This window comes from Rhinolophus sinicus, chromosome 16 (genome assembly GCF_057876585.1).
Source record: "Rhinolophus sinicus isolate RSI-liver-muscle chromosome 16, RSI-T2T, whole genome shotgun sequence".
In the NCBI taxonomy this organism is placed as follows: domain Eukaryota; kingdom Metazoa; phylum Chordata; class Mammalia; order Chiroptera; family Rhinolophidae; genus Rhinolophus; species Rhinolophus sinicus.
This window is the reverse complement of record NC_142516.1, coordinates 1,794,502-1,860,928: the sequence shown is the minus strand read 5'-3', so window position 1 is coordinate 1,860,928 and position 66,427 is coordinate 1,794,502. Positions and strand designations below refer to the sequence as shown.

The window sequence follows — 66,427 nt, the reverse complement described above, 5'->3', positions numbered from 1 at the left end:
GTGCGTGCGCATGAATGACTGAGAAATGAATTTGTGGGTGCGGGAGGATGCGTGGGTGCTCCCCAAGCTGTGCGGAGGCCAATGTGTGTTCTGAGAACACGCGCAGGCACTTACGGAGACACATTCACGGCGGGCATCACTGCTCCTACCCCAGCCTGCGCCCTCCACACCCTCCTTCAGTGCCCCCTGCGCCCACACCCTTCACCCAAGCCCCTCCCAAAGCTGAAGCCACCACCATCCACGGCCAGCGCTTTCCAGTGGCCAAACCCTCCCTCCCTTCCGCCCTCTCTACCCTCCCTGGCTACTTGAAGAAGGCTCAGCCCTGCCCCTGGGGGCTCGGTGCCCAGGCACAAGTCACCAACTCCCTGGATCCTCAGTTTCCACCAAAGGCCACTGCCTGGCCACCTCCCGGACAGTCCTGAGAATGAAACAAAACGCTGGGCATGGAAGCACCTGGTAAGCTATAAAGTGTGGTGCCCCCCAGGAGGAGCGTCCTCTGGTCCTGTAGGGTCTGCAGGCCCAGCCCTTTCTCCACTAGGGCACCAGACCCCTGGGCGTTTTGTGGGGCAGGGCTCCAGGGCCCACGTGTGCAGCTGGCAACTGTGCCAGGAGCCAGGCAGCTCACGGGCTGTGGCGTGCTCACTGGGAGAAGGCGGGAACGAGGCAGATGGCTCGTGGGCAGGCTGGTGGCCCCACCCAGTGTGGGCAGTCGGCACAGACGTGTGTGTGCAGCGTCCTCCACTCCGTATCAGGAGCCACCATGGAAGAGCTGGCTCAGCCCAGGAGACAGGCCCCGAGTCTCAGCCTCGCTGTCTGCCCTCCAGGAAGCCTTCCTGCTCACGGCTCCATCCACTAGCTCCACTGGGCCTGGATCCTCCGGCTCCCTCAGCAGCTGTGCTGCCCTCAACCTGCCCATCGCACACTGGTGGTGGAGGCAGCCACTTGCTCATCTGTCATCCCCACCAGACTGGCCCTGCGAAGGCACAAATGGCATCTGGTTTTTCCCCTTTGGATCGCTCCCTACTCACTCCTAGCCCTAAACTGGTATGTGCGACTTACTCAAGAAAAACATTTACAGAATGAGGGGATGAATGGATGGGCGGACGCATGGATGAATACATGGATGGATGGATAGCAGATGGACAGACAGACAGACAAATGGATAGAAGGATGGTGGATGCATGGATGGATGGTGGATGGATGGATGGATGGATGGATGGATGGATGGATGGATGGAGTGGATGGATGATGGATGGATGGATGGATGGATGGATGGATGGATGGATGGATAAATGTATACTCAGCACATAAGTGGAGGGATCGTGTATGGTGGAGGTGGACAGAGGCAGGCCCTGGGCCTGGGCCTGGAGCCATGGCAGATGGCCTAAGGACAGCAGTCCAGAGAGGCAGGACCATTGTGAGCAGAGCCAGAAGGAACGCAGCCTGCGTACCCATTCCCGGAGCCCAGCAGCCCCGTCTTCATGAAGGTGCCGATTGGGGGAGCTCATCAGAAATGGGAACACCAGCCCTCCTGAGAAAGTGTCTCTCACAGTCACGCCACAGCCCTGGGGCCACACTGCCTGCACAGGGTTCTCCAGGGGTAAAGAAATCCTTGAGCTCAGAGCAGGGGTGGGGTCCCTGCCCACGAGATTCAAATGAACTTCTGAGTCCCCCTGTTGCCTCCCTCCACCAAAGAAAAGTCACAGATCCAAACAGCAAGGACTTTGAAAACCCCCCAGCGTGGGCCGTCCCAAAGTGCCTCAGGAGCTCACCTGTCACTCACGGCCCAGCCTCCTGGCCTGTCCCTCCTCACGTCTGAATGGGGCGGGCAGGTCCCAGGACACGCTTCACACATCCCGTTCATTGGAGCCCCATGCAATGCCTTCCATTGGATTTCCGCCTCTCAATTCCAGATGGGGAAACTGAGGCTCAGTGGCCTGAGGTAACTTGCCTTGGCCAAGAGTGCACGAGGCCAGCGAGGCCAAGCCGACGCCAGGCCCAGGTCTGCTGTGGGCCACCGGGTGACATCCCCCCCGCCACCTGCACAGCCATCGCGGGGTCTGCCCCATCCCTGTGACTCAGAGGGACTTAAACATCCACCTGATGGCCCTGCACACTCCCGGCTTCCAGAGGCCGGAGGGAGGCACAGGGACCTGCCCGTGCCAAGAGCCCATCCCCAGGAGCCTGTGGGTGCCAGGGGACACATGGAAGCCCTACTCTTGAACACCTGAGAGGCAGGTGTGGTCACCCCGTTCACAGGTGAGGGACCAAGCTCAGAGAGGTCCCAGCACCTGGCGAAGGGTGAGGCTGAGGCACCAGTTGCACTAGGAGGCAGGGGCTTTGGGACCTGTCTCAGCTCTAGCATGCTGCGTGACCCTGGGCAAGCCCCGTCCCTCTCTGAACCCCACCTTCCTGTCCCTTAAACCACAGGAGTGGAGACGCACCTCCTTCCTGGACGTCTTTCAGCTCCTGGGGTGGAGGACCCTGTTCTGGAGCTTCCCTGTAACTCCCCAGGGCCTGTCCATTTCTGAGCACAGCCCCATGGACACCTTCAGTGTGACAAAAGAACAACGGACATTTTTATGGGGAAGGATTGCGCATTTGAGCCAGCTACGGATTTCCTTGCTTGGTGATCCAGTTCCCTGATGGGGGGGAGGGATTTGTATCGAGTTGGAAAAAATTAAAATCCATTTGTCTTCCATTCAGAAGGAGCCCAGCCCCGAAGAGAAGCAAGGCGTGGTCTTATTGCAGCATGCCCGGCGCCAAGTCCATTGCAGGGAACCCTGCACTCCTGGCTCGGGGACAGAACAGGGGGTGTGCGGGCGGGGCTGGGGCTGATCCCAGGCCTGTGCCCTCGGTGATGTCCGGGAGCCTCATGCCCATAGCCCCGATCACCCGGGCTTTGGGACGGTGCCCCGTTCCTCAAGGTACCTCCTCAGTCCTGGAGGAGGTGGCAGTCCTGTGAGTCCCGGCCCTGGGTCAGCTCTCTGTAACTTGGGTGGTGGTCTGAGATGGCGCTCGTGGGGGGAGTGGTGATGAGGACAGAGGCCACACGTTGAAGGCTGTGGGCCAGGCGCTGCGCTGAGCCCACACGGGCTTCACCTATTCACAGCAAATGCCATTCTCACCCACATGGCCACCTCCTCCGACCCACCGGCCACCCACCACCGCCAGCCACACCTCCCTGGCCTGGGCCACCTCCAGGGGCTGCTCTCCCCGCCCCATCGTGGCCACCCTGCTCCCACCCACCTCAGCTGGCCCCAGGCCCCCTTCACACAAAGCCGATGGTGTGCAACCTCCATGCCTCCAAGACAAGCCCCACACTCAGATGTAGGAGTCCTGGGGCCCAAGTACTTGGTTATTCACATGAGTGGGGGGCTGAGGGCTGCTGGCCGGAGGCAGCACCCAGGGGACTCAGGCCCCCAGGGAGGCAGGGCCCAGCCTGAAGCTATGAGGGCAGCACTGAGCTGGACCTCCCACCGGGGCTGCCCAACTCCTGCCCTGGCCCACAGGGACTCTGCTGGCACCCCTGGTCGCCTTGCTGCCCTGGCCTACAACCCGCCAGGTGCAGATGCCCCCTCAACCACTCCCCCCAGGCCACGGCCTCTGTAGATCAGCACACACCTGCTCGTGCCAGTGTACTCACAGGTATCCAGGCTCATCCCATGGCCCCGCCCACGCCCCGCCCCCCTGCAGCCCACTCTCCTCCTCCCCGCCCCCTAAGGCCTCCCAACCATCGGTGGGCGGGCTCACAGCGCCCTCTCGTGGACAGTCGAGGGCTGGCTGTCACGGCCCATCCTGGGCCACAGCTCGGCCACCGCCCTCCCTCCCCGGGGATGGGGCGTGGGAAGTAGACTCTGAAGGCAAGAGGGCAGACAGAGATCTGAAAGGGATGCCCACGGAGGCCAAGTATGGCCTGAGGTGGGCTCCTGCAGTCAGGGGTGGAATAGCTTAAGTTGACGAAAGGTTGGAAGCCTTTGTAGGAATGACCACCGAGGTCCCCATCTATGAGCAGCTGTGATTCTGACGTTTTAGGACCCAGGGTCATTGTTCATAAATTTATTCAATCCATGTTTCAGCTTGCCCTCAGAGCGACTGGTCTGGGGGGACAGACCTGTAAACTGAGCTGTGTGCTCACCCCAGCAGAGAGATGTCCCTGGGGTCTCATGGGGGCCCCCGAGGAGGGGTGTGTCCCCCAAGCCTGCTGGCTTGGACCGGAGCATGCCAGGCTGGGCAGGCCGCAGAGACTAGGGATGGAGCAGAAGTGGCGGGGGGGGGGGGGAGTAGCAGGGACCACTCTGGGAGGGCCTGGGTGTGGGAGCTGTGGGGTTCTGCATAGAGGACGGGCATGGCCAGATGGATGAGTGAGCCTGGGGGGACCCCTGCCTGGGGCAGGGGCCGTCACTGAGTCCAGGGAGGAGCGAGGGGGGAACCCGGAGCAATAGGTGAGGAAGACGAGACAGCCGTGTAGAGGCAGAGCCAGCAGGTCTGGTGACTGGGTGGGTGTAGGGTGATGGGACAGCAGGGGGACCACAGGCCGGGCGGAAGCTCCTCGACGAGAAATTTCTAGAGGAATATGGGAGCTGTGAGTGGGGGCCAGGAGCCCTTCACGTGGCCCTGCAGGCTGTTGCCAGTACAAGGATGACAGGAGATTGGGGACCGTGAGGGGCCAGCATGGCCTCACAGCCCCACCTCCCACCTTCATGCATGCTTACCCACAGTTGTCACGCTCTCCGGACCTGAAGGAGAGCTGCAAGGGCGAGGGTTCTGCGCCTCCCTCCATGCTGTGGCCCCAGCACCTGCCTGCACACACTCAGAGCCAATTGTTGATGGACAGACCACCTCACAAGCACATGCCACTCCCGGGGTCCAGCCTGGCCAAGTGGAGGAATACAATTTCCCATAAAACAAAGTTATCAGTCTCGGTTGGCGTGCGCCAGTGCACAGAAGTCTACCTGATGGCTTGCGGGGGGCTGGGTGTCTGCCTGAGGGACTGCTGGAAGGTTCACAGCCGCTGTTCCCGCAATCGAGAGGGGACCGTGGCCAACAGTGGGACCCCGTTGTCCATGGAGGTCTGACGAAAGCGATAAGTGCAGACTCCATGCTCTGCACCCCATGACCAACAGGCTGGGCACAGAAGAGAGCAGCCACACGGCCCAGGGCACCTGCTTGCAGCGTGCGGCTCACTTTTCTCTCACAATTTACTGAGGCCACTTAATGCCCTGGTTTTGGCCCCAGACTTCAATAAAGGACCCCGATCAATAGTGTGATGCTTACTTTTACGTGTCGACCTGACATTCGGTCAGCCATCAGTCTGGTGCGCCTGCAAGTGTGTTTCTGCATGAGACGAACATTTAGATCTGTGCCTGAGCAGAGCAGCTGGCCCTCCCCGGTGTGGTGGGCCTCGTCTAATCGGTCGAAGACCTGACTAGACCCAAAAGGTTTGACCTTCCCGTGAGTGAGAGGGCGTCCCCTCCTGCCTGACGGCCTCCAGCTGGTGCATCAGCCTTTTGCTCCTCTTGGACAAACTAAGTGGACACTCGTGCTGCCTCCTGGGCCTGCCCACTGCAGACCTTGGCACTTGTCAGCTTCCGAGGCCCTGGGAGCCAATTCCTCACAGCTCTCTCTTCCTGGTTCTCTTTCCCTGGACACCCCTGACTGATACCGTAAGGAAATGTCACGATCCCCTGAAAGGGGCCCTGACTGCCCTGGTCTGAGTCTCAGCCATGGTCACTCCTGCCCGTGAGACCTGCCACCTCTGAAGCCACTGCCCAAGAGGCTGCTGGGCTACGTGCCCTCCCAGGAGCTGCTGAATGGGTGCCAGAGGCTAACCCAGAAGCGCACAGGCCACCGGCCTTTGCCAGGACTCATGCAGATGACACGGCCGCCCTGAGCCCAGCTTCCTGTCCAAGGAGCCAAGTCCAGCGCTGCACATGGCCGTCCAGAGAGCTCCCCGACTTGGTGCACAATTTTGCTGACTAGTCAAGGGGAGCAATCGACCCGAGTCTGTGCTTGGCCGAGTGCCAGGCATGGCTGTGCAGGCTCTGGGCCCAGACCCCAGCACTCAGCACACAGGCAGCCTGTGGCCACGTTCTCTCACACTGGAAAGGAGGTGGCACAGACAGGGTCAACAGGGCCCTGGCACCCCTCCTGCCCCTCTGGGGATTGGACTTGCATCGTCAACAGCTTCCTGGGGGCGGATGGGGAGAGCGTGGATTTCAGAGTCCGATGGAACCGATCCCTTCCCCGGGTGACTCTCCGTGTGATCGTGGACAGACTTCACTCGTCTGGGCCTGCATGCCCCCCTCTGAAAATCCAGTAATGTCGCCCACCCCAGGGGCTGAGACAGGCACCCTGATTCCCGATAAGGTCTCTAAACCTGGTGGAAGAGGGCGGTGGCCAAGGAAACGGTACAGGGGAAGGGAGCCTGGCGGGAAGAGCGCTAGGACCCCTCTGAGAACCATTATTTAGGGTGGGCCACCTGCCCTGGGCCCCGGGCCAAGCCAGCATCTCTGCCCCTTCTCTTTTCCCTCCCCCCAGGAAGGGCCAGCTCATCAACCCATCAGGGTGTGGAGTCCCTTCACGATGGACCATCCTCTAGAGATGGAGGGAGGGCAGGGACCACCACAGGTGGCATTTCCACAGTGCATTCCTTCAGGTGCCTTCCCAGGAAATGCCCGAAAATCAAACAAATCTGAGAAACTCCCTACAGCCACTCCCAAAGCGCAGGAATTTAGGGATGGCCCGAAGCATGGGGAACTCCATCCAAAACAGCACTTCCCAAATTTACCTGCCTGGAGTTCCTTTTCCCATGCCCTGCCTGTGAGCATCCCCTAGAATGGGTGTTCTGAGCGGATACTTGGAAAATTCTGCCAAAATGTGTATCAGAGTGAGTCGAAGTGGGTGCTGTCTGGACCCTGCACTGCTCTGTGACACTCTCAACCCCTCTCCGCAGCCTCCCTCCCCACACCCACACCCACCCCGTCCGATCCCCCCACCCCAAGAGCTGAGTTCTCTGCATCCCTTTGGGGACAGGAGGGCAGCACACTAACGGCGCACACCCGTGTCCATGGCGGGCAGAACCAGGTGCTCCACAAATGCACTTTCCAGAACAACCAGAAATGGCCGTCTTCCCTCCAGCTGGCACTGGAAAGAAAAGTGTGGGCGATTAAATCGTGACAAGCAAGTGCTCCCCCGAGGTCCTGGTTTCCCCTCTTAGACTGAACAGACCTCAGAAACCCCATGAAAATGATTTCCCACTCTTCACCCAGAGCTGCTCACCATGAAGCCACTCCTGTCTTGTACCTGGAGCGGCCTGGAAGGAGAGCCTGCAGGGAGAAGGCCGGGATGCAGCCAGCAGTCCCCAGGTCACTGAGTGTCCTTGAGCCCGCCCTTCCCGCTGCGCCCAGGTCCTCAGCCCTGGACATGAGCTAGATTCTGAGGAAACCTGGAAAAGAAACACATAATAAGTGGTCAGGTTGCAGCGGGGGCAGGGAACTTCCTTTGTATTACATTGTTCGGAAGGGTTAATTCTAACCAGGTAGTAGGTTGGGGTGGGGTGGAGCTTGTGTCCATCTGTCATCTGGACTCAGGGGCTCAGAGCAGAGGACACACACTCCTGCAACCATGACACACTCATCACAGGTCACCCATGGCTTCTTCCATTGGACTGATGGATTTGTCCATGCATTTATGTGTATTAATAATACAATGAATACCTTTAGCCCCAAACCCCAGAATGAAAGTGTTACCTTCCGTGCTCCCTCCATCCCCCCGTCTCCCCCCCACCCCTACCATCCCAGACGCAAACACTAGCCTGCCCTGTACATGCATTTGCTTCCTCTGGTTTTGTAAACAGTTTTATCACACACAAACGTACATCCAAGTCACCTCTTGCTTAGTTTGATGCTGTGTGGATGAGCTTCCTGGATCACTGGTGTGCCTCGGCTCCCCTGCTGTGGTCACATGCTGCTGGGACAAAGCTGGCCCGGCCTCCCGCTGTGCTCCAGTGTGTCCGCTTTTGCACAAATTGTGCACTCTGCACATTTCTTTTTTTTTTAACTTTTATTTATTTTAAGTGTGTTTTTCCAGGACCCATCAGCTCCAAGTCAAATACAGTATTACCTCGGTTTTCAAACGTCTCTGTTGATGAACATTTCAGTTTTTTACGAATGCCATAAACCCAGACGTAAATGCATTGGTTTTCAAACACGCCTCGGAAGTCGCACATGTCACGCGGCTTCCGCTGAGTACAAGATCCTGAGGCCTGTCGGCTGTTTTCGACTGCTTCAGAACTCGAACGGTCTTCTGGAACGGATTACGTTCGAAAACCAAGGTACCCTGTAGTTGTTTCAATCTAGTTGTGGAGGGCACAGCTCACAGTGGCCCATGTGGGGATCGAACCACCAACCTTGTTGTTAAGAGCACCGCGCTCTAAGCACCTGAGCTAACCGGTCGCCTCGAGGTGCATTTTTTGAAGAGCTTCCCAGGCCTTGGGTATCAAACTTCCACTTGACAAGAGAACCCACATTTTCCCGCAGTGGCTGTTCAAATCTATCCTCTACCAGTGACAGAAGGTTCTGTTGACACAAGCCCTTCCAGTGCAGAGTGACCCACGGCCCACGTGTATCTGACACCCAGGGCCCCAGGGCCCTCAGCCCTCTCCAGGCAGAACTTGCCAATGCCCAATGCTGCAGGGAGCGGTTGCTTCCATCCTGGCAGAGTGTGGCACTGAGCAACTGAGGACAGACCTACCCACCGCCAAGACCTGGGTGACAGCCAGTCCTCCAGAACCTGCCCACCCCCAGGAGAAGCCGGTGGGTAGGCACCTCTCCAGGTGGCCTGGCTTTGAACCAGAGTTAAATGGGCTGCCTGGGGGTCAGAGAGCAGTCTGAGATCTGCCTCTGATCACCAGAGGACTGAACAGAGACCCTCACCCCGCAGGGCTCCAAGAGGTGCTGTTCTGGGAAGGGGACCACGCAGGAGGCAGAGAGCGGCCGGTAGGACAACCACGGGGACACGAGTGCCAGCTCTGCTGGGCCACCCCTTTAAGCCCTCTCAGCTGGGCGAGGCAGAGGAAACACAGCCTTTAAAGCACCTGGCGGTCAGCTGTGCAGAGCAGAGGGGGCAAGAGATCTCCTTCCCTCACCAGGGATGGAGGAGACTAAGAAAACTGCTATGGCACTTCTTTAAAGAGAAACCAATGGCCAGTGCCGGGAATGACCAGGAAAAGGGGACGTTTCCATGTGCATCTTCCAGGGAGCGTGAGCTGGCTGTGGCTCCCCACGATGAGCTGAGGGTGTTGGGATGACTTTTTCTAGTATTTGACAACGAACCACCCTTGGCACCAATCAGAGACAGGGCGTGACTGCCCCCTGCTGGACACTCTCCTCCCTGCTTCAACCTCTTCCATGGGGGAACCCTGGCACCCAGAGGCCAGAGCGAGCGTCTCTGCAGAAGGGTAACAGGAGCCATCCAGCCCCGTTTACTGAGCGTGGGACACGTGCCTCCACCAAGGAAACTGGCCGTTGGGTTGGAACACGTCAGCCAATTAATTCTCCTGTCGCCCACACCAGACTGATGGTGACAGAGCCAACAGTGATGCACGCTGGGGCTCCAGGTGCTGAAAGGGCGCAGCTCACCAGGGAGCTCGTCCCCTTATGACAGACATGGTTTTACACAAAACTGGGAAGGCTCCCATGTGGTTTTCTGCCACCATCCAGATTCCCACGTGCCTGTCCCCACGTACAACGGGGTTTGCCCAGCACGACACTGCTGGCCCTGCATTAGTCATTCCTCCCCTGGGGCCGTGCAGGTGCCACGGGACCTGCAGCAGCACCCGGCCTCCACCTGCTAGGTCTCAGCAGCTGTCACACTTCCCCAGTTGTCACCATGAATAATGCCTCCAGACACAGCCACGTGGCCCCCAGGAGGCTGGGTCACCTCCACCGAGAACCACTGATGTACAGGGAATGCTTTTTTAGGTTTTTGGACCATTTTTGAGACTGGCTGGAGAAACGAACAGTTCCTTGTCCGTGCCATGGGGCAGGTCTTTGCAAATCATTTGACCATTCCTGGTGGGAAAAGCCCCAGTGTTCCGTGAACACTTTCTGCGTTTTGACAGACGCCATGCCCATGCCCTCCGTGCGTAATCACGAGAGGCCCCTCCAGGGTTCCACTGTTACTTTTTTTAAGATTTTATTGGGGGAGGGGAACAGGACTCCCCCATCAGCTCCATGTCAAGTCGTTGTCCTTCAGTCTAGTTGTGGAGAGTGCAGCTCCGCAACAAGTCCATTCGCCGTTTTCAATCTTGGTTTCAGGGAGCACACCGCACCATCCCTTGTGGGAGTCGAACCCGCAACCTGGTGGTTGAGAGCCCGTGCGCCAACCAGCTGAGCCATCGGCTGCCTGGGAGCTCAGCGGCAGCTGGTCATCTTCATTCTAGTAGAAGAGGGCGCAGCTCATTGGCCCGTGTGGGAATCGAACTGGCAATCCTGTCCTCTAACCAACTGAGCCATCCGGCCGCCCCCCAGGCTTCCACTTTTGACTAAGCCTCATCACTCCTGACACACTTCCTACAGCCTCTCTCACAGAACGGGCTGGAAGGCGTTTTCTGTGAGGGAGACTTCAACGCCGGCCTTTCATCTTGAGTATAAACAGCAAGGCAGTTCCTATCAGAGTGAGTCTCGCAAGATGCCAGGCGCACAACTGCCTTAGAGGGAGAGGGCCCTGGGGCCCTGACTGGAGCCGGAGGCTCTGTCTGAACACACCGCCTGGTTTGATCCCTCATTCTGTGCGTCCTTCTGAAGTGCGGCTGCTCTTTTCCAGCTCTGCTCCTCCCCAAGGAGCTGGCGCCTGGCGCCTCCCGCCACCCCCCTCTCCTGGTGGAATCTTCTCACGTCCAGAGCCGGGGGCCCAGATTCCTCTGACAGACGCGCTGCCCTCTGCACTTTTGTCACCTTAGTCTTCCGTGAAGCACAGGAAGGGAAATTTCAATTTTTCCCTCAAGGCTTTTACACAAATAAGCCGAATACCTCGCAGCAGGAAATGAGAAAGAGACGCGCCCATTTGTTTTTCCTTAAGATGAAATTTAGTGAAATTTGTCCTTTTTGTTTATTCTACTGGGAAGGTTTGTTTAAATTCTTTGAACTTAAAAATGTCTTCCTCCTATGCACTTTTTCTAAAGCTAAAACGTTATAATAGAGATTCCTAAAACCAAGATGACTCCAAAAATTGCGTTCAGGAAAAACGACTGTTGTCTTTAGCTGAAAAAATAAACCCGAACAGACTCTCCCAAGGGAGGTTGTTGTCTTTAAAAAAAAAAAAAAAAAATCCTTAAATATTTACTTGAAAAGCGTGACTCTGGGCCTCCTGCTACGGACAAGGCTTTTTGCACCGCCCACCTAGAGATCACATAAAACAACAGGAAAGGTTTTGAAACTCCATTTTCAGGAAAACTAGGAGATGGGTAAGAACTGCAGATTGAAAACGCAGGAAAGGGCAGGAAGTGAGCCTGGGCCAGAGGCGCCCAGAGCAGAAAAGACAGGAAGAAGCTCCGAGGGCGGGTGAGGGTCCCAGGCAGCCAGCTCAGGAATGCCGGCCGCTCTGCTGGTGAAAACAGCAGTAACAAACGTGGGGGCTGCAGGAAGAGGATGGAGTCACACGCTGGGGTAAGTCCCCAGCCCAGTTAGGTTCACAGGAGAAGACAGGGGACACTCATCATTGAAAAGGAGTCGTGGGCTCACCTCCATGGTGCCCTGAGGGTGGGGAGAGCCATTTGGAGTTGAAAAGACAGAGCACAACTTGTCATTGACTGAAGGTTCACAATGCACCTTAGGTCACAGGCTTGTCAACCACCGTGGGTGGTCGGGACTGCGCCTCACGTGTCTGTAAGGAAGCTGGCTTCCCACACACTAGGATCTGAACCCAGGACCGGCCGGTGGGGAGCCTGGGCCAGCCCTGGGGCGTCCTCACACTGTGTCCCCACAACCCTGCCCTGGGCCGTTTTCTCCCTGCTTCCAGGGCACGATTTCACTGGTTAAGGCCTCCAGAAAATACAAATCGATTAGAAATGGTTGGCCACTGTGGGTGCTTTTAAATGGCCTTTTTATCGATTTTCTATCTTCCGAATTTTCCACACTAAACCTGTATCACTTATAAGTCAGGGAAAGCAAGACAAATACTTTAACAGACTTCAGGTTAGATCACCTGGTCCCCTGGCGAGCAGGCCGGGTACTGCTCCAGGGCGTGGCTCCCTGGACAGCACCAGGTGAGAATGACCCTTCATATCTCACTGCCCTCTGGACCTGTGACGTATCTCCAAGGGGCACGGCTGTCCAGCTGGATTTAATTTTTGCAAATATGGAAAGCAATCCCGGGTGTCATTCAGGGTCTCTGGTCCTGCTCCCCGCACAAGAATGCAGTGCATGGTGAGGCCAAAAAGGAACACCCACAGAGCCATGGATAGGGGAGTCATACCACTATATTCTCGCTGGCGGCTGGGTTGGAGACACAGGAAGCAGGAGCCACACTATCCACAACCTGCCGACTGCTTCTCTGCCAACCAACCTCACTTGCTAGCCGCAATTGCGCTTGCTAGCTCAGCCATCGCAGTTATATCAGTGGCCAATGGCTAACTGGTCACAGCTGATGGCCACCTACTACCCGAGTCAGCACCTTTCCACGTGAGGCCAAGAGCCTGGAAACTGCTCTCTGGGGCTCTGTCACCACACCAGGGAATTCAGGACAGTACGGTCTCCTCAAGCAGGTTGTGGGTGTCGCATTGAACACAGGTGTCACGCAGGGAGTCAGGCGGGGTCTCCTGTCCCGCTCCCCACATAAGAACGCAGGACATGGTGAGGCCAAAAAGGAATACCCACAGAGCCACAGATAGGGGAGTCATACCACTATATTCTTGATGGCAGCTGGGTTGGAGACACAGGAAGCAGGAGCCACATTGTCTGCAACCCGCCGTGCTAACTGCAATCCACGCTTGCTAGCTCAGCCACCATCTCCTTGCTAGCCCCCATTTTCTGCTAGTGTAGCCACAGCAGTTACATTAGTGGCCAATAGCTCACTGGTTACAGCTGACGGCCAACTAGCCACAGCTGATGGCCATTTATTACCTGAGCCAGCACCTTTCCACGTGAGGCCGAGAGCCTGGAAACGGCACTCCTGGCTCTGTCCCCACACCAAGCTTGATGAAATCACCCAGGGCTGGTTTTCTTGAGTGGGCAGTTCCACCTTGTGGGGACACAGCCTCCACCCACGTACACGGGGTCTGGTCCGCAGTGAGGGACCACACTTCCAGGGCTCCCTGTCTCTTCTCCCACCCGCCCGACTCCTTCTCAGTGAGTATTTCACCAAATGCCGGGAAAGGCCTGTGGTGATCTTGCTCAGCCCTGAGGCCCAGGGTAAGTGCGTACAGGTGACCGGCTGCACCCATCGCACCAGCCTGGGGCTTGGCTTGTTTGTTCATTTTTTAACAGCTTTTTTGTGAGATCATTCAAACACCATCAAACTCACCCATTTAAAATGTGCAATTCAATGACTTTTAGTACATTTACCACAAGTGCAACCATCCCCACAGTCGATTTTAGACTGTTTGCATCACCCCAAAGAGAAACCCACACCCGTTAGCCGTCCCCTCCCTCACCCCCACCTCCCGGGCCCTGGCCCCTGGCAACACACGCTACTCTTCTCTCTCCATTTCCCCACACGTGACGGTTGCTGCTCTGGTTCCCCCATGCTCACCCTGGGGGTCTCCTGGGTGGAGATGAGGACCATCCCCCGTGAGCCCGAAAGCCCCTTCCTGGGCCCTGCACAGGCAGCAGGCTCTGGTTCCAGCCCCGAGCTGACGGCAGGGGAGCCGACTCCCGCTGGGCATCTCCTCCAAAAACTCCTATTCATCCACTCAACCCTGAAGTCAGCTTGGGGGGGTGTTGTTAAAGAAACGGCCTGCGCCCAGAGTACAGACTGGTTATGACTTAACAACTTTGTAGCAAGACTGCCACCACTACAGCTGAAGCGAAGACGGGACACATGTTGTCATGCGGGACGGCCTGCGGGGTCTCTGCTCTCGCTCCCCACACAAGAACGCAGGATATGGTGAGGTGTGGGGGCAGAGCCCCAGAAAGTAGTTTCCAGGCTCTTGGCCTCACGTGGAGGAGTGCTGGCTCGGGTAGTAGATGGCCGTCAGCTGTGGCTGATTGGCCGTCAGCTGTAGCCAGTTAGCCAATTAGCCGCCAATATAACTGCTGCGGCTACGGAGGGAGAAGAGAGGAGGAAGAATGGGGGCTAGCAAGGAGATGGCGGCTGGGCTGGCAAGCGTGGATGGCGGTTTGCGGACAGTGTGGATCCAGCCTCCAGTGAGAGTATTGTGCCGCCAGAGAGAATATAGTGGTATGACTCCCCTACCTATGGCTCCGTGGGTGTTCCTTTTTGGCCTCACCATATCCTGCGTTCTTGTATGGGGAGCGGGAGAAGAGACCCCGCCGGACGCCCAGCACGACATGAGGCCAAAAAGGAACACCCACGGAGCCATAGGTGGGGGAGTCATACCACTATATTCTCTCTGGCGGCACTATACTCTCACTGGAGGCTGGATCCACACTGTCCGCAAACCGCCATCCACGCTTGCCAGCCCAGCCGCCATCTCCTTGCTAGCCCCCATTCTTCCTCCTCTCTTCTCCCTCCGTAGCCGCAGCAGTTATATTGGCGGCTAATTGGCTAACTGGCTACAGCTGACGGCCAATCAGCCACAGCTGACGGCCATCTACTACCCGAGCCAGCACCTGTCTATGTGAGGCCGAGAGCCTGGAAACTACTTTCTGGGGCTCTGCCCCCACACATGTGCCGAAGGAATGGAAGGAGTCACCTGATCAGGTAAAGGTCAATGCTGCTGCGTGGCCGAGGGCAGCTGCTGCCTGGGGGAGTGAAGCTGGGACAGGCCGGGATAGGCTGGCATGGGATAGGCTGGCATGCGATAGGCTGGTAGGGGTCGGCAGAGACCTGCCTGCTGGCCGTCCTGGTGCTCCCATTCCAGCACCAGGCCTAGCGGGAGAGATTTTCCCAAGTAAGGGAATCTCGCCCCTTTAAATGTTAAATCTCCTTGACTTTTTCTTCTTTACTTTTACTGCGTTTAGAGGAAACCCAATTACTTCCCTACTTGGTAAACTTGATATAAATGTAAGTCACGATTTTGTGGGTGATGAGCATGATTCTGAATGTCAAGGTCATTGGGACTGTGTGCACAGACTTGAGTTAGGACCTGTTTAGTTTGAAGTGGTAGCTAAAACACTCCCTTATGAGAGGAGGGCCTTCCAGGTGATCAGAGCCACCCTTCGCAGCAGCGAAGACTCCCCTTAAACTCACGGGTAAGCCACACTTCAACTTGGTGGGCGTGAACAGGGCTGGCTGCCTTCACTTCCCAATTCCTCTAGGCAGCAGTCTGGGGGTGGGGGGAAGTGACCCACCTGGGCTCAGAGATCCATTACTTCTTAAAAAGCTAGTGAGGGGTGGCCGGATGGCTCAGTTGATTAGAGGGCAAGCTCTCAACAACAAGATTGATGATTCAATACCCGCATGGGATGGTGGGCTGCGCCCCTGCAACTAAGATTGAAAACGGCAACTGGACTTGGAGCTGAGCTGCACCCTCCACAACTAGACTGAAGGACAATGACTTGGAGCCAATGCGCCCTGGAGAAACACACTGTTCCCCAATATTCTCCAATAAAAAAAATAAAAAATAAAAAACTAGTGAGGAGGAGCAAACAAGCCCAAGGGAAGTGGGAAGTGGAAGGAAAGAAATGGTAAACAGATGGGAAATAGGAGAGAAATCATTAAAAATGTAGAGACCCAGTTGGAAAAGTGCATGGCGGGAGTCTCAGAGGAGATACTAGTGGCCTCAGCTCCGTCGTGTAGACGACAGCTGGGAGGCCGTCTCCCCGTCCTCAGAATAAGAAAAAGCTGCACAAGCAAAACCAGTGACTCTCCTTGGACCCATTGGAGAAGGGAGGCTGCAGGCCAAATGGCCACCCTGACACCTGGAGAGACAGGAATTCAGACAATTGAAGGCAAGACAGGCTCTCCCACCACGGAAGCCACTGCAGCCCAACTGGCAGGAACACCGACAACGTGGGGACTCTGAGCAACTGCTGGGGGCCACAGTCTGGGGGCCACGCTCTCAAGGGCTTTCCCTCCAGGAACCCCCCCAGGTGCACCTGGGGAAGATCTGAGAAGAACTCCTAGCGTCCCTGGCAAGGGGAGGGGCGGGTAACACTGGTGACACAGAACCAGGGCCTTCTCCACCCTTCCTTTTCTGTACCGTAGTCTAGTGGGTTTCCCCCAGGGTGGCAGCAGGGCCAGGGACTCCATCACTCAGGCCGCGTCCCCTAGGCCGTCCCCAGGCTGCCATGACCTCCACTGGGGGGCACACAGGTCTGATTTTCCCTTTTTTAGGAGCCAACCGCTGCAGGAGTGGCACAGCAGTGATATTCTAGTTCTAGCATTCCTTTTTTTCATTTGTTACTTGGAACGCTTCCATAAAAAAGGCTCCCTTGCATCCTATTTGGCACAGAGCACATGGGAAAGGCAGGAAAAATGCTAGTTCTTCCTCTTCACCTGCCTGTCCATCTCTGGCATGTGGGAACCTCAACAAATTTTACTCCTTAATTTGTCCCCCAGGACAGGTCTCAGATTCGGTGTTATTCTATCCATCTGAGGTCTTCAATGACGTTTCGACACCGCTGCGTAAGAAAACCAGGTGGTACCGTCAGGACAGAGATTAATATACGCACTAAAGTTTTACCAGTTTCTCAGCCAGCTCTGGATTCTTCAGGAACGTGTCCAGCTCTTCCTTTTAAATCACATATGTTCTGTCCGTGGTTCCTTCTCTTCCTCAACCCTAGAGGCCTGAGGCTGGGGCCTTCAGGTGACACTTGACATGACATTCTCTGCAGCCAAGACATCAAGAGCAGCTTTGGGTGTCTTAGGAAGTTCTAGCAACTCACGTCATAGAGGCCTCTTTTTCTCCACACACAACTCTGTTCTTTTCCAGTTTAGCCAGAGACATTGGGAAGATGGACAGAGCAGAAATCAGATGCAAACGTACTCTTTCTGGTGTCACCTTTAAATATCTTGGGTTTCTCCTTTGAGATACTGGATGGAGTCGCTTCTTCTCCAGTGAGCCAGGGGTCCCGGGTGGCTTTCAGAGCAGGGGCCGTGCACAGAAGAGTTTCTCAGCTGTCACAGTGACGCTGTGTGACAGTGTGACTGCGGTCCCTTTGGACCAGCACAGTCTGTCCAGGCTTTCAGAGCAGGAGTGGCTTCTCAGCCAGAGAGTTTGCAGGGCACTCCTGTCCCTTTTTACCCTTGGTGACAGAGGCTGCAGAACTAATAGTGGCTTGGGACACAATGGTGCCTGACCAGCTGCCTTCATTTCCCTCAAAGTCTACGTATGATGACCAGCAAAACTGCAAACGCAGAGTCTCACTGTGTGTGTGTGCCCGCGCCCAGGCTGGACCAAGCGCAGGGCACTCTAAGGCTGGAGGTCAGCAGGCTTCACAGACTGAGAGGCAAGGTCACTCTGCCCACACCGTCGATGTGACCCAACAGCTGCCCATTCAGCTAGTCACTCGTGTAAACGCCTCAGTGGGGCTGTGTGGCTCAGGTCAAAGTGTCTTTGTCTCTGGCTTCCACGGTAAGAATTACAGCCAGGTTTTACATCTGTCTACTGGTCCACCTCTTTTTGCCTTTCAGTAGTAGGATTGCACAAACAAACCCTGTTTCATTGTGACCAGAGACCCTGGTTTCAGAACATAGGGGCGATAGGTTTGTGCAGCTGGTTTTCACAGTAAGGCTCATCCTGCCGCCGCGTGTTTCACCTTCGTATCCCGCCACCTACACAGGGGCCTGAAAGGGCAGGGGCAGCTCACTTCATCCTTCCCTCCACCCTAGGTGCTAGGATGGATCAGGTGCATGGACGCCCACCTGGGTCTGGAGCATGACAATGCTTGTGCCACTCAGGGAGTCAAACACTGTCCACTGAAAACTAACAACAGTAACACCTAGACTCCAAAGCAAAGTTGTGTCTGATTGAAGGGAGAAAACCCTCCTGCCCCTGGCTCTGCACCCACCCAGGGCCTTCCTCACATTCAGCTCTGGCCAGTCTGTGTGGCCCTTGACCTTTCTCGGGAGGGCAGGTCTCCCCCCTACTGCACCCACTATCAAGGAAGATGAGCCCTGTGGGTCAGCAGGTATGGCAAAGGCCACCCCAAGATGAAGCCTGGGTGACACCCACACACGAGCCCCCACACCACCCCCTTTCCCCCCCAGCGGGCCCAGCTCATCTCCAGGGACCAGAGCAGCACTCTCATCTCTTATGTCCACAAGGTCATGACCTTGAGAGAAAAGGAGGGTAGCATTTCTCCCAGTCATGTACCTGAGGGAAATATTCCCAAAACAGAACACAGAGTGCTGTGGTGGGGGACATTTCTGAAGGTTGTTTTAGTTTGAAATTAGACGGTGCCTTCTGGAAGGGAGAGGCTTTGGGGCATGGCTTTCTCTGTTCCCAGTGGTCATCTTTCAACTCCTTCAGGTCTCGGGTGGTCCTTTTAGCAGATGGGAAGGCGCAGCTCTCCACACACTCCTACTTCTTTCTAAGGCACCAACTCACTGCTGTACAAACAACCCATAAACCTTTGTCAAGCTTTGAGGATCGTTCTATCCCATGTGTCAGAAAGGGAATATGAGGTCTGACAATTAAGTTCACGAACTCATCCTAGAAAAAGTGCTCCATACCTCACTGTTGAATTCACTACGGTCACCTTCCGAGCACTCCCCTTGGGAAGCTCTGCACCGACACAAAAGCCTAGTCCACACTTCACAGCAATTTTGGAACTCTTTTTCGGGAATGGCCATCAGAGCTGTCGTCGTATTACCCTTGATGTCCTGAATGTCATCAAAATGTCTTCCTTTCAATATTTCCTTTATCTTCGGGTAAAGAAAGAAGCCATTGGGGGTCAGATCAGGTGAGTAGGGAGGGTGTTCCAGTACAGTTATTTGTTTACTGGCTAAAAACTCCCTCACAGACAGTGCCGTGTGAGCTGTTGCATTGTCGTGATGCAAGAGCCATGAATTGTTGGTGAAAAGTTCAGGTTGTTTTCAGACGAAAACTTTTTCCCTCCTTCTTCTGCCTTCCCCTGCCCCTCTGGTTCAAGCCGTTGTTTTTCTCTGGTTGTGTAGCATACAGCTCCCGGGCCCATGCTGGTATTATGAGCCTTGCACCCGCCCCACCCCCGCTGAGGCAGTCAGTTGCCACCGCTCAAGGCAGCACATGGTGGCCCACTGCAGCCCAACTCTGGAGCCATTGTTCACAATCTTAGCTTAGAGGGCGCAGCTCACTGACCCATGTGGGAATTGAACCAGTGACCTTGGCATTAGGAGCACGGTGCTCCAACCACCTGAGCCACCGGGCGGGCCCCAAAAACTTTTTACACAGCCTTTTAAGTCTTCCAAATAGTAAACTTGGTTAATTGTTGGTCCAATTGGTACAAATCCATGATGAATAATCCCTCTGATATCAAAAAAGGTTAGCAACATCGTTGCAACAAGTTCGTGAACTTAATTTTTAGACCTCCTAAGTCGGGTTCTACACACAAATATAAAATTCTCTAATTGCCCTTCCCAAACCCAGAGAATGAGAATGTACAGTGGATGCCTGCTTTTTTCTGCCAAAGGAAAACTGAAACAATAATTTCTATGGATTCGGGGACATTTCCAAGGCTGACGTGTAAACTTGCTCACTGGCGCACCGCCCACATCCCCTCACTGAGGACTCGGACCCTTCCTCAGGACAAGTTTTGCTGGAATTTGTTTCCTGCGTCGCATTTGCATCATTTTAATCCTGATGGTTAAAATTCTAGTTCAGATTTTGATATGTAATGATGTAGGAAATTTCTGTGAGTGCCAGGATCGTGTCTCGTGAAACCGAAGAAGGGAAGCGCGGAGCGAGGCGCAGTTGTAAAAGAGAATAGTTTATTAAAAGTAAAGAATTGCACCTCTCGAGTGGGAGGGGGTTCCGAATGGGACCCCATGACTGAGGCAAAAGCTCTTACTTTTATATCTTCCCTTCTCTGCTTGGAGAAGGGAGCTGGGTCTTTTAATGGAATTCGGCTATCAGGTTTGTCCTGTTTGCCCACCCTAAAGGGATTAGCAAAATAACCCGTTCCTATCTATCAGACAGCTCCCATTTGTCTGGCCAGAAGGGATTTACGAAATAACTTAACCTCAAGGTGCTGGTATTTTTGTCCTGGACTGAATGAGCCATTTCAGAACCTGGAGTTTCAGGATATGCCTGTCTTTTATTTATTTTACCAGCGACCTTCCTGTCCACCTAACAACATGTTAACTAACCTGTCTCAGTAAGACTTATAATCTTATAATTCTTGACACATTTCCAGCAGCCTCTTCCACTGAATGGAGGTTGAGTCAAACTTTTGAGGAAGATTTACCAAGTTAACAAAGCTTTGCCTGAAATATGGACAGGGAGCTGCTGGCAGATTTTCTGAAGCACAAGGTTCAAGTAGGTGCTTTCAAAGGAATCAAGACCTGGGTGGTGGGTGGTAGACACAGGCCAGTGGCCCAGACCCCCTTCCGGGCAGAGGTGCCATAGCTGAGACCCTTGGGGCCACGCCTCAGCCCGAAGGACACTCCTGGGCGAAGGTCACCTCCTGGGGGGGGGGGGGGCAGCCCACATCCAGCGGCCTCTGTACAAGGGGTGTGAAGACCTAGCCACTTCCCTCAACTGGACAATCCAAGGGGCCATCTCAGCGGAGGCCTCTGTCCTATGCATGTAACAGCCACTCCCTCTGCCCCATCCTACATCCAAACAGTACTGAACTGGCTGACCACCTTCCCCTGAGAAAAACTCTCTCTTTCTTCCCATCTGGGTGGGACTAACCCCAGGTGGCTCCCGGCCCAGACTGTCTGGGCAAAAATGTTGATTTCTGCTGGCTGTTGTTGCTTTCACCTTTTCAGTATGTTTTTCCTACTTTCAAAGGGAACCCCATTCCAGCCCTGAGCCTCCATCCCAGCCACTTCTTGGTGCCACCCGCAGGGGCCACCAGGCCCTCCAAAGGAAAGGAAAGGCGCTGACTTCCCAAAATGGTCTAATAAGAGCCTTTGTCCTATTTATTTTCTGCAAAGAATCAGAGCTCCCTCCAATCTTGAATTGGAAACAATACTGCTCTTTCTTGAATAAATCTGAGGTGAGGTGTCCTCAGTTTCCATTTATGATGCCCACTGGGCCCTCCTGAATAATTTCCTCTCAAGAGGCTTATTTTCTGCTTTAGTTTAGAATGCTCCCTTATAAATAGACAAGCTTAACGTCACGTCGTCCTCTGAAATGGTAAAAAACTGGGTAAAATTCATGCCAGGAGAATTCTAACAACCTGACACTCAAGAAATAAAACCAAATAAAGCTGTTAAAACTGCTTCTGAGGTAAAAGATTTTATAACTGTGCTGTGCAGACACAGAATTTCCCAGGATCAAATCGAGTCAGCATTTACTCCCCCCTGGCTCTGGGTGCAATATGCATATAACTTCATTTGCATACATTAACATTCCTATTAAACATTTCCTGAGAGTTTTTTTTTTTTACATATGAAAGCAATGCTCTGATTTTTAAAACTGAAACAATATAAAAAGAACAATAAAACCTCTCTCTGCCGGCCCCCACCCCAGGCTACTCCTCAGAGGAAATCCCACTGAGGGCTGCTCTCAGGCCCAGGTGGGACGATTAATCTGTGCTTCCATTGGCCAGACAGCAGATCACATGACACCCTTACCACCCGCCACTGAGAGCACACCTGGATGAGGCTTTATGTGACCGGTTCCCAGTGGGCACAGACAGACCTCATTCTTTCCATCAGAGGCTCAGCCGGGCATGGATGTGACGTCATTTTTCACAGTTCCCCTCAATTTGGTCATTTCCAGTTTTTTGCTTTGAGAAGCGACAAACAGTCTTTGTAGAGACCCGCCTGGACACACAGTGAGCAGGGCCTCAGGACGGATTCCTGGAAGTGTGGTCCAGCATCTCACATTCCACAGACAGGACTGGACGCATAAGTCTGCCTCCCACTGGAGACCATCAAACCTCCTCCAGCGGGAAACGGTGTCTTCTGTCAATTGAGAGCCTTTAATTATGAGAGTGTCATTAACTCCTGAAGGGAAACAGATAATAAGGGCCCTTCTGGCTTCAGCCCCTCCATGTTTTCAGTTATTCTCTTCTTTTGAAATTTAACCATTAAATCAGTGAACACTTAGGAAATCTCAGAGTGATAAAAGTTACCCTGGGCCTTACTTAACCCAAAGCCAGAAACCATAAAAGAAAACTTGATAAACTTGGCTACATAACAAGTTCAAAACTTGCGCACTGCAACAAAAACAAACAAGGGAAGTCCCCAGTGAAAAGAAAAATGAGAAACTGTGAAAAATAAATGTGATGCCCGTGAGTGTGTGGTAGAGATGGGCTAGAATCCTTAACTGGAACAGCTCTCAGATAACAAAAAAGATACACAGCCCAAAAGAAAAAGAAAAAATGCACAAAGAACACGTATAGGCAATTTTCCAAATAGCCAATAACAAAATGAAAAGGTGTTCAACTGGAATCAGAGAAATTCCAATTAAAGTGATGAAACGGCTGTCTTACCCATGAGACTGCCAGAGACGACAGGGAACGAGACCGGTTCAGGCCCATTCACCCACCCGTGGGCAGTCTGCCCCACAGTCGGCGTTTCTGGAAGGCATTTTGGCAAAATGCATCCTAGCCCTTGGCCGATGGTGTCTCTTCTAGGAATTCACCCTGAGGAAATACTCAGCCGCTTCCAAGGACACATCATCAATGCTGTTCACCACCGCACTGTTTAAACTGTGAACACACATGCCAAAATATTTACAGTCCATATTTCTGGGCTGTTAGGTGATTACTTAGATACAGTTCCCCAAACTTTTGATAATGAACAAGTATGACTTTTATAATGTGATAATACTGTTCATTAAAACAATTCACTGAAGCATTAAGAGAATGTTGTAATGGTTTGGGTTTTTTTTTTCCCCCCAAACTTTTATAAATTTTACATGTGTTTTTCCAGGACCCATCAGCTCCAAGTCAAGTAGTTGTTTTAATCTAATTATAGAGGGTGCAGCTCATGTGGGGATTGAACCAGCAACATTGTTGTTAAGAGCACCACGCTCTAACCAACAGAGCACCGGACGCCCCTTTAATGGGTTTCTTGACACTTGGCCCCCAAGTTCCCCAGATGGTAAGACTACAAATGTCCCTTCTCATGCCTTATAGGAAAACACCCCTGGTTTTTTATTCTATCAAACCTCTGGCATTTTCTTTTTTCTTTTTTATTAAATTTACTTTTTTTTTTTTTTCTCAGTTACAGTTGACATTCAATATTATTTTATATTAGTTTCAGGTGTACAGCATAGTGGTTAGACATTTACACAATTTATGCAGTGATGCCCTCATTAGTTTAGTACCCACCTGGCAACATACATAGTAGTTGTTACATTATTGAGTATATTCCCTAAGCTGTCCTTTACATCCCATAACTATTTTGTAACTACCCATTTGTACTTCTTAATCCTTTCACATTTTTCACTGTTCCCCAAACCACCCTCACCCCACACACCCGCAACCATCAGTTTGTTCTCTGTATCTGTGAGTCTGTTTCTGTTTTGTTTGTTCATTTAGTTTGTTCTTTAGATTCCCTCTGGCACTTTTGAGACAGGAAATGAACCCCCAGTTCACCCCGTTACATCTGGGTTATGGCCACAGAGGCCAGCATGGACAGACAAACGGACAGTGTTTGTGTCTTGCTCTCGCTTGGTCCAGATCCCAAGTGGCTTAGTGCCCTGAGCAGCACCTGGACACCACAGGCCTTGGGCAAAGGTGTCCGGACTATTTGAATTATAAAAGAAAACTGGAAAGGCGTTCAAGGTCACAAGTTCAGAGAAGAGTCCAGAAACAGAACCTAACAGAACCTGACTTGCTGTCCAGGGCGGGTCCTTGATGTGTTCCCCTCCCCCTTCCCAAACAGGCCAAGGATCCAGCACAGGTGGGATGGCTCTTCATCCAGGACAGGTGGGAATACTGATATCCAGTTCCTCCTGTTGGAACCAGGCTGCAGGTGTGCACGTGAGGGCAGTCCCCCAATTCCTTCCAACCCCATTGCCTCCTCCAGCGCCCACACACTCTTAAGGTGCCCAGAACAATCTCTTGGGGGACTGTGGGGAGTTCTGCCAGGTCCTTGCTGCTCAGAAGTTCTGGGTTTCTACTAAACACAGGGCTGGCACCGTGGCCGCCTGGCTTTCCGGCACCATGCCCCTGGGCCGGTCCTCATCTATTCTCAGCCTCAGGTTCCTTACCTGAGTTTGGGGTGAGGCTGTAAACCCAGACGCATGGAAGCAGTATGCAAAGCCAAGGGCCAACACAGCTGGAGGCCTGGGCCGTATCCTGGGGGGAAAGCTGACCGTGCAGCACGAAGCTTGGGAGGACGACGGGACGAGGTGGGGACGGGAAAAGGGATCAGGCAGAGGGACTGGCCCCTACCGCAGCTGGGAGGCCAGGCTCAACCTGGAGCTCGGTGCAGACTTACAGCACGAAACTTCACCTTCGCCGCCCCAAGGAGGATAGAGATGCAGGCACGGTGCCAGGCACACAGCGGCACCAGACATGCTGGAGCTTCCAGTGGCACAGCCGCTTACAATCATAGTAAGGACATCCAGGATAAAGGAGCCAGCAGCGCGCTAGCCTGCGGCCCATCCCTCCCACCTCTGGGGTGGTGGCGGAGGGCGGACGTTCGCCGCACTCCCAGCACTTACACTGCGCGAGCCCCAGGGACAGAGCGGTCAACAGACCCCGGGGGTTCCCGCCTCTACAGGGGTGTGTGGGGGTCTGACATCACACAAACAATTCACCAACTGCACCAGGAGCATTTCCGGGTGCCCCGTCCGAGTCGGGGAGGGGTGGGGCGTCCCTGGGCCTCCGTAGCGGCCGGCAGGTGGGCGCGCGCTCGCCGGGCGGGGGTCCGGCCGGGCCGCGCGCCTCCCCCGGAACTCGGCCGTGCCATTCCCATGATGCCCAGCCACCGGGCACGGCTTCCGGAGCGCGGCCGCCGCTCCCGCCGCCGCCGGTAGGTCCAAGGAGGGGGCGGCCGGGGGTCGCCCCGCCCCGCGCGCCCCGCCTTCCGCGCGTCCCTCGGCGCCGGAGCGGGGGTGGGGAGCGGCTGCGGAGAGGCGGCGGCCCCAGCCCCCTCCACTCCGGGCCCGAGGAGCGGGGCGCCGGGACCCCGCCACCGCCGCGCGCCCCCCGCGCGCCGCTCCTCCCCGGGGACGCGGGGCGGGCGGGCCGACGCCGGGCTAGGGGGCGGTGGCGAGGGGCCGGGTGGCGGAGCCGAGGTGAGCGCCAGGGCGGGAGGGCGGCGGGGCAGGCCGCGGACGGCAGCGCCAGGCTCCCGGGGAGGGCGCGCGGGGCGCGGGCGGGCTCGGCGGGTGCGGGAGGCTGTTACCTGGCCCCGGCGAGGGTCGCGGCCCGGGCGGCAGCTCCTGGCCCTGCTGCATGGCCCCCCGCGCCCCTCGATGCCGGCGGGGAATGGGACGAGGGGCGCAGGGCGCACTCAGGTGAGATGCAGGTAAGGGCCCGAGGGGCAGTTTCCGGCCGGTGCGGCGCTCCCCGCCTTCCGCGCTCGGCCGAAGGCCTGGCCCTCCCACGGAAGGGCACTCACGCTCTGCGCCCGGCGTAGCTTCCGGGAGGGTCACGAAGCGTCCGGCCGTCCCCTGGCCCCCAGCACCGGCATCCCAGAAAAATAACCCCGGGGGCGCAGACTTGCGTGAAGGCCTGTCTCCTTCCTTGAGGGAGGTGCTCGTACTTAACCTGGCTGAGGGCCAGCTCGCAGCCCCGTACGCAGAGATCTTTCTGGCAAAGGCAGAGCGGGTTCTGCGCCCCCAGTCTGGGAGCCCCTTGTGCTCGGAGAAAAGGACAGAGCAGGGTCAGCCTTGAGGGCCTTTCCTAACCTCCAATCCCTCGGTCACACGCGGTGGCACTGCAGCTTTGCTTGGGGGTAGACCTTGCTGCAATATTGTGAGGTCTACCTAGCCCACGCCCATTTCAGGTTGCCCGGAATGGACCCTTATCCCTACGTGGCTCTCATCTCTCTAAACGCCCTGTGGGGGGCGGGGGGTGGTGTGGGGGTGGGGGGCGTGCCCCTGGGAGGTAAGAACAAGAGCTGAACCGCTTTTGATGATTCCAGAAATGTATTGGGAGTATTTCGTGCAGAAAGGCAGACTGTTAAGAATAAGCCTAAGCCTGGTTTTGTTCTCCCTGAAGGTGGGTGTCTAGACTGAGATGTCAGGGTCCCTCCACTACTTTTTAAATTCTGGCACCACGTGGTTTTGGGGAGCAGGGCTGGGTGTCCCCACAGCCACCCTGGAGACCTGGTTCTGAGCTCTCGGTGCAGGGTGTCAGTTTGACAAACCTGAGCCCCTGGCTTTAGCTCCCAGTTCTTTCCAAGTACAGTTTAGGGGAGTTTTCCAAAGTGATTCATCTCCTGCGGTTGATTGTTTTAAAGCCACAGGCTGTCGCTGGAGACGCCCTCTGAATTTTAAACCTCATTCTTCTGCTAGGTAATTTGACAATTCAGAAAACTGTTCACTAGGAGTCCAAGCTCTGTCTGCAGTCAATTAAGGGTGGTGAACTCAGCAGACTTAGTACAGACCAGCTTTCTTCTCCCAACTTTGCTTCCTAGTGTAGAAACCACTGCAGCCTGATGCATTGGCATATGTTGGGGTTCATCCCTGGACCCCTTTTTAAGATGGTATTGCTGTTTCAGGAGTTAATTTATATATATATATATATATATATATATATATATATATATATATATATATATACAAATTTTATTGGGGAATATTGGGGAACTGTGTTTCTTCAGGGCCCATCATTTCCAAGTCATTGTCCTTCAGTCTAGTTGTGGAGGGTGCAGCTCAGCTCCAAGTCCAGTCACCGTTTCCAATCTTTAGTTGCAGGGGAAGCAGCCCCGTATCCCATGCGGGAATTGAACCGGCAACCTTGTTGAGAGCTCGCACTCTAATCACTTGAGCCATCCAGCTGCCTCCAGGAGTTACTATTCTTTATGTAGACTCGTCACAGCCCCAGGCCTACTCAAATGTCTTCTAATTTCTGTAATTTTCAATAACGACTACAGCCAGGTGAGCAAGGTCCCCAGCGAGTGAAAGAGCCCTCCTTTATCCCCCCCACACACACACACACATTGCTGGTGCCCACTGCTCTGCGGCTGGGGTTGTGGGCTGTAGTGGCTGCCAGGGTCTGAGAACTAGCGGGTAGGTTCACATACTCCCCCATCAACATCCTACAGTATCAGATCTATGGCCCAGACAGTTGAAAAATAGTTGTGATTAACTATATTTGATCTCAGGGTAAGTTCTTTCAAAATTTGTTTTGAGCCCTTAAATTGATGCTATTTCTTTCCAAAAAATATACATATGTATTTACTAGCTGTGGCTTCAGCCTCTGAATTAGATGTTTCTGCTTCTCTTTATTCCTGGCAATCCAAAGTCTATTTTAAAAGTGGGTAGAGGGTGCCATGGAGTGCAGGTGGAGCCATGCGACCTTGTGCCAGGGTGGGCTGCTGTGTCACCGGACTGAACCTGGACGTGAAGAGAGTTTCAAGTAAGTGCAAGAAAGAAATTCTTTCACATTGTGGTTTTACTTTTTGAGCACAAATCAGTAATAGCAAGTGACTTGCTGTTGAATTTGTCTCACCCTCTGGATTATCGCTGGTCACACCTGTTGGGGCATGTCTGTGCCGAGGTGGCTGAGCCACGCTTTCTTGGAGAGGACTCTGGGGTATAAACAAGATTACATGTTCGTCAGAAAGGAAGCTCCTGGCAGAGAAGGGTCTGTGTCGGAAGCAAAGCAAATCCACAGGCTGGTTCCATCCCACCCCTGAGGTCCCCAGGGTGGTGACAGCCTTGCCTGGCACCATTTTTGGGGCGGAACTCAATTTCCTGTTTCCATAAATGCTGCCAGGCTGTCCTCTTGCATCTCAGTGGCTTTGCATTCCAGTTGGTGGGGTCACGATAGGTCAGAGAAACATGTTAAAAATTAACAGTTACCTGGTGTGGCTTATGTTTTTCCACTTGACCATTTGCCATCCACATTGTAGTCTGCTCTGCAGCAATGGTCCCCAGACCTTTGGTGTGGAGGCTGTTTATCATCGGTCGTCAGTGTTCCCTGGACCAGCCCAGCAGTTCTGCTGACGAGGCCACATTTGGTCTGAGACATGGGACCCATAGGTGACCACACAGAATGAACAAATGGTGTGACTATTTTGGGGACAACTTGTATGCTAAGTAGCCAAAGTAATGCTATGGCTGCATGAGACCATTTGACAAATACACATTTGTGATGTCTTTGAATAAAAAGTGACTCTTTGCAGATGTTTGGGGAAGTAATTGTAGGGTTGCTCATATCACGTATGTTTTCTTGCAGTACCTTGCTGCTTCTGTCGAGAATGACCCGACCCACGAAGGCCCCTAACTAGACCAGCATCAGAATCTCGTTCTTTTTACCTCACAGAGAAGCGTTTGTGGCCTCTATCCCACTGGCACCCCTGGACAACTTTTTGAGGTAAAATAAGACCTGTTCTCTTGCAGAGATGATGGGGTCCCAAAGTCAGAGTCAGGGGTGGCACGGGTGTGCTCCCGCAAGCAGGCGGGCGGCCCAGAGGCGGTTTCCCCTCGGGTCTTCACGGCGGTCCCACTTCACAGCCCAGGACACTGAGGCCCACGAACCCACCTCACCTGGGCCCCCAGCTGACCGGACGCTGACCGGCCTGCTGTTTCTTCGTGGCCACAGCGCCATCACCTCACTCAGTGGCATCTGAGCAATGTGCTTTCTTTCCCCGCAGGATGTGAACCGGGTAGACGGACAGACTCGACTCTGCACGTCCCTCCCCGTCTGCTAGGATGTTTCTCATGAACGCCCCTCCTGTGCTTGCTCTCCAGTCCACATGGGAGGCCTTCAGCCCGCCCGGGAGCTGTAGGTTTCCCGGCTGCTTCTCGGAGGCGACAGAGGGCGTGGGGGGCACGGCGGTGCGTGCCAGCGTGCACATGATCATCAGCACGCTTCAGGGTGCCCGGGCTGCGCGGGGCATGAGCCATGAGCGCGCCCTGCACGGGAGCCACAGGGCAGAGAGGGGCCGTGCCGCCTGCTGGGCCACCAGCCCCGCCTCGGCTGCCTGTGCTCTTGCTGCTGATTTTGACCCCAAGCGGGCCGAGCAAGCCGCAGACGTCAGCCCCTCGCTGCTGGATTCCGACAGTGACGATTCTGTGGACCGGGGCATCGAGGAAGCCATCCAGGAGTACCTGAAGGCCAAGAGCGGGGCCACCCAGCCCCCCGCACCCGCTGATGGGGACAGCCGGTGCCAACCAGAGCCGCCTCAGAGCAGCACCCCGACTGCCCTGTGTCCCCCAAAACTTGCAGCTGGCTCAGGAGGTGTCCCGGGCAGCCGCGTGGGGGCCGGTGAGGACCAGGGCTCCACCTCCCCGGTGAGTGTCAGCAGTGAGGACTCCTTTGAGCAGAGCATCCGGGCAGAAATAGAGCAGTTTCTGAGTGAGAAAAGACAGCATGAGACCCCAAAATGTGACGTGTCTGCAGATAAAGCACCAGACCCCAACGACAGCTTGGCCAGACCAGCACTGAGATCCAGCAAAGAGCCAATCAAGGCGTACCGGCTGGATTTGGCGGGAGCGCGGAAGGAGGTTGTCTTCCGGAAACCTCCCCGGGTGGCGAAGGCAGCGGCACAGCCCAGAGGCCTGAGGTCCAAGGTCACCACTGAGCCAGAGAGCATGGGTGGCACGAAGCCAGCAGCCCCTAGGCCAGCTGCCACCTGCTGCCCTGTGGAAGCAGCCCAGAACAAAGGTGGGGTCAAGAGGGGCGTGGGTCCCGGGAGGAGAGGGAAGCGACTCAAGAGCGCAGCCCTGGTGCACGAGGCATCCGACTCGAGCAGCGACGACGGCATTGAGGAGGCCATCCAGCTGTACCAGCTGGAGAAAAGGAAGGAGGCAGGCGGGGACCCACTGCAGAAAACCCTACCGGGGGAAGAGCAGGGGCCCCATCCTCCTACACACAGCACGAGCCACTCCACAAAAAGTGCCTTGCCCGAAACCCACAGGAAAATGCCAGGCAAGAAGAAGCCGGTGGCCTCAAAGACCGTGGACCTCGGCCCTGGTGGCCTTGACCCTGACCATCCCTCTAAGCCACCAAAGGAGACCAAAGCCTCTGCACTACCAGGAAACACAGCTGCCAAGAGTGAGTTTGTGGACCGATCCGCCTGCCGGGCAGACACGCCCACCGAGCTGATGTGTGCCGAAGCAATCCTGGACATTTCCAAAACGATCCTGCCAGCCCCTACAGAAGGCAGTGACAGACCCCTGTCTGCCAGCCCGCTCCTTCGTCCCCCAAACGTGCCTGCGCGCTCGGATGGGGACAGCAGCTCGGTGGACAGTGACGACAGCATAGAGCAGGAGATCCGGACGTTTCTGGCGCTGAAGGCACAGTCGGGGAGTTTGCTGGCCAGAACGGAAGCCTGCCCACAGTCCACACAGAACCCACTGCCGTTGCCGGGCCCCAACGGCCAGGCTGGTGGCCCCAAGGCGCCTGTCTCTAAGACACAGGCCCTGTCGCTGAGCTGTAAAAGGAAACGGAGAGGCAGCAGCAACACTGTGCGGCCACCTACACCCAAGAAAATGAGAGAGATGGGGAAGGAGGTCACCTTGGACTCTGACCACAGCCAGGGAAAAGCCAGCAAGGCCCCCGGAAGGGAGGGTGAGGCCGGCAGTCAGCCTCTCCCCTGCAGGACGGTCGGGCTGGGTGAGGAGGATGTGGCCCCAGACACGAGGGGTGGCATGTCGCCAGGCCAGGGGAAGGCGGTCGAGGCGAGGAGTGTCAACGAAAAGGAGAGCTCCGAGGACAAGAGCAGCTCCCTGGACAGTGACGAGGACCTGGACACTGCCATTAAGGACTTGTTACGATCCAAGCGGCAGCTCAAGAGAAGGTGTCGGGACCCCAGGGCTGTGTGCAAGAAGAAGGTTAGGTTCAGCACCACCGAGGCACAGTTCCTGGATCAGCTGGGTGGCTTCCAGAGAGACTGGAAAGACAAAAGCCCACACTTGCTGAAAAGCTGCCTCTCAAAGTCCAAAAAGGACAGCAGGGAGAACCTGCTAAGGAAACCTTTGCGCGTCTTCGGCAGCCAAACAGAGAGCACGAAGCCAGTTGGCGCTGGCCCCGCGGACGCGCCCCCAGCCCTCCTGTCAGGGCCAAGTGCCTGCGAAGGGCACCTGTTCTCCCATGAAGCAGAAGACCACGGACTTCACAGCTCAGCCGCCAGCCCCAGCTCCCGGTCTGACGACAGCAGTTCCGTGGACAGCGACGATAGCATCGAACTGGAGATCAGAAAGTTTTTGGCAGAAAAGGCCAAAGAGTCCGTGAGTGGTTCAGAAATTCTAGGAGGAGGTCCCACCACGCTCGGGCCGGGGAATGTGTCCAGGCCAGAGCTGCTGTGCCGAAAGGTGGTGGCCCCGGCTCTGGCCCTTCAGCCTGGCATGTGCACACGGAGCCAGAGGGTCAGGGGGACCCCTCAGCCAGCCATGGGACCGAGGGCCAGCCCCCACGCTGACCAGGCCTGCCTCCCCGCCGCTCTGGCCAGAGGCCAGCTGGTACCGCCCAGGAGTGCCAGTGGGACTGTGTCTGCCAGAGGGTCACCCACTGGTAAGAGAAACCTTTATCCTTACAAAGACCAAAGCCCACGAGGGACTGGGCCTGCCTCCGGGGACAGGGCTTTTGGTCAGCTGTCCAGTTGTGTGGAAGCTGGCACCCGGGCAGGGAGCCCCAGTGGGGCCTTGCCCGTGACCTCTAGGAGCCGGAGCGCACTGACGCGGAGCCCGGGAGCAGACAGGGAAGGGGGGCCCCAGGCTGGCCTCACCCTCCCATGGGGCGACTTTGCCCACCAGAGTCGGCTGCAGAGCACGTGGGTGCTGAGCTCAGAAGGCAGGGACACGGTGTGGAAAGGGGGCCTCGGGAGCGAGAGGGAGAAGGGACCCGAGGGCCAGGCCCCATGTGCACCCAGCCTCCCCCCAGACCCCAAGAGAGGCCTGCCTTTCGCCGGCTTCTCTCCGCTGCTCTCCACACAGTTATTCCACTTTGGGAAGAGCGTCTCCTGGGGGGGCAAGCCAGCCGGCCTCTTCAGCACACCCCTGAGCCTGCCTCTGCAGGGCCCGTCCTTCTCGGCCTTCAGAGAGCCTCCGGCCAGCCATGGCCCCGTGTTTGGAAGCTCGCACTTGCTCATGACGAAGGAGGGTGGACACTGGCCCAGTCGAAAGGCACCGGCAGCGCTCAACTTACATGACAAAAGGAACTCGGGTTCAGAGGAGGCTATTTTAGACCTGAGGTATCGACAGAGGGTGATGGATGGAGACAATGATGACCCAGAGGCCTGGGGCAGCGATGCCAGTGAGCTGAGTGACACCTCCATGGAGGAAGGCGGCAGCCCCCTGGCCAAGGGCAAGGTCCTCAAGCTGTGAGTACACGTCCCGGTTTCAGCGTGTGTGGATAGCACGCGTATGTGCGTGCGTCTGATGCTGTGCTGAAGGGGAGAACTAGCAGGAAACCATGTCTTGTTTCACACATGTGTCCTGGTAAATATGATTTTTGTAGCTTTTTTGTAAATTATTTAAAGTGCTGTAAAAACTATTTTTGGAAAATATAGTTGTTTGATTTTGTAGGGAGCCCCTCATTGCAGTTTCTGTGGTCTCCATACAAGTCTTAGGTTTGCCAATACTTGGTTCTGCCCGTCACAGCCAGGTTTAAAGTGACTCTGAGACTCGTACTTTGGGGTGATTGCTGCTGGCAACATCCGGCTGTGCCTGCAGTTCAGCCTGAGGGGCAGAAGTGACGCCCTCCCGGGCACCACCAGAGCCCCCGTCCTGGTCTCTTGTCGGGAGGCTCCTGGCCAGCACTTCTTATCTAGGGGCCCTGGGCCCGGGCAGCCAGAGCACATCCTTGGAACATGCGGTCACAGCCTCCGATCGGAAGGACATGTCAAAGCACAGAGGCCAGCAGGCACCCTGGCTGCTTGCTGCTGTGTGGAAATCCCAACTGAGGGCTGGGCACGGTCACCCCAGTTCCCACAGAGGCCTTTATTGTCTCGTGTCCTATCCCGTTCAATGTCTTCATGGTTCTAACAGCTCGAGGAACCTCTTTACATGGGAGTTGCTGTTCATTTTTAGCCACAGCCCGATGAGGTAATGGGCAGCTGGTGCATCTGTAATGTCCGTGTTATGAGCTGTGCCCACCAATGAGCTTGGCTGGAGCTGCCCAGACAGCCGGAGCACCGATGGCAGAGCCCAGCACCCTCCAGGGAGCAGCCGAGCAGACACTTCCCACGGCTTTTGGAGGGCCTACCTCTCAGGGCTGAGTCGTCCCCCCGCGCTCTCAGTGTTTTGAGCACAGAAGAGGGAAAAGCATGACCTTCTGGGCCTTCTGCTCTGTGGCTGTGGAGGCACCCGTGGCTACTGTAGAGACAGAAGGGACAGCTGCATCCCGTGGGGCTGGGCACTGACCAGGCACGACCTTTACATGCAATTGTCGGGCAAACTTTCATGAGTTGCCTGGAGTTTGACAGCTCACATTGTGATGTGGCTGGGACAGCCCTGGAACGAGGTGGACTTTGCAGCTGAACATAGTTTGTATTCTCACTGTGAGTGAATTTTCCACACAGCGTGCGCCCATGGGTTTTAGCAGTGATTCACTTCTGTACCCAACGGTGGACCTGCCCCGGCACCCACAGTCGGTGTCTGCTGGGTCAGATGCTGTGACGAGTGGGCCCGTGGACGCTGTGACTGGTGCCTGTGTGATGTGCATTCGAGATCCCCGTTGTCAACTATTCATTCACTGAAGTGCTTCCAGGAAAAACAGTTCATGTAATCCATACTCTAAATTTTATTTAATTTTTAAGGAGTGTATTTAACACTCGTAAACAAACATCAGCTTGTTTTGTATATAAGAACCGTTTTCTAAAAGCTAATAAATCAAGCACTGCTTATGAGTTAGTTTATGGAGTTTGTCCTGTGCAGTCACCTTCATGAGATGTCATGAGCACCCAGTGTCTGGGACCTGCAGTGTCCCACCGGTGCCATCAGCACATTTAGCACTGAGCACCTGCCATGTTGCTGCTTCCGCCCATGCCAGCCTCGCCTGTTCCCGGGCAGGACCCCTCACACCTGCCTCTCTTCCTGCCTCCCGAGTTCCCACCGTCTGTGTGCCTACTGTCGCTTACACGTGCCTTATTTTCACAAACCGGACATAAGGCTGATTGCATGTTCCATCCCTGAGACAGCCGACAAAACACATTGTGTTCCCCACCCTAGGCGGGCTGGCACATGCCAGGGCCACGGTCAGAAGTGTCCCCCGCACCCTGTCTGGAAAGGGCACTGCAGTGGGGGCAGATAGGGCTGTCGAGTGACGACTGGCTGTGATGTTTGCAGCCTCTGTCCCACACTTCCGCTGGCCCGGGCCTGAGCTGGCCACATACGGCAGTGTCACAGGAGCTGCTGCCTGAGATGCTACATGCACACTTGTGGACAGAGTGCCAGGTGAATGATGAATCTCTCAACCCAGCTGTCACTGTGAAGCCCTCCAGACGAGTCACAGCCACAGAGCGCTCTCACTTCCTAGGGAGCGGGCAGTGGGCTGTGTGCCTGGGGCCAGGGGTCATTTCATTCAGTGCGAGGAAGGGGGGCCGAGTTTCAGAGGTGTCTGGTGCTCGGGCAGGTCAGCGGGGCCCGTCTGCAGTCAAGTCCTACAGAACAGGAACGGGAGTGGGAGTGGGAAGAAGGAGAAAGTCCTGTTCATGTTCCGTGCTCACCACCCACGTCCCCCTGTAGAGGGTCTTCTGCGGCCAAGAGTCATTGATCTGTTGCTCAGAATCTGAATTGTCAGGTGACAGGTGCTCCCAGCCTGAGATATATTTGCTCTGGGAAAGCAGGCAGTACATTTAAACACTAGCACCTTATCTGCGCATAGGAAAATATAAAGAGTATTGCCATCTTGATTCCCTGCTGTCCGGAAATTAAGGGCCTGTACCCAGAGAAACAGCACAAATCCCACCACCGGTGCCTGCAAACCACAACCAGGTTAGTACCGGACATGGTCGCTAGGGGAGCAGTGCACTGTTTACAGACTCAGGCGTCTGCTATTTTGTGTGCTGGACAGTTTTTTTCAGCATTGATGTAGTTTACTATATGTTTGAAACCTCTTATTCTAATTGACTATAATTAAAAGAGTAAAGGTTACTGGAGGAAAATACACAAGCGTAAATGAAAATATACAGTTAGGGTAAGAAGTGACTGGTTTTAAGCCAACCCAGCAGCTAAATGATTAGTCAAGTGTCATGAAACTTCACTTTTCAGTGTTTGCTTTCAGAGTGGAATCAAAGGCTAGACCAAGCAAAGACCTATTCATAGATGAAGCCAGGTTTTCAGGACTAGCCACGAACATTAATATTTTAGCTGGCTTTTGTCACCCCTAATGTCTCGGTTGCCGTTTCTATAATTATTCTGCTGGATTTAAGATTTTGAAAGAACTCAGTACAAAGGTCAGAGTGAGGGGATGTCATTTTCATTTCTCAGCCACCCATTCTGTATGCTGTCACCCCAAAGAGAACAGTTAGACCGGGGGATCTAATCTCTTTTTTTCCCCAGGGCTCAATACACAAAGATTCCAGTTTGAAAATGTCAAAATAGTAAAGTTCACAAAATTCATAATTGCTGGAATGCCTATATGACTTGTGCAAATGTGTAGAAAGTTAGGGTCAGAAAGTGGGGTCAGACACTGGTGACCTCGTCCCTCCCAGGACATCCCCAAGACTGGTTCAAGCCCAGGGCCTGCCACAAGCCACCTCCTTTGGACCCTAATTGTCCCATCCGGAACTGGAGGTGCAGGTGTAAGTTTGCCGCAGGTGTGTGTGTCCAATGAGATGACGATGTGGAAGGCCCTGGAACGACGGCGGACAAAGGGAGAGAAGCTGTGGGTACAGCTCACAGGCGCCGAGGTGTCAGAAGAACAGCAGCTGCGTTTTGGGGAAGATGGACATGTAAACCAAAGGTATGTCTGTTCTCCAACTTCCCATTTATTCTATTTGTCTATTATTAGTAATTCTATTATTTCTAAATGTAGTTTAACTCATTAGCAACTGTCACTGAAATGTGAGTGTATTGGCCACCATCAGTGCCCAGTTATGATGCCAGCATGCACTTTGGGACGCCTGCTGGAGAGGTTAGCATCTTTTTTTCGTTAGGAAAACAGATGTATCTCGATTTTAATGAAGTCCAATTCATGAATCTTTAAGAAACCTTGGCCTCCCCAAGGTCATGAAGACAACAGTCCCTAGGCTTTCCCCTGGAAGCTTTGTTGTGTTACCTGCCCTATCTGTGTATGAAGCGACTGGCATCTCTTTTGTTTGTTGATGTCAGCTTGAAGCTACTCCCAGCCCAAACTGGGGCTTTTTTCCTAGTGGTCTCTCCTGTGTGCTTGGCTTGGGAAGCTGTCTTGTTCCACGAATGCCGCTCACGAGTCTGAGGTGGGCGGACAAAGCTCGTTTGCTGCCAGCTTTATTCTCCCCTGGGACTGCCAACCTGCTTAGTCAGCTGCCCAGCAAGGAATTCATCTTTTGTGGTGAGTTTAGAAACTTGGCTGAGAGGCCTTCTTTTCCTTTTTTTATTTCAACAGAGGCTAAGCACAGAAGAGTTCTTAGTATTTTGTTGTTTTTAATGAGGGGTCGTAAAAACTCATTTTCGGTTTTATGCCTGGAGTCTGTGCTGGTTTTTAAGCTCAGAAGAAGGACTTTACACAGATCCTGGCTTCAGGCTCAGTTTTGTATCTTTTTTATTAAATATATTGATTTTCTCTGGAAACCATTTCCATTCCAAAGTGGACATTAAGAATGTTGCCAAAAATGTTTCCTTTGTGTATTAATAATAAAATGTTTTTAATGAAGAAATGACCAGTAGGTGCTTGATTTCTTCCCAAATTCATATGTGAGTAAATTCTCTTTGGGTAGAAATCTCCATAAACAAGATGATACGGATGGTACGTAACAATGGTTTTTTCTGTTCTGTAATGAGTACGTCTTGCTGTCATAATGGAAGGGGGAGATCCATGTCTGAAAGGTACTGTCACAGAAAATTTCTTATTGAGGGCCCTCTAACTCATAGGAAACACTGATTGACGACTTCAAGTACATAGAGATAAAAAACCACTTAATACAGCTATTTCCCCCCATGACGACTTCAAGTACATAGAGATAAAAAACCACTTAATACAGCTATTTCCCCCCACGCCTGAGAAAAATGTTATTACCCGCTTACCCTTTTTTTTTTTTCTTTGACTTTTTATTGAAAGTTTAAAATGAACACGAAGACGAGAACTCCCATGTGGGCATCAGCCCCACACTTGCTGACCTTCTTCATTTCTTGGGCCTCCCACCCGGCCCCTACTCGTGGCTGGAGGGTGCTCCGTGGAACTTCGAACGACATGGCCCCGCTGCCTGCTCCTACCTGGAGCTTTCTAGAAGGGCTCTGCAGTTCCCCTCCCTGGCCACTCCCGTCCATGCCTGGGCAGGGCACCCTCCTGTCCCTCCCGGCCTTGTAGGGTTTGTGCAGATTTCAGGTCGCTTTAGAATAGGAAATCTGCTCCATAACTTGTGAACAAGGCTCCAAATAAAGACTCAGGTGGACGGTGTTCAGGACAACAGTTGGGTGCCAGACACCCAGACATGCTCCTTAATTACAGGTGAGTCCGAAAGTCAGGAAGCAGCAACATTTTTAATGAAAGTCAAGGCATTAACACCTTTTCCAGCTCAGATGTGAGGTGAGAAAGTAAGACATTACAGCCCCACTTGTTTATTGTTCTAATCTAGAGAGGGAAACTTTTAAGGGAGAACAGTGAATTCTGTCACCTTCACAACTAGGCAAATTATCAAAGATCAGGGATGATGGTTCTCCAGATTGCCACTTCTGGGGTCAGGAGACCCCACAGGGAGGTGCCCCAGCCCCCTCAATCACAAATGGACGGCCTGCTGACGTTGTAACTGGGGTGGAAGTTGAGCCGGTCATAGGGGGTGATGTGGTTGTCGGCACCTGTCACAATGCTCTTCTCTATGTCCGTGTTCAAAGTATTGTTCTGGAACATTCCACCAGCGGCAAGTTGTCTGGAAAATTTATTCGATTGTGCATAAAATACTTTCTGGAAGTGAAAAGGGAACACAGTGATGCATGATAATACTCTTAATCAGTCATTTTTGGGAGAGAAATAAGAATTCGTGAGAAAATGTCATCTCCATTCCTAGCTAACAGAAAAGCCAGGGCAGGCAGGATGGCCCAGTTTGGCCCAGACCACCCCAATTTATGCCTGATGTCTGGGAATAATAATTAATAGTGCCTCCTTTCACTATTACTCGGATAGAAGGGTCAGTTACGGGGCCACGTGGGCATGGTTCTGAACCTTGACTTGGGGGGTCAGGTCCAAAGCCACCCCCAGTTCTGCTCTGACCAACTGTGCCCCGAGGACGGTTACTGAACTTTTATTTATTTGCCTCAAAACGGACTGCCTTCAATCACAAGCGTTGGTTGTATATATGGGTGAATGGGGCCGGTCCTTTGAAAGGTCGTCGGCAAGTCTGTGTGTACTTTTTTCATCCTTTAAGATGTTTCATTGCTAGATTCCTTCATTTCTACCCGGCCCTGATCCAACAGGATTTGAGGTGCCCCTTCCACTTTGTGAGGTTGGAACTTTGGGCCCCACCCACCCACCCACCCCCATAACGGGTATTAGCCTCTTGCAGAGACTCCCGACCTGCACACGTGCCCTTCCTTGCTGCTTACTGGCATCTCGTGCACCGTGGGGGCTCTGCTCCCATAAGCTTGGTTACTGGTCCTGTACACCGAGGCGGGCTCCTGGGTCCTGGCAGATGAGAAGCTCATTTATTCTGATTCTGCCTAAGCCACAGCCTTCAAGGATTTGGTTGATGGAGCTTTGCTGGAAACGCCCCAGGTGGGTGGCGTCACCGTGAATGTGGGCTCCAGTGGAGTGCAGGCTCGCCCACCACCGAGCCCCTCTGCTCACCTCTGCTGCCCTTGCTTTTCACAAGGCAGGCCAAAGCCCGAAAGAACTTCCAGGGGGCAAGTGCGGGTCCTCATGCCAGCTCAGCCTTGGCACATGCTGTCATTTCCTGGGTAGGCCGGGAGCTGTGGCTCAAACTCCAGACCCCACCACCCAGGGGGGACCCTCCACTTCTGAGCCGGAGAAAATATGCCTGCAGTGTCCTGTACTGACACTACTCAAAGGACAGTTTGACCAAGGGGACTGTGGGTTCAGACATCCCAGCTCTGCCTCATGCTATGCATGCTATGAGATCTCAGGCAAGGTAGGATCCTTCCACAATCCTGTTGTCTCCTGAAAAACGAGGATAATACCAGACCCAACTGTAAGGGATTGTAGAGGGGACTAAAGGCGGGAGGGCAGGGAAGGTGCCCCTGCCCAGCTGTGAGGAAGAGTGTAGAGTCTGCAATGCCTGTGAGGGTTCACAGGCCACTGTCTCAGCAGGATGATGGAGGTGTGGCCGGATTCTTAACACTTTGCAGAGGTGTCCTCAGCCTAGAGAAGAATGGAGACTTACCGCGCCCCGCCCCTTCCATCCCCCACCCCCACCCCCGGCCCCTCATCCCCCAATTGGGTTTCTGACTTCCCCTGGGATCACCCACTGTCCCACCTGCACTGGCCGAAGGCCCGCTGACTCTGTCTAAAGCTTTAGGCGGCACTTTCGCAGCTCGTTTGACCCAAAGAGCTAACCACGCTTTTGACGTGGGTGCCAGGGCAGGCTGGCGACCTGGGGAGTCTTGCATACAGGACTGTGTGAGCAGAGCGCAGGACCAATAGGCACTTGTGTGCACGCCGCAGGAGGCGGCCTCTTTGTCCTCTGAGTTTGCAGGAGGACCCTGCCGGGACTCCATGGTCCTCACCTGTAGCCCCGAAACCACGCCGGGTTGTTGAACCTGACCGGTAGGTCCTCGGCTATGCGGTAGTAGTCGCCGGTTTTCTCCGGGAGGGCCTGGGCCGCGGGCTCCACAGACTCCTCACACTCTCGGGGGTTCTCCTCGGACATCCTGCAACCCGCCGGAGCTGCGCGAGGAAGAAACACAAGGCAGGGAACAGCCTCTCCGCAGCCCGCGCCCCGAGGGTCGCGCGGCGTCCTGTTGCTAAGCGACGGCCTGGTCACCTGACGGAGTAGGTCGGGTCTTAAAGGAGCCGCACCTCCTCGGCCGGGGACCCCCTGCTGGCCAGCGGGGCCTAAGTGCGAGGTCTAGAACCTTCGGGGCGAGTACCCCGGGCCCCGGGCTGGCCGGGATAACAAGGCATCACATCCTGGGGTTGGAGTGTCAGGTACTCTGGAATGAGTGCGGGGCGGGCAGTCATCGCGCGCAGAACACGTCCCGACATTGTCGCGAATGCAAGGCAAGGCGGATTTCTGGGCAAATGAAACTTTGGTGCCGGGGCTTCATCAGCGAGCTGCAGGAGTTAAAGTTCTGCAAGGCCGCTGGGCACGCCAAGAACCTGACGTTCACCGTGCGCACCAGGGGTGCTTCTGGACCCCGCGACTTCGTGCCCTCCAGTACCCGGAGTCTACTTTTAGACTCCAGATTTGCCCAACTTTATAGAATCCTCCTAAAACAAGTACTGTTTAAAAATTAAAACGATTTTGGAGAGCGAGAGTTTGGGTTAGACTACCCGGAGGTGATGAGGGTCCCAGGGCTGGCGTGTTCGTTCCCACCCAACGGCTCGTGGGCCCTTCGGCTGACGGGCTCTGGGCAGGGAGGGGGCGAGCTAGAGGGCGAGGGGCCGCCCCCAACGCCGTTCCCAGAGTGCTAACGGGGACTCGGGGAAAGGGGACAGGGAAAGGTGATGCGTCCCCCGACCCCGCACTCGCTCGACCCCGGCCCCGGCCCGCCACCCTGTCCTCGCGCGCCTGCGGTGCCGAGCCGGCTGCGAGCAGAAGTCGGGCTCAGCGCCTCGCGCACCTCCGGGACGGCGCACTCGGACCTGAGAGCCAACGGGGCCGGCAGGCTGGGACGCCTGGAGAGCCGGGCCTAGAGCGCGGCGCGGGGAGCGCAATGGCACCTCCGGGCCTGCAGGCGGCGGTGCGCGGGGGCGCGGGCCGCGGCGGAAGAAGAAGCCGCTGTGGCACCGCGTCCGCCTCCTCCGCGCCATGGCGCCCGCGCCCGTCCTACCCCGTCTACTGAGTGCGGGTGAGCGTGCGGGAAAACCTCTCGCCCCGGACCTGCAGAGTCGCTGCCTGGGGACCTGGGAGCGGGACGGAGGGCGGGAGGGCGCGCGCGCCACGAATCCACTCTCCGCTCTCACCGCAGGTGTGTGGCCCAGGCCGCTCCGGTTGCACGTCCTCAAAGCGATGGCCCCAGAGCCGGGCCAGCCGAGCATCAGGACTCTGGGAAGCACCGCGGCCCCTGCCATCAGCGAGCCCGAGGACAGCAGCAGTAATACAGGTCCCGGGGCAGACCACGGGAGGGGTCTGCAGGGCCCGCCCCAGGCCTCCCCAGTTTGGGTTGAAATCGTCTGCCGCCAGGAGTCCTAGTCCCCCTTTGTTTAGATGTGAAACCCCGGAGGGGTCCGAACCCAGGGAGGAGAAGAGGCAGGGGCGGCGGGCCTTAGGTTCACCCCACCCACAGCTGAGCTGGTTCCTCGCAGCAGCTCAGTCATCCGCCCCCCTCTGAGAACGGGGCCAAGGCCAGGACCTCCCTCCAGGGTGGGGGCAGAAACAGTAGTTGTCCACTGGTTAACATGGGCCTGTCGCCTTGGGGAGTGCCACTGGCCCACCGGCACAGAGCCCTCCCCCAACTCCTGGTGGGGAGTCTCAGCGGCACTGTGAGGGACCAGAAGGACCCCAAAAACTAGCTGGGCCCCATTCCCTTCCGAGTGGGGACTTGACCAGGTCTGCCAGGAGCAGAGCCATGGTCAGAACCCATTCTCTCTCCTGAGTCTCCTGACAAGGACCAGCTTCACTGCCCCTCCCCCATCCGTGTGGCCTGCAACCGGCTGTAGGTACAATAGGGGCACCGAAACACCGCGTGCTCTCCTCACCCTAGATCTGCAGGACAGGATCCTCAGGGAGCCCCTCAGGCACTCCGACTTCTTCAATGTCAAGGAGCTGTTCTCTGTGAGAAGTCTCTTCGATGCCCGGGTGCATCTGGGACACAAAGCCGGCTGTCGGCACAGGTAGCTAGTCTTCCTGGGGCGTTGGGACCCTCCTGCCTTGGGGTCCTGGAGTCCAGGGCCACTCTGCTGGTGGGTATCAGTTTGTCTGAGTGAGTATAGCCCCCTCCTCCTCCAGATGCGACCGTTGGGCTCCAAGGAGAGGCAGGGGTTTGTCTGGAGACTCAGCTCTTACGCCCCACACTTAGGCCCCCTACACACACCACTGCCGGTAGAGCTGGCAGCGGGAATCCTGATGGCTCACCTGGGTGGGTCCCTGGCAGGTTTATGGAGCCCTACATCTTTGGGAGCCGCCTGGACCAGGACATCATCGACCTGGAACAGACGGCCACGCACCTGCAGCTGGCCTTGAACTTCGTGGCCCATGTGGCCTACCGCAGGGGCATCATCTTGTTCATGAGCCGGAACCGGCAGTTCTCACACCTGATCGAGAGCACGGCCCGGGCCTGTGGCGAGTACGCCCACACCCGCTACTTCAAGGGCGGCCTGCTGACCAACGCCCCCCTTCTCCTGGGCCCCGGCGTCCGCCTGCCTGACCTCATAATCTTCCTGCACACTCTCAACAATGTCTTCGAGCCCCACGTGGCCGTGAGAGACGCGGCCAAGATGAGCATCCCCACCGTGGGCATCGTGGACACCAACTGTAACCCCTGCCTCATCACCTACCCCGTGCCTGGCAATGACGACTCGCCCCCATCCGTCCAGCTCTTCTGCGAGCTCTTTCGGAAGGCCATCGTCCGGGCCAAGGAGAAGCGGAAGCAGCTCGAGGCCCTGTATCGACTGCAGGACCAGGCGGGGGCCTCGGCCCAGGGCCCGACCAACCCTCCTTCCCTGGGAACACCGGCCGGGCTGGGTGTGGGTCATTCCTTGTGACATGTCCGCCCTCCTCCCGAATAAAAACAGCAGCCAAGCCTCCCTCTGTCCTTGGCCACGGTGCGTCCCAGTCCCAGCCTCGTGTCCACTCTGCTAGTCACAGTTCTCAGCAGCTGCCCACCCCACCCCCCAGGGCTCCTGACCCCAGGCCCAGCAGGAGCACAGAGGACACCCCCCCCCCAGGAAATATCCCCAAATCTGAAGCCCGCCTTTCCCCCTTGAGATCAGTCCTTTGTACGTAGGTTCTTACGCCAGTTGGTGTTTATTCTCAACCAGAATGGCCCTCTGTTGGGCTGCTTCCCCCACTGTCTGGTTTCAGAGGCTGCTTTGTAACAAGGTCACAGGTCCAGCCGCTCGGAAGACCCCATCTGGGTTGGGACAGGACAAGCGAAGCCAACAGCAGGATTCCAACAGACATAAAACTCAGATTTGGGCAGAGGCTGGCTTCGACCTCTGAGTTTAGCACTGGGGTCCTTGTTGACTTGCTCTCATTGGTGTGACACTTATCAGATACCTACCTGGCCTGTGGAGCACATAAGGTTCCTGCCCTCAGGGTCCTTGAGCTTCAAGGAGATGAGAGGCATAGGGACAGCAGAGGTGCCAGCTGCCCCTTGAGACCACCATCTTCATTGTTGGGGCTCATGACCCACCCACAGGCCAGGCCAGCCTGGGACACCTAAATGCGCACCCTCCCCATGGGCAGGAAAGACCAGGGGCCCTTGCCCACAGGGACTTCTCGGTGCTTACTCACAGGCCTTTCCTGGTAGTACTTGTGTTTCTGGGGTGAGGCGTGGGCCCTCTGTCCAGGTGCCCTCATGGCTCTCAGCATCTATGCCGCGTGCGCCTGCTGGGGAATGTCTGGACAGCGGCATCTGGGACAGGGTGGCCCTGTGAGGATGGACACATGACACGTGTGTCAGCCCAGGTCCTGCAGAGCACACAGGAGACAGGAAGACGAGTCCCAGGTGTCCGCTCGGCTGCTCCTGTCAGGTGGGTGTGGGGGTGTCATGGCTCATGGTGTGGATGGTGCAGGGAATTGGATGCCACTTTGAAACCGCTGAGTGACCAGCATGATTTTAATTTGCAAGCCTGAAATATGCAAATGCAAATGTACGGGCAGGTGTGTTTTGAGGGGTTTGACCCCGTAGGATATGGGCCTGGATGTATGCAGGTTAGATGTCCCCAAGCGGAGTTCCGATGGAGCGAGCTGGCTGGGCATCCTGTCCCTCAGAGCTCCAGAGGCCAGCTGGGGGCAGCCGAGACATTTGACATCAGGACACAAGATAAAACTGCTTCCCAACTGAATGGGGGTTCCTGGACCTCCCGAGGCTCAGGGTGGCAGAGGGTCCATGCCACCCTTCAGAAGCAGGCCATTCAGGATGTCACAGGTGGTTCCCGACCTGGGCAGGACAGTGACTCACAGGGAGGCAGAAAGACGAGACGTGGGACTGGCCCCCATTCTCATCCTTGACCAAGGGGTGGGGTGGAGGGGAGCAGCCCTGGGAGAAGGGGGATGGGGTGTCCAGGCCCCACGATGCTGACTGCCTGCCTGGAGCAGCACCCACTCCACAACCCCATGGGAACCACGCTGATGGCCTGCCTGGCCCCTGTCATCCTCTGTCCCCCAACGGTCCCCCTGGAACCTGCCCCGGACATGCCCCAGTGACCAGCAGGGATCCAGGAGTTTGTATTGGTCACTTGTGCTCGAGTTCTAGGGGTACCGGCAACAGAACGAATCAGGCAGGGGTGGCCCCCACCAGGTGGGTGACTGGATAAGTGCACCCAAGTGAGTGGGACAATTCCAGGGGGGTAAGGTCCTAGAGGAAGTACAGGATGATGGGGCACAGAGCCAGGGAGGGCCTGAGGGCCACTTCTGAACTGACAGGATGGTGACGGGGAGAAGACAGCTGGGGAGGTTCCAGAGAGGCTCAGGTAAAGGGTGGGGAGGATGGCCTCCACCCTGGCAGGAGGGGACCTCCAAGTTTGCCACGGTGGAGATGAACCCCAAGAGCCCAGAAGTGGCCAAAGGAGACTGTGCCCAAAGCTGGCCTCCTGTGTCTTCCCCTCCTGCTGCCATAGTGTCTGACACGCCCCGTTAGACCTGATCTCAGGGCTGTGCCCTGACAGCTGGTGTCTTGCAGGGGTAAGTTGCAGCCACCAGAGCAGAGGAAGGGCCTGGAAGAGCCTGGCTCGGGATTTGGGGCCAGAGTGGGTGAGGACAGGAGCCCCAAGCCCCCAGCAATGGCCCGGGAGCTCCCGGTGAGTGCGGTGGCGGGTCTCCAGAAGCAGGGCCTGAAGATGGCCAGGAAGGCCTCCTGCCCAGACACGGCCCAGGGTGCAGCCCAAGGCTTTGCTTCCTCAGTGGCCAGAGTCTGAACCCATGGAGTCTGGGACCCTCCTACCATCCAGCCACAGCCTTGACTAGGTCCAAAGTCACTTTTCACATATTTAAGATTATCCAGACCAACAGACTGGTTGTTTTGTACGTTCATGTTTTCTAAACTGCCCCTCCTTTGTCTAAGAACTAGTCCCAGTGTGAAAATGAGTCGGCCTGAACCTGTATGAGACCTGCAAGGTGCGGACCGTGAAGGCAGGCACGCTGGAGAAGCTGGTGGAGCACCTGGTGCCTGCCTTCCAGAGCAGTGACCTCTCCTATGTCACCATCTTTCTGTGCACCTACCAGACCTTCACCACCACCCAGCAGGTCCTGGACCTGCTGTTCAAAAGATGATCACCCCACCCCCACAGCACCGTGGCTCCCCCCCCCCACCTGCTCTGTGTGTCTCGGGAGTCACTTCACCTCCGAGCCTCAGTTTGCTGGTGAGAAAACGGGTGCTGAGAGGACCAACCTCCCAGGGTAGTCAGGACTCTGGGGAAAGTGCTGACCTAGGCCTGGCCCTGTGGGAAGGGCTGCCCAGGGCTGTGCTGGCCCTTATTTAGGCCTTTCCTCTCCCCCACCCCGCTGCTCTCTGCCTCAAGCCTCCCTGTCCTGTGCCCTTGGGTAAAACTGTCCTCCCATTTGAATGGAAGTTCCAGATTTGGTCTGGAGCCCCTGCACGCATAGCCGGATCCCTGGGGGCTGGCTGAGTGGCCCCAGGCCCACGCCAATATCTGTAAGGTGCTGGCTGGGGTTCGTTCATTCCATGAATGTATATGAAGCCCCTCCTGTGTGCAGGCACTTTTCCGGCATTTAGCATATTCAGTGACAAGAGCAGACAAAAATCCCCGCCCTCCCGGGTCGGGGGTCACTCAGTCCCACCAGACATCATTGTAGAGACCAGAGATGTGACACCCTCATGGCCTCCATTCTAGTCTGGGGTCAGCCAGTCCCACCAGCTGTCATAGCAGGGACCATACTGGGTCTGACAATTAAGTTCATGAACTTGTTGCATCGATGTTGCTAACCTCTTTTGATATCAGAGGGATTATTCGTTATGAATTTGTACCAACTGGACAAACAGTTAACCAAGTTTACTATTTGGAAGTGCTGAAAAGGCTGCATGAAAAAGTTAGACAAAAACGACCTGAACTTTTCATCAACAATTCATGGCTCTTGCATCACGACAATGCACCAGCTCACACGGCACTGTCTGTGAGGGGGTTTTTAGCCAGTAAACAACTTATTGGAACACCCTCCCTACTCACCTGATCTGGCCCCCAATGACTTCTTTCTTTACCCGAAGATAAAGGAAATATTGAAAGGAAGACATTTGGGTGACATTCAGGACATCAAGCTCTGATGGCCGTTCCAGAAAAAGAGTTCTGAAATTGCTTTGAAGGGTGGACTAGGCGCTGGTGTCAGTGCATAGCTTCCCAAGGAGGTGACCGTACTGATATTCAGCAATGAGGTGTGTAGCACTTTTTCTAGGATGAGTTTGTGAATGTAATTGTCAGACCTCATATACCCTGAATCGCGCTGTTCTAAGTGCTTTTCATAGGTTGACTCATGCAGCCCTGCCACTCACGGGGAGGTAGGTCCCACTGGGATCCCCATTTTGCAGGGTCTCACCCCTACACAAGGAGGAGCCAGGGCTGCGCGGGGCTCGCCCCCATCGGACCGTGCAGACGCGGCCAGACGGTGAGAGTTCAGGCCGCCCGGGCCTGGCTGGCCCTGGGGAGGGCCCAGGGTACCAGACCAGGGAGCCTGGGCGCCAGCAAAGGGAAGGCCCACTGGAGGGCGCTGCTGCGAGCGCGGCGGGCTCGGGCTGGCGCGGCTCGGCCCTCGCGGGCCGCCGTAGGCCGTATAAAGGGCGCGGCGCGCACGCGTGCGTTCTTTCCGGGCGGTGGCGCGGGTGGCGGTGCTGATGGCGGTGCTGATGGCGGTCCCCGCGGCCTCGGTTTCCTGGCGCGGGCGACTGCAGCCGGCCCCGCGCCAGCGCCCCGCTGCACCCAGGCCTTGCTGGGCAGGCGGAGGAGGCGCCTGCTGCCTTGGGGCCTCCAGGAGGAACGCACCCTCGGGAGGCGACGTGGAGGGATGGAGTCCGGGGACGGTAAGGGGACCGTCCCACCCGGAGGTTCGCGGCGTCGCTCAGCAAGTCGGGCGGCTTAGCGATAGTTTAGTAGGTGCATCTGGACGATTGAGAAACGTGCCGCCCCCCCCCCATTCATCCGCACGGCTCGTCGGAGGGGACGGGGAAGGGTTCCCACCTCTGACCAGCAGACGTTGAGGAAATAGCTTGATGTTTTTAGCAACCTGTTTTGACTTAAAAGATGGGTTGACTCACTGCTCACTGGGTTCTGTCTAGAATTAAGCGGTTCCCGAGGTGCATAGGGGTGTGCACGCTGCTGCTTAGCCAGGCGGCTGGTGGGACGAGGTCACCGCGTTCATGGTTCGGGTCCCTTGGGTGACAGCGGCTGAGCGCTTCCTTGTGTTTCTTACACGGTGACTTCTTTTTTTCTCTGGGGCGTTTGCCTCCTGTAAGCTGAGCGCTTGGAAGGGCCTCCTGGGGCCTGGGGTGAGAGCAGGTTCACCCCGAGGCGTGACGTGCAAATTCAGCCCTTCCGGGTGACCGTCGGGACTCGTCCACCCTGTATCCACAGGGTCAGGGAATAAAAGCTTGAGGTAGTTGCTAGTCCGTGTACACTGCTCCTAGAGGCGTTGCAGATGTGGCTGCTGTGTCACATTTGTGTCATTAGGTGGCAGAGAGAAGAGAGGCTGGCCTACGCTCAGCGTTCTGGTCCGTGAACGTCTGGATGGTTAATAGTCTGACATTTGGCAGAGCGCATGGGGCTGTTGGTGTGTCCTGGCAACCTGAAGCCTATTGAGTAAAAGCTCTTTTAATTCTTTTCTAGTTCTTGGCTGGCCTCAGGTCACGAGCTTGTCATGCATTTGACAGCAGGAGGTAGGACTGGGTCACTGGCTCAGTGGTGAGCAGAAAAGGTGAGTAGGTTTCAGGCTGATTTGCTGAAGATCTGAGTGTTCCTTACCTGTCACATTGGATGACATAAAGGGAGGGTGGCACCAAAATTTTCCTTTCTGGGTAAGCTGAATGTCACCTAATGGTCAATCAGATAGTTCAGATTACTTTAGGTCTGTTTAAATGTTACAACGTATTCGTGGGTAGCTAGTCTGTCTCTTCAAACAAGTTTATGGACTGTGCAACCAGAAACCTCAGAGATCAAGTTGCAGGATTTAAACTTGACAGACAGCTCCACAGACCAGCTACATTAGCTTTCTCCAGCATGTGAGAATTTTCAAAATGCCAGGGCACTGCTTGCTTCCTGTGCCGCCACCTTCCCCTCTTGTTTTGTGGGCTCTAATCCATTGGTCAGCACCTCACTAGTAGCTCTCTAGCCTCCACGTTGGGGATCTGAAGGTGACAGTGGCAAAGGTAGATTCCCTGGTCAGTAGCAGCTTCAGGAGTTTTAAACACTGAATGGAGGCAGGGGGCGGATAAAGTTTGGTACTTGGAACCCTGGCTCTCTGCTGGGTGAGAAGGGCTGCCCTGCAGATGCTGGACTGGCAGCACCACGGATGCAGCTGCTGTGCTGCACCTGTGACATCGGGGCAAAGAGGAAGTGGCTATTTCTACGCTCAGTGCTCAGAACAGTGCGCACTAAGAATGGTTTGTAGCCTAACATTCCTTCGAACCACCAGCAAGGTAGCATTTGTTCCACGTGCACGTGTAGCCAGAATGTGTTCAGGCTTTTCATTGGGAACTCCGGGTGAGACCCTGAACACTTTTTCCTTTTCTGCATATGTGAAATGAGGCTTGTTCTGAGGATTAAATGAGGGTGTGTGTGTGTGTGTACACAAGGCAAACTTGGGGTGCAACGGGAGAGGGTCTCCCTCCTGGAAATGGGCATTCTGTAAGTTGGGGAGGGGCTTTTCAGCAGCCCTTGGGCAAGTGTGACGTGCATCCATGGCTAAGAACTGCTGAACTGGTACGAATGGCCGGTGCCCTGTCCCTGTCATAATTCTCTGTGAGGACCTGCAAGGCCCTGGGTGGAGGGTCGGGAGACATCTCACCCATGCTCTGGGGACCCTTGAGACAAGCAGAGCATTTTCAGGGACTGGGAGGAGTGCCGAGGTTCACTCTGGGCATTTGTCCTGTTGAGACGGAAGTTAGGGCCCGTGTGGAGTCTCTCACCTGGTAAGTGACTGTACAAACCAGGGCACTGGGTCATGTAGGGGCCATTCTTGATCACCCCGCTGGAGTGGCAGGTGTAACCAGGCTGTCCTTGTCCTGTTGCAGGTGGAGAGATCGGCCATCACAGCCAGACAAGATCTCAGGCCATCTGCTCAAGGTAAGAAACTCCCTGGTTTTATATTTTTATTATAAAAAACAGACGTTTTGCATTTATTTCCTAAAGTGTTTAGTGTGAGGGTTGAACAAAAGTTATAGGTGAGTAGTTCTCAACCAGGGGCAATTTGTGTGCCCCTCCCAGGGCACATCAGGTGGGCAGGAATGAGGGGTGCTGCCACTTGTCCTGTAGTGAGCAACGGGGCCCCAAATGTTTGTAGTGCTGAGGTTGACAAGCCCTGCTGTAGAATCACATCAGAAAACCACTTTCAGTGCGGTTTGGGGGTCCACAGATTGGGTTCCCTGAAGCTTGTTCGGGGCATCTGGTTAAAGCAGGAGAGCCAGGCCAGGGCTCACCGTCTTGCATTTCTCAGATCCAGAGGTCCCAGCAAGGGCGTGGGCCCAGCTCCGTGCCCAACAGCTGGTCGGTGGAATAGACTACGTGCAGGCTGTCACTCCACGACTTGCTTCAGGACAGGTAAGTGGGGTGGGGGCAGCTGAGGACCAAGGATGGAATTTCTCTCATTTGGGGGAGGAGTCGGGGGGTCATTGGCTGGTTGGAGCTGGTTAGCCACCTGGAAAATGAGGGTGAGTCTTAGACTTGGGAAAGGGTCCACCCTACCAGCTAGGGTGGGGTGTTGCACCCATCTCCTGTGATGCTCTTGGGCGAGGCTTGACTCGGCGTTTCTGTTGTCTATACTCTGCTGCGGCACTCGTGCTGCGTGTTGGTGCCTGCAGGTGGCTGTCATAAAGGCACATCTCACTTCCAGATGATGTGGGTCCAGAGGCCGTCTTGCTGTCCTGAGGTCTCCATCCCAAGGTAAGGCACTGGACCAGGTGAGAGGGCTGTCTGGCAGCGGGCGGACTGCTGGTGGGGCACTTCGGGACTGGCTGGTTTTCTCTCTGCAGGTGGGCATCTGCTGGGTGAGCCTAGGCGGCGTCTCAGTTCTCGAGAGAGGAGAGCCAGGAGGACAGGTGCGGCCTGCCCCTCCCAACAGCCGGCCGGGCCTGTCAGCTGGAATAGGCGCGGCCCTGAGAGGTGTCCTCCCAGGAAGACCTGCAGGCTCCTAAAATCATTTTGGTCGGGATGTCGATGTTGAGAGCAGTCCTGTGTGTTCAGCCGTGAATTTACTAGTAACCAACCTGTCCGCAAGTTTCCCCGATGACATCCGCAGCCCATTCCCACGTGTTGTGAGGGGTGGCATGCCTCACACACTGTGCTGTTACAATAAAGTGGCCATGTTTATTTACAAGCCTTGCGATTCCGTGCATTGACGAGGAAGCAGCCAGAACAGTGCTTCACAGCAGCCTGGCTGCACACGCGTGCGTGCGCGTGAAATGTGCACCGTGCAGACTAGTCACACTCATGCACTATGGGAAACTCCCGCTTTTATAAAACTTAGCTGTGGCGACTGGCTGACGCACCATTTCCAGTTGGGAGAGGCATTCTGTGCAGTGATGTAATTCTCTGGAAGCAGTTGTAAAGCATAAGAAAACTAACTGCTTTTACGTATCACTCACCTTACGCCTGTGAGGACAGGCTGTCTGCTTGTGTCCAAATCGCGCACATGATCCAAGCGAAGGATCTAAAGGCCACTTGGGTGATGACACAGCGTCATGGCTGACAAGCTCATGAGCTGGCAGGGTTATGTCCTGTCCACAGAGTGGCAGGGGGTCGCGGAGGTCTTCCTGTTGAAGGGAGCGGGTTGGTCTTGCTGTCTGGTGGCGAGGCCTGCTCGGTGTAATGACATACGAGGTATGATTAAGTAATACAGGGAATGTTGAAAATTACTGCAGTAAAAGACGCATTGCCATTAATCTTCCTCAAAGTACATTGTAATTTAACAGTGACAGCATCTGCGGTGGTGTCACCCTCCAGACTCACGTGGAGACTGTGTAGCCAGCCTCACAGGTCCCGGGGACCCCTGATCTGGAGAGGATGTGGGAGACAGGTAGACAGACCTTTCTGACGCCTTTGTGTTGAGTTCCTGGGTTCTGGGTGCCAGGGCCACAGCCAACATGAGAAGGCCTTTAAAAGGCAGTTTCTTGGACCGGCCCGGTGGCTCAGGCGGTTAGAGCTCCATGCTCCTAACTCCAAAGGCCGCCGGTTCAATTCCTACATGGGCCAGTGGGCTCTGAACCACAAGGTTACCAGTTCAACTCCTCGAGTCCTGCAAGAGATAGTGGGCAGTGCCCCCTGCAACTAAGATTGAACACGGCACCTTGAGCTGAGCTGCTGCTGAGCTCCCAGATGGCTCAGTTGGTTGGAGCGAGTCCTCTCAACCACAAGGTTGCCAGTTCGACTCCCGCAAGGGATGGTGAGCTGTGCCCCCTGCAACTAGCAACGGCAACTGGACCTGGAGCTGAGCTGCGCCCTCCACGACTAAGACTGAAAGGACAACAACTTGACTTGGAAAAAAGGCCTGGAAGTACACACTGTTCCCCAATAAAGTCCTGTTCTCCTTCCCCAAAAAAATATTTAAAAAAAAATTAAAAAGCAGTTTCTTAGTGGCAAGGCATTATACTTCCTGACTGGGGACAAAGCATTGATGGAACGAATCCAGAAAAGGGTTCTCATCCCCACCTTGTACAACCACCACTGGTAGCTGGTGTTTCCCCTTCAAGGTTCAGGTGAGCCTTACAGATAAGGTCCGCGTTTGCACGATACAGCCTGTCTCTGCCTTAAATCGTGGTGCTCACTTCTCTGCCTTACTAATAAATGTCCTCTGTGACTTGGCGCTGCGTTAAAAGTCTATTGCGGCAGATCTTAATGGTGTGTGTCTGGGAACCCCTCTGCTGCCGCTCGGTCAGCAGAGCCTACTCTGTTGGCTAAGCCAAACCTCAAATTATCAGACCATCGCTGCTGGCATTACATTCTCTAGCTTTAGATCCTTCACCTTCCTTTCACTTTAAGTTGTTACTTGACTGCTTTTTCTGGAATCAGTAAGAGTCCATAGGTGTGCAAGCCTGCACCCACATGAAAGCTGCATTTTCAACACAAAGGTAGTTCCTGAAATGCAAGTTCTCACACCCTTCACGCCTGCTGGCAGAGCTGCAGCAGCGGCTTCATACGTCTGTTTCAGTGCTCTTTCGGCTGGTTTCTTTGACCCTGAGATGGGGACCGCTGCTGCAGACCTCACCACGGTACATTTCCTTGTAATGTCAACTTCGTGGGAGCACTTATGGGTCCCCTGGTGTTACTGTTTATGGTTCTGCACTGAACAGTGAGTGCAAGACCTGCCATCACAAGACAGACCAGCATCTGCGTAATTCGATGTCCTCAGGACACCTAACTTTTTAATTTCTCCAGGGTTTCTAGGCTACAGTTTGTGGTTTTTTTTTCAAATTGTTGCAAACTCAGGAAACAATTTCCGATGTTTTTGTGTAAGTGGACCTGTGTAGTTCAGGCCTGTGTTCGAGTCCACTGTATACTCTTGGCGTCTTATAACTGCCCGGAGCCCATGGTCCTAAACTATATTTTACTGCATTTGGATTATGTTCCCCCCACAAGGGAGAAATCCAGCTGGGAAAAAGTTATTTTGACGTGTTTAGGGTGAGGTGTAAGAGTACTAAGAATGTGGTTATTATGGTTGAAATTTTGAAACTTGTTTTAAGCAAAAATTGAGTTTAAGGATTTGTTTGATGCATTTTTCTTCAAGGAAAGATGGCAAAATGAGACTGAACTGGTCCTTGAATAGAGTATACTTGAATTCAGTGTCTTGATGTGTCTTTTCCTCAGTCTGATGAGCCAAGGCCAGAACAGGAGGGAGGTGTGGGGGTGGGGGGGTATCAGGCTTCTGGGTGAAGGGCTTCCTGCTGGGGAGGGGCGGGGAAAAGATTTGGACTCTTTCCCAGGTAATGGATTTTACATGCAGTGGTTCATGAAATCAGACTTCCTGGATGGGCCTGCGTTGTTCTGAGCAGCAAGTGTTACAGAAGGTGTTTAGCAGATAAATCACATCTGCTTTCCCGCTTGTTGCTAGAACCTTTCCTGTCGGCCCCAGTCTCCGTCCACGGGTCCCTTGTCGGTCATACCATAATCAGGGCGGGGTCTGGCCCTCGGGTACCTCAGAAACCAAAAATGAAGGTCAGCTTGCAGCAGCCCGTCACACACACCAGCCCCTGTCCCAGTTAATTACCCCATCCCCAGGCTGGGGTAGGGGTTTGAAGAGTCAGGCAGGGCTCTGGGACCCCCTGCTGAGGCCTCCAGCAGACATGACCCTGAGGAGCCCACATTTTCTCTGCTGAAGGCAAGGGCAGCCCCCACTTCATGTCCAACCTGCTGGGGGTGTGGTCTGCACAGCAGAGAACCGGCCAGAGTGGGGTGAGAGGAGTGGGGTGAGGGGAACTCAAGTACTCACAGAAAAGCTATTTATTTACATTACATCATCAAAATAACAAAACCCAACTTGGCCTGCGTGGGTCCTCCTTCCTGCCTCCCCACTTCCAGGTAAAATGGTTGTCTGTCCGGGCTGTTGGGATCAATAGAGGGACCCCTTGGGGAAAGGGGGTGTCAGGGTGAGCCTGCCCAAGTTCCGGTTGCCGGGAGGTCCTAAGGACCACTGGGCTGGACCTGAGCAGCCCCGTCCTTTGTCTGGTGGCAGGGTGAAGCGGGAGGAGGCCCCAAGGGTAAGGGTGGCTCTCTAGGGCCACAGGCGGCCCCTTGAGAGTGGGGACAACTGTCCTTGGCATCAGACTCCAGGCCGCCCGTCAAGAGTACTTGGTGTTGGAAATCTCCTTCCAGAGCAGAGTCTTCAGGTGGCTCAGCACCAGCGAGTGGTGAGCCTCCACCTGGCTGGCCAGCCCGCTCAGCGTGGTGCACGTGCGCAGCTGCGTGCCCAGCTCCTCGCGCAGGCCGGCGGGGGCGCCCGGCAGCAGGTAGTCCCGCAGCAGCTCGCACACCTTGGCCAGGTTGGGCTGGATGAGGTCACCCTTGCACTGCCTCATGAGCTTGTCGCAGGGCGCCCGGCAGTCGCGCCCGTACGTGCAGTCGGCGCTGTGCTCGCAGTGTCGGCCCTGCAGGAAGCGGCGCACGGCAGCCTCGGGCGCCACCTGCTGCAGGTCGGCCATCTTGAAGTCGTACTTGGCGGTGTAGCCCACGTTGGCCAACGTGGTCTCACACATGTAGAAGGTCCCGTAGGAGCCGTGGAAGAGCTCCTCCACGAACTCCAGCAGGCCGATGGCAATCTTGGCCCGCCAGGGCCACGCGGGCCCCAGCCACTGCTGCAGGGCTCTGTGCAGGGCGGGCGGCAGCAGCGGGCGCAGGAGGGGCGGGAGCGCGGCCCCGTGCCAGGAGCGGTGTGGGGCGCCCTCCGTGACGTAGAGGTCCCCGCAGTAGCCCAGCAGCCGGGACGCGTGCTCCTTCTCCTGCAGGGACAGCAGCAGCAGGAACTCATGCCGCTGCAGCAGGGCCCACACCGACTTGGCCTCGGCCAGCGACAGCCTGCTGTCCTTGTTGAAGTCGGCCATGAGCAGGACCTGTCCGACCAGCGCAGGCAGGGAGGGCAGGTCGCCCAGGTTCGCCTGACGTTTGGGACCAAAAGAGGGAGACCGTCGTCTCAGAGACGCACGTTTCTAAGTTGGCAGGATGCCAGCCTTCTGTGGTCCTCCCAGCACCTGGGTGCCGGCGGGGGGGGGGGGGGGGGGGGGCCTGCACGAAGGACCCAGCACATCCGCCAGCTTAGGGGAGCCCAGCCTCTAACCGCAGGGATGGAGGAGACAGCCAGGGACCTGGGAGGCCCCCTTGGCACCTCCTGGAAGCCTGCCCTGACCACCACCCCCACCTGCATCTCTCCTGGAGCTGCTCCCAGGGTCTGTGTCCCTGTGTCTCCACCAATGCTCAGACAGCCGGGGTGGGCACCTCAGCACAGGTGAGAGCCTGCTAGGTGGAGCCAGCCACTTCTCATGTGCTCTTGCCCCACTCCTTCCGCCCCCCCCACCATGCACTCACAGCTCCCTGCTGTCCCCCACTGATGCTCCCGGGTAATGGGGTCCTCCCTGCCTAGAGGGTGCTCCCTGAGCAAGGGTCTGCTTAGAGCTGGGGGCTATCCAGGAGCCTGGTTGGCATGTAAGGCCCCACCCGGCCTGCGTCATGCCCTGGGCATAAACTGGACACAGCGGCCAGGAGAGCCAGCTGACCTTGAGGTAGCTGAGCAGCATCTCCCGGAACTCTTTAATCGAGGTGCCCCGAGTGGGCTTGTCAAACAGCACCAGCTCCCGCCGGGGGGCCACGTCCCAGCCAGCCTTGGAGTTCAGACTCTCCTCGATGCCACACTTGATGGTCACCTCCTTGCCCTGCCAGAGCCCGCTGTACACCTGGGGGGGCCACAGGGATCGTCTGTGTAGACGTGCCCCTCATGCTACACCTCGGCCTCTGAGCACCCCCCACACACACACACACACACGGGCTTACCTGCTGGCCCGGGAGGGAGGAGAGGCAGGTCCCCCACTCCACCTTGTGCAGGGTGCACAGGTCCTGGCAGATGGAACCCGAGATGATGCCCTTGTGGTACTGGTCACACTGAGGAGAGGGGGTGCCAGGAAGTGGCCTGGGAGGCGGGACTTGGGCCTGAGCCCTCCCCCCAGAGGGGCCTCCCTGCCCCCTTTCTTTACATGTTGCAGCCCCTGGGTGGGCATGCTGTGGCCTGGTCATGTGTGCCAGTGGTTTCCTGGTTCTTGGGCCACAACACTTGACACAGGGCCCCCAAACAGCTGCAGCCACACAGCCGGGCACCTGCCCAGCTGGCAGGAGCCTTACGCTCACTGCGGTCTGGAAGCCGCCCCTCCCACTTGTCCCCACCGTCCTACGAGATGCCAAGCTTCTCCTCAGCGTGACTGCTGGTGAGCAGGTTTCTGGTTCTCCCGGGTCGGGTCTGTCTGCATCCCGCAGGCCCTTCCCTGTGGGCTGTGGGCTGTGGGCTGTGGCAGGAGAGGCAGGGCCGTGACGCAATGCAGCCTCACCCCCCACAAGTGCACAGTGCAGAAGCCACCAGTGCAGCAGGCTTTAGCTGCTGAGAGGGAGCTCACCAGCTGGGTGATGTGACCCGGCTGCTCACCCTGCTCCTGTGAGGTGGGGAGGCCCCGCCTGGCCCCCACGAGGGCAGTCTGTCACCTGGGCCTGCCCCTGGGCCACTTCAGCCAGAGGCCCAGGGAGAAGCCCTCAGCAGGAATGAGGTGTGGCTGATGCCCCTGCCCCTCCCCTTGCAGCCCCCTGAATCCTGGGGGGTCTGGGCCCACCCTAGTAGGAAGATGCATGGCAGGGAGGTGACCAACTCAGGCCCTTCCCCCTGGGGGGAGCTGTGGTCATCTGGAGCCAGTGTGGATGAATGCCTGGGTGTGCATCACTGTTGCCATGGAGCCCAGGCCTTTGGTGGAGCCAGGCTTGGAGGAAGGAGAGGCAAGGGAGCGGGCAGAACACAGCACCACCCATGTGGGGAGGAGGTGGGACAGGGCTCCGGCCTCCAGGGCACCAGGTTCGGGACTCAGCTGTGTGAACCGTGAAGCGGCATCTGCTGTGACATCATGAAAATGACAGCCGTTCATCAAGATAGAAAAGGAAAACTAAGAAAAACTACACACCTTCGTTCCACCACCCTGTAGGGAGGCCCTCTACCCCAAGGTGTCAGCTCCTGTCCCCCAAACCCTGGGTGGCAGGCTGCTCTGCTCAGGCTGAGACCAGCCCCAGCCAGCAGGGGCAGGAGCCTGCTCACCACATGCCACCAGGGCTGGAGAGGAGGTCTGCAGAGCTGAGGCGGGCAGTGTGTCCGGCATCCCGGAACTCCTGCGGCCCACAAGGCTCCATCCAGGCAAGTTGCCTCACCTCCCGGCCCATTTCCCATGTGCAGACTGGGCTGTGGTGGGGCCTCAATGTGCAGCACCGGCCAGGCCCCCACGGCCGGCAAACACCCAATCCATGACCCCTGGTCCTGCCTGCCTCACTGTGTGGCCTTGGACAAGTGGTAGAACCTCTCTGAGATGGTTGATAGCCCTCGCGAGGTGGGCTGATGTGTCCTCAGTGCTGGCCGGGCCCCTGGGAGGTACTCAGCACACAGATCACACCCACACTCACACACACACGCTCACACAGGCTCCTGCACATCTCTGCTCTAGAAGTTGCAAGCAGTGAGTTTAGTGCTGTCCCCAGGCAGGAAGCTCTGCGGACCATGCCCTGCCACCTCCTTTGGTGAACCCATCCCCAGCAGGGGCCCTCAAGGCCACCAACATCTGCCTGTTCCAGTCCCCCTCCCAAACAGCTCTGGAGTCCGCCCGCCGGTCTGTCCATCCCCAGCCACTCACCCACTCTCCTGGTCCCCTGCAGTGGCCTCCCCACAGCCCCGCCCTCCTCCCATCACCCCCAATCTCCTCCACACCCAGCTGGAGGCAGCCAGGCACCGTGCAGTCGGATCCTGCTGGTGCCTCTGAGACTGGACAGTCTGCTGCCTGTGTGCCAGCACTGGGCACGAAGCTACCCCATGTCAGCCCACAAGCCCGGCCCAAGGGGACACTTACAATGACCACCTGGCAGACGTGTCCACGACACAGCTCCACATAGGATGCGTAGTGCACGTACGCCAGCCAGCCACCCGCAAAGACGCACAGCCAGACCAGGAAGACGTACTTGACCCTGAGGCCCGGGAGCCGGCCCTGCTGGGGGAAAAGGGATGTGAGGAAGCACCACGTTTGGGGTGCATGTACACCCTTCCACAGACCCCAGCCTTCCTGCCGGCCCCTCCCAGTCAGCACCCCACCCACCCTGCCCCAGAGTACAGAGACGGTCTTTCCTTCTGTCTCTCTCCCACCTCAGTGCATCCACTCCAGGGTAGGGACATGTGCCTGATGGCTCTCAGACTTTTAAAACACAGGCAGGTAAGAATCAATTTCAAAATGAGGGCTACAAGCTAGGCAACTCTTTATTTTGCTGAATAAAGACACTTTTTTTACAAATTTCCCTCCTGTCTTGCTGTAATTTCGTAATGAGATGTAACCTCTACATAAGGTCAGATTGGAGAATCACCACCCTTGCACACTGTCCTCCAATGGGTGGAAAGTTCTGGCTGGACTGGGGCCAACAGGGAGGATGGGGCTTGGAGGCTGCTGGTGCAGAGGGCAGGTCCCGGCCGCAGTCGGCCCTTCAGCCTTTAAGAGACATGGCCTCACATACACACAGTAGCATACTGCCAAGTGGGGACACAACCCAAGCGTCCATCAACAGAGAACAGGATACACCAAACGGGGTCCCTCCACACAGTGGAGCGTCACAGCCCTGAAAGGAAGGAGGTCCTGACACCCGCTACCATGTGGATGGACCCTGAGGACACTGTGCTTAGTGAAACGAACCAGTCCCAGAAGGACAAACCCTGCAGGACCCCCTCACAGGAGGTCCCCAGAGGAGTCAGATTCAGAGACAGGAAGTAGATGGGGGACCAGGGCTGGGGAGGGGAGGGGAGTGAGTGTTCAATAGGGACAGAGTGTCAGTTTGGGGAGACGAGAAAGTCCTTGAGATGACGGAGGTGGTGGCCACACGACAGGGTGACTGCACCTAATGCCACTGAGCTGGCACCGAAATGTTAAGATGGTCCAGTTTGTGTTATGGATGGTTTACTCCAGTAATGAAGAAATAAGACCAAAGCCCCTGGCCTCACTGCCAGAGGCTCTATCCCTGACGTTCAGGGTGACAGGAACTGCTTCTGTGCGTTCCGCAGGTGACAAGTGGAATCAGGGTGTGAGGGCCCCAGAGCCTGGCAGCAGCTGAGCCGGGGCGCCATGTCCCATGCATCCCCCAAGCAGGGATTCCAGGGGCACAACTTCCCTTCCCCAACCCCCTCCCAGGCAAATCCCAGGTTCGCCAGCTGCTGTCCAGGAGCGGCCAGCTGAGGGGACAGGGTTATCAGGCGCTGTCCCGTGCAAGAGCTCAGATATCCCAACAGGGCTGCTTACCCCCAGGGACCAGCAAAGCAGGGGGCCCAGGCTTCAGGTCCGCCTGCCCCCAGAGGAGCACCACTGCCAGCACTGGCCACATGCGTCCCCAGCCGTAGGCCAGCTAGCAGCTCCAGTCCTGGTTAGTCCTGGGTCCTGGTCAGCTGGAGGCTGGGGTCTGCCCCGAAAAATGGGAACACCAGCTCCCCACTGAGTCCTGGGCAGGGGCCTTTGGGCACAGCCCAAGCAGCTGTGGTCATTTTTATGGTTCTTCCAGGAGAGGCAGGGTCCTCACCTCCTGCTTCCTGGCACCTACTCTGGAGGGGCTGGCTGTCCCGGGAGGGGCTGCAGCGGGAAGACCCCCGAGAGCTCCGGGGACAGGCTCGGAGCCTCAGGGGCCACTAAGGAGCAGGGGGGACAGGCAGCACTGGAGCAGACTGAAGGGGTTGGGCCTCAGGCCCACTTGTCCCTGCCACCACGTCTGTTTCCGTCAGATTTGTTCAAAAGGAAAAACAGGAAAGCAGATAAATCAGGTGGGGGGCTGGGAGCTGGGGGTGTGGTGGCTGGACAAGGTCCACGATTTTTGCTGGTGGTGCAAGCGCCCGAGGTGGTGGTGAGCAGGGCTTGGGTGGGCTTTCAGTTCCAAGAGGGCCCCAACAGCTGGGGCTGGGGTCCGAGGGGGGCAGCAGGAGGAGGGCAGGCTATAGCCAGTGCTGGACCCAGAGGTGGACCCTCGGCTTCACACCGTGATTGCTCCAGGAGCCTGCGGGGCAGTGGGGGCCCAGACACTGCCCACTCCCCTGCCAGACCCCTCCAGGCTCTGGGCCTTCTTGTGGTGGCCTTTCTCCCAGTACACAGCCCCTGCCTGGCTAGCTCTGACTGACCCCTAGGTCCGCATCTTAGGCAGGCACTTGGCACTTCCTGCTGGGGCAGTCCCTGACCCCTGTGGGTGAGTGAGCCGCTGGGACTTACTCATCAGTGGGTCCCATGCAGCCGCTCCCCCACCTCACCCCCTCCCCACCCCAGCTCCGGTGGAGCCACTTGGGGATGGGAGGGTTACTCAGGGGACAGTAATGACATAATGATCTGCACCGGCACCACCAACCCAGGAGGGTGTTTCCACAGGTGTGGAAACTGAGGCTCAGAGTCTGTCCTGACACTAAGAGGGAAAAGGCCGGGCTCAGACCACTGGGAACCTGCCAGAATGCGTCTCCCGCCCATCTGCAGTTCCTGGGCCACCCCTGCAGCTGGTCAAGGCCTTCCCTCCGAGCTGAGGGTCCACCCCTCGCATGCAGGTGGACCCTCAGACCCGTCAGCTCCCCTCTGGCCCAGGGCTGGGCCGAGCACCACTCCCAGGAGGCCTTCCGCGGCCAGGGAGGGCATCTGGCACAGACACGTAACCTGCCTGTTTCCCAGCTTCCACCCTTCTCCCTACTTCTCCCACAGGGGGGCCGAGGCCAGCTGGGCCCTGGGCCAAGGACAGCACCCTAGCAGGGACAATCCTGCCCTGACCCCAAAACGGCTCTGACCAGGGCTGTCCTGGAGGACATCGCGGTCACAAGGTGGGCCCAGAAGATCTGGGACTCATGTAGGCCAGGCTCAGACCACCCGAGGCAGAGGTGACAGGGTCCCCGAAGGCTGGCACCAAGGCAGCCTGGGCCTCCCCTGCAGAGGAGGGCCCTGGCAAGGACGTGACTTATGCAAGGTCATCGTGGGGGCTCAGGGTACACCCTAAGCTGGGGCTGGCTGGGGGATAACCCAGGGGGAGGTTATGTCCTTCTTAGAGCATTTCTGTGTCCCCAGTTTTTCACAACAGAAAAACAGACCTGATCTTTAACTAGAGGAAAGAGGAACGGACGCGGTGTGCTTTCTGGGCCTCTGGGAGCAGGGTCCAGCCCGACGCGGGTGGGGCCTCTTCAGCCCTGGGAGCAGGGGCTGCCACCACGCAGCATGGGCGCCGCCGGCCCCTCCGCTCGCCCCAGCAACACCGCCCCAGGGCCCCTCCCGGCTCTGCAGCTTCCCCGGCGGCCACACACCCAGCGTCCTGAATTTGGCCCCGGACCCCCGCCCCCCATCCCCACCCCAGGGCTGGACGCCGAGCGCCCGCCCGCGGCCCGGGCACTGAGGGAGGGTGGGGTGGGGGCCCGGCGGGGGCGCGCCTACCTGCAGGCCCTTGGAGAAGGGACAGAAGAGCACCAGGTGCGCCAGGCGCCGCAGCCGCCGCATGATGGGCGCCCGGCCGGTGCGCGGGCCCGGCTCGGCTCGGCCTCAGCCCCAGCCCCGCGGGCCGGCCCGCAACGGCCGCGCTGCCGCCGCCCGCCGCGCGCACCCGCCCGCCGCGTCCCCGCGAGGGCGCGCGCCTCCGCCAGCAGCCGGAGGGAGGAGGCGCTGGGGGGCGCTCGTGGGAGGAGCGGAGAAGAAGGGGCGGGAGTGCTGCGGGGGCGCGCGGGCGCGTGGGAGGGAATGTGGACCCGAGAGGAGGGCTGGGGAGGGGGCGCTGCAAGGGTGCGCGACCCGGAGGGACAGAGGGTCTGGGCGCGGAGCGGAGCCGCGGTACTGCGGGAGGGGAGGAGGCGCCCGCGGCTCCCCGCCAGCGCGCCCCATCTCGGGTGAGAAAGGGGAGGGTGCCCAGGCCCTGGCCACCCGCTCCCCACCCCTCACGCTGGAGCTGTCACCCGCGGGGCTGTTGCGCCGCCGCGGCAGAGGGAATGCAGGGGATGAGCCTGGCCGCCTGCAGAAGCCCCCTGGGTTGAAGTCTGGCAGGGCAGGAAGCCCAGGGACCGGGGCGTGTCAGGGGCGAGGTCCCGAGTGGGGGTCCGCCCCCAACCACCGGGCCTGGAGGGGCGGTGGACGCTGTGGCAGCGTTTGACTGTTTGTTCCATTTTCTACAGGGATACAGTAAAATACACCTTTTTTACTGTGCGGCTCTGCCAGTGTTTACACATCCAGGCGTGCAGGACGCGGGACTGTTCCACTTGCCCCCTTCACGCCCCTCTTTCTTCAAGCCATCCCGCAGCCCCGGCCCTGGCGAGCTGTGGCTGGTCCCTCCATGTCACCTGAGTGTAATGAAGCAGTGATGGCCTTGCGGTCCGGCTTTTATCACTGGGCAGAGCGCCCTGGAAAGTCAGCCCCTCTTCCTCGCCGCCAACCCTCCCAGCACAGATGCTTGGTTGGGTTCGTTAGCCCTTCACCCGCTGGAGGACGTTTGAGTTGATTTGCTGGGGCTGATCAGCAACAGAGCTGCCGTGAAGTTTCGTATTCAGGTGTTTGTGGGAAGGTCAGTTTTCCTTTCACTGGGGTAAATGCAGGAGGGCTCGCTGAGCTGTAGGGTCAGGTTGTTAACCGCTTCCCACAGGCTGTCCCCCTTCGCCCCCCAACGTGTGGATTCCCAAGGCAGCGTGCGGGATCCAGCTGCCCCACATCCTGGCGACACTGGGTATTGAGTCCTCAATTCTACCTGTTCTAGAGGGTGTGGGAGCGTGGTGTCTCTGTGGCTGTCATTTGCATTTCCCTAATGACCCATGACATTGAACATTTTTTCATGTGCTTCGTTGCAACCTATATATCTTCTTTAGCAAAGTGTCTTTTCAATATTTCTTCCCATTTTAAAAATTGTTTCCTTGTTATTGAGTTGAGAGAGTTCTTTATATCTTCTGGATACAAGTACGTTATCAAGTATGTGGTTTGCAAAGATTTTGCCTGGTGTATGTCTTGTCTTTTCAGTTTTCTAACAGTCTGTCACAGAGCACAAGGTCTTAATTTTGATGAGGTCCAATTTATTCATTTTATTCCCTTATGTCCCTTATGTCTTGTGCTTTTCCTGTGTGTGTGTTTTTGGTTTTTTTTAAGATTTTATTGGGGAAGGGGAACAGGACTTTATTGGGGAACAGTGTGTACTTCCAGGACTTTTTTTCCAAGTCAAGTTATTGTCCTTACAATCTTAGTTGTGGAGGGTGCCATTCAGCTTCAAGTTGTTGTCCTTTCAGCCTTAGTTGTGGAGGGCGCAGCTCAGCTCCAGGTCCAGTTGCTGTTGCTAGTTGCAGGGGGCGCAGCCCACCATCCCTTGCGGGACTCGAGGAATTGAATTGGCAACCTTGTGGTGGAGATCCCACTGGCCCATGTGGGAATCGAACCGGCAGCCTTCGGAGTTAGGAGCATGGAGCTCTAACCACCTGAGCCACCGGGCCGGCTCTCCTGTGTATTTTATCTAAGAAATCTTTGCCTAACCCAGGGTCTCAAAGGCTTTCTTCTGTGCTTTCTTCTAGAAGTTTATAATATTTGCTTTTACATTTAGGGCAATGTTTCTGTTTGAGCTGATTTTTGTATATGGTACAAGGTCAGGGTCAAGGTAATGTTTTGGGGTTTTTTGCACATAGATATCCAATTATTGCAGCACACTTGTTGAAAGTGACCCCTGTGGTGGTTTTGTAGTGGTGCCTCCACAGAGACACTTGCCCAGGAGGCTGATTTTCCAGCAAATTCCAAAGGGTAGGTTTCCAGCAGTTCTGTGGGCCCTGTGGGGATAGAGTCCCAGAGAGCAGTTTCCAGGCTCTCGGCCTCACATGGAAAAGTGCTGGCTCAGGTAGTAGATGACCATCAGCTGTTACCGGTCAGCCATTAGCCACTAATACAACTGCCCTGCCTACGCTAGGGGTTGGTGGGTGGGTTTGCAGAGAAGCAGATGGCGGATTGGGATCGTGTGCCTCCTGCTTCCTGTGTCTCCAACCCAGCCGCCAGCGAGAATACAGTGGTCTGACTCCCCTATCTATGGCTCCGTGGGTGTTCCTTTTTGGCCTCACCATATCCTGCGTTCTTGTGCAGGGAGCGGGCCAAGATGCTGCATTACAGGTACCACAGTGATTTCTGTGCCCACCAGGAAGCCAGCCAGGGCTGCACTCTCCCAACAGGTCTCTGACTGCAGCTGTGTCTGCGCCTCACTCTACCCCTCTGGATGGTTAGCATGTCTTGTATTAAATTTTCCCTGTTCAAATTGCCATGTCATTTCTGTTTCTTCCTGGGACCCCGACTGACAAGGTCAAGTACACAGGGGACATGGGCATTTTTATGAAACTTACTGAGACCCACGACACTCACATTTGGGCCACATGGCCCACCCTCGGGTGCCCAGTGTCCTCAACCAAGTGGTCATTGCCCTTGGATCTAGGGCCATGTCAGTCCCACAGGAGAGTCCTGGTGTGGACCAGAATTAAGTTTGCATCCCCTTTTGGGCCCCTCCCCCCAGGCTTGCCAAAGGGAAGAAGCATCTGCTCAGAAGGGTCAGGGTAGAATCTTCAATATTCTAAAGAGATCTAAATAGCCCCACCCCCACAGAGGCGCTCCCCTCTAGGGCTGTCACGTTCCGTGCAGGAGCTGCCTAAGGTGTATGGGTCAGGAGAAGGGAACAGACGGAGGGTCAGGAATCTTAAGTGCACTTTGGAGAAGGCCGTTCCATCACTCAGCACCACCAGGGTCTGTGGGTGGTAAGAAGTGTGGAAGAGCTCACCGCTGGGTGGCTTTTGTGATAAAAGAGCCACCATTGTCAGACTGCAAATGAAGCCAAAAACATGACACCGCTTAGTTTCAGGGGCCACAAGGGTGTGGCCATTGTCAGCTGTGTAGAGCACACCTGACAGCTCTTAGAATGAGTTTTGTGTGAGCAAGAGTGACTCCATTTGGACATAGGCAAACGTGTCCTTAGCAGACAACGTCCAGGGAGCTACCCGGTTGCCCTGGTAATTGGGTGTAACCAGTTACACCCCAAAGGTCTGCTACTGACGATATGATGACATCAGGGTTGCCCGCTGGCTGCCCCAATAAGGTGACATCAGGAAGGCACTCATGACTGCATGAGGATTGAGGACTTTTGCAGCTCAGAGAGCAATCTCGTCTGAGAGGTGACCATGCTGTCACTCTGATCTGAGAACCCTCCACTCTGCTCCTCTCAGACCAAACCTCTGCCAGACCAACCTCCCGGACCAGCTGCCCTTCCTCGGTCCACCAGGACTCTGATTGACTTTGGGATGTGTTCGTTCCTCTATTTTATCCAATTATTGTATTACTCTGCGTGTGCTTCACTGTGTGGTGCATTGATGAGTGATGCTTTATTGTGTGCATACTGAAAGGTGGGTAAGCTCTTGTGTGCTCTGTTCTTCGCTCGTGCCACGGCTACGCAGAGCCTCAGGCAGTGCCGGGTAGATCCTGGGGTCTGAGAGTCTCTCGGGGGTTAGTCTCCCTGACCTGCAGGAAGAAACTGCAGCGCAGACTGTGAGCCCAGCAGTCGCTTGTGACATCAGCTGATTGGCAAGGCAGTGAGGCGTAACCCGCAGCCCTGAGAGGAGATCAAAGTCTGACGGAGTCAATTTGTCAGGAGCAAGGTCAACACCCCGTGCAAAGTCCCCGTGACTCACATTCTGAGGTTCTGGGTAGATATGAGCCTGGGGGGACACTACCTAACCCACTACTCAG

General features: G+C 56.1%; 5 protein-coding genes, 1 long non-coding RNA gene and 2 other non-coding genes across 23 annotated transcripts; 5 read left to right on the top strand and 3 right to left on the bottom strand.

The window, feature by feature from the left end:
- Positions 1-20,013: 20,013 nt before the first annotated feature.
- LOC109460973 (uncharacterized) lies at positions 20,014-25,755 on the bottom strand. 4 transcript variants are annotated; one of them, XR_016019442.1, is made up of 4 exons: positions 24,437-24,888; positions 24,053-24,178; positions 22,710-22,928; positions 20,014-22,179 (listed from the first exon to the last, which is right to left on the bottom strand). It is a non-coding gene; the product is annotated as an uncharacterized LOC109460973 (long non-coding RNA). The 4 variants fall into 4 exon arrangements; XR_016019440.1 differs by lacking the exons at positions 24,053-24,178; positions 24,437-24,888 and adding an exon at positions 25,579-25,755; XR_016019441.1 differs by having other exon boundaries at positions 20,014-22,221; positions 24,053-24,888.
- Positions 25,069-34,203, top strand: PPP1R26 (protein phosphatase 1 regulatory subunit 26). 3 transcript variants are annotated; one of them, XM_074331336.2, is made up of 4 exons: positions 25,069-25,203; positions 27,645-27,758; positions 28,581-28,718; positions 28,999-34,203. In XM_074331336.2, exon 4 carries the CDS (start codon positions 29,057-29,059, stop codon positions 32,669-32,671), a length of 3,615 nt encoding a protein of 1,204 aa, XP_074187437.2. In that variant the 5' UTR covers positions 25,069-25,203; positions 27,645-27,758; positions 28,581-28,718; positions 28,999-29,056; the 3' UTR covers positions 32,672-34,203. The 3 variants fall into 3 exon arrangements, with proteins under 3 accessions (XP_074187437.2, XP_074187435.2, XP_074187436.2); XM_074331334.2 differs by lacking the exon at positions 25,069-25,203 and adding an exon at positions 25,210-25,468; XM_074331335.2 differs by lacking the exon at positions 25,069-25,203 and adding an exon at positions 26,969-27,505.
- A 3,747-nt stretch (positions 34,204-37,950) lies between these two features.
- Positions 37,951-40,535, bottom strand: PIERCE1 (piercer of microtubule wall 1). 2 transcript variants are annotated; one of them, XM_019756806.3, is made up of 3 exons: positions 40,166-40,535; positions 39,029-39,107; positions 37,951-38,390 (listed from the first exon to the last, which is right to left on the bottom strand). In XM_019756806.3, exons 1-3 carry the CDS (start codon positions 40,306-40,308, stop codon positions 38,202-38,204), a joined length of 411 nt encoding a protein of 136 aa, XP_019612365.3. In that variant the 5' UTR covers positions 40,309-40,535; the 3' UTR covers positions 37,951-38,201. The 2 variants fall into 2 exon arrangements, with proteins under 2 accessions (XP_019612365.3, XP_074187439.2); XM_074331338.2 differs by having other exon boundaries at positions 37,951-38,355; positions 39,000-39,107; positions 40,166-40,498.
- Positions 40,536-41,320: 785 nt separating this feature from the next.
- Positions 41,321-43,346, top strand: MRPS2 (mitochondrial ribosomal protein S2). Its single transcript, XM_019756804.3, has 4 exons — positions 41,321-41,449; positions 41,570-41,704; positions 42,305-42,434; positions 42,695-43,346. The coding sequence occupies exons 1-4, from the start codon at positions 41,410-41,412 to the stop codon at positions 43,302-43,304; spliced, it is 915 nt and encodes a 304-aa protein (XP_019612363.3). The 5' UTR covers positions 41,321-41,409; the 3' UTR covers positions 43,305-43,346.
- Positions 43,347-47,235: 3,889 nt separating this feature from the next.
- On the top strand, positions 47,236-51,300 carry LOC141571212 (uncharacterized). 5 transcript variants are annotated; one of them, XR_012496006.2, is made up of 6 exons: positions 47,565-47,794; positions 48,597-48,684; positions 50,000-50,051; positions 50,422-50,525; positions 50,818-50,867; positions 50,957-51,300. XR_012496006.2 is itself a non-coding variant. In XM_074331343.2 (5 exons), the coding sequence occupies exons 1-5, from the start codon at positions 47,251-47,253 to the stop codon at positions 50,973-50,975; spliced, it is 801 nt and encodes a 266-aa protein (XP_074187444.2). In that variant the 5' UTR covers positions 47,236-47,250; the 3' UTR covers positions 50,976-51,300. The 5 variants fall into 5 exon arrangements, 2 of the variants coding, with proteins under 2 accessions (XP_074187444.2, XP_088649228.1); XR_012496005.2 differs by having other exon boundaries at positions 47,566-47,818; positions 50,786-50,867; XR_012496004.2 differs by having other exon boundaries at positions 47,567-47,794; positions 50,786-50,867.
- On the top strand, positions 48,387-48,517 carry LOC141571428 (small nucleolar RNA SNORA17). Its single transcript, XR_012496171.2, has one exon. It is a non-coding gene; the product is annotated as a small nucleolar RNA SNORA17 (small nucleolar RNA).
- Positions 49,255-49,387, top strand: LOC141571421 (small nucleolar RNA SNORA43). The gene has a single exon (XR_012496164.2). It is a non-coding gene; the product is annotated as a small nucleolar RNA SNORA43 (small nucleolar RNA).
- Positions 51,301-54,401: 3,101 nt separating the features above from the next.
- On the bottom strand, positions 54,402-62,305 carry DIPK1B (divergent protein kinase domain 1B). 6 transcript variants are annotated; one of them, XM_074331341.2, is made up of 5 exons: positions 62,126-62,305; positions 58,556-58,693; positions 56,460-56,522; positions 56,186-56,362; positions 54,402-55,570 (listed from the first exon to the last, which is right to left on the bottom strand). In XM_074331341.2, the coding sequence occupies exons 1-5, from the start codon at positions 62,186-62,188 to the stop codon at positions 54,758-54,760; spliced, it is 1,254 nt and encodes a 417-aa protein (XP_074187442.1). In that variant the 5' UTR covers positions 62,189-62,305; the 3' UTR covers positions 54,402-54,757. The 6 variants fall into 6 exon arrangements, with proteins under 6 accessions (XP_074187442.1, XP_074187443.1, XP_074187440.1 ...); XM_074331342.2 differs by having other exon boundaries at positions 58,556-58,690; XM_074331339.2 differs by having other exon boundaries at positions 56,460-56,567; positions 62,126-62,304.
- Positions 62,306-66,427: the final 4,122 nt, after the last annotated feature.

Excerpts from the sequence above, each read along its gene's own strand:
- PPP1R26 (XM_074331336.2), top strand. The coding sequence starts at position 29,057 with ATGTTTCTCATGAACGCCCCTCCTGTGCTTGCTCTCCAGTCCACATGG.
- PIERCE1 (XM_019756806.3), bottom strand. The coding sequence starts at position 40,308 with ATGTCCGAGGAGAACCCCCGAGAGTGTGAGGAGTCTGTGGAGCCCGCG. Across the intron at positions 39,108-40,165 it reads GCGTGGTTTCGGGGCTACAG|GACCCAGGAGCCCGCCTCGG; the intron begins GTGAGGACCATG and ends CTCATCTGCCAG. Across the intron at positions 38,391-39,028 it reads CCACGGTGCACGAGATGCCA|AAAGTATTTTATGCACAATC; the intron begins GTAAGCAGCAAG and ends TTTCACTTCCAG.
- MRPS2 (XM_019756804.3), top strand. The coding sequence starts at position 41,410 with ATGGCGCCCGCGCCCGTCCTACCCCGTCTACTGAGTGCGG. Across the intron at positions 41,450-41,569 it reads ACCCCGTCTACTGAGTGCGG|GTGTGTGGCCCAGGCCGCTC; the intron begins GTGAGCGTGCGG and ends CTCTCACCGCAG. Across the intron at positions 42,435-42,694 it reads AAAGCCGGCTGTCGGCACAG|GTTTATGGAGCCCTACATCT; the intron begins GTAGCTAGTCTT and ends GGTCCCTGGCAG.
- LOC141571212 (XM_074331343.2), top strand. The coding sequence starts at position 47,251 with ATGCAGCCCTGCCACTCACGGGGAGGTAGGTCCCACTGGGATCCCCAT. Across the intron at positions 47,795-49,999 it reads AGGGATGGAGTCCGGGGACG|GTGGAGAGATCGGCCATCAC; the intron begins GTAAGGGGACCG and ends GTCCTGTTGCAG. Across the intron at positions 50,526-50,785 it reads CACGACTTGCTTCAGGACAG|GTGGCTGTCATAAAGGCACA; the intron begins GTAAGTGGGGTG and ends TGGTGCCTGCAG.
- DIPK1B (XM_074331339.2), bottom strand. The coding sequence starts at position 62,188 with ATGCGGCGGCTGCGGCGCCTGGCGCACCTGGTGCTCTTCTGTCCCTTC. Across the intron at positions 58,694-62,125 it reads CCTTCTCCAAGGGCCTGCAG|CAGGGCCGGCTCCCGGGCCT; the intron begins GTAGGCGCGCCC and ends CTTTTCCCCCAG. Across the intron at positions 55,571-56,185 it reads TGCTGCTCAGCTACCTCAAG|GCGAACCTGGGCGACCTGCC; the intron begins GTCAGCTGGCTC and ends CCCAAACGTCAG.